Here is a 51,489-nt window from a genome sequence, read left to right as displayed (position 1 = left end):
TCTGTTCGGCACTGTGCAGCCGAACAGAAGAGTTCGGTTGAGGGTTGCCGAACAGAAGGCTTCTGTTCGGCACTGTTCAGCCGACCAAAAGCCTTTTGTTCGGCGATCCAGTGCCGAACGGAGCACGAACCGTGAAAAAAAAAAAATTTCGAAACAAGGTGGAACACGTACCTTTGCGGCCGATTCTTCGTCCCAAATCACTAGTTGCTTGTCCATGCTTCGAATGGGGCTTAAATCTCCTTCAAAGATCGCCTAAACGATGTAAATGGATCGAGGGGTTTAAGGGGGGTTTGAGGGGTGTTTTTTTTTTTCTTTTCAAAACGAAACGGAGGAGGAGGAAGGGGGGGTGTATGAGAAAATTTCAAGGGCAATATGGTAATTACACTAAAGGTTAGTTTGGTATTTTTTTTTTGGTTTTTGGGGGGTGTCCCTTAGTGTAATTACCATATTGCCCTTGAAATTTTCTCATACACCCCCCCTTCCTCCTCCTCCGTTTCGTTTTGAAAAGAAAAAAAAAAACACCCCTCAAACCCCCCTTAAACCCCTCGATCCATTTACATCGTTTAGGCGATCTTTGAAGGAGATTTAAGCCCCATTCGAAGCATGGACAAGCAACTAGTGATTTGGGACGAAGAATCGGCCGCAAAGGTACGTGTTCCACCTTGTTTCGAAATTTTTTTTTTTCACGGTTCGTGCTCCGTTCGGCACTGGATCGCCGAACAAAAGGCTTCTGGTCGGCTGAACAGTGCCGAACAGAAGCCTTCTGTTCGGCAACCCTCAACCGAACTCTTCTGTTCGGCTGCACAGTGCCGAACAGAAGGCTTCTGTCCGGCACTGTGCAGCCGAACAGAAGGGTTCTGTCCGGCTCTGTGCAGCCGAACAGAATGCCGGCGACGAGAGGGAGAAGGGGAAACAGGGGGGTTTTGGGCGTTGGCGAGGTGCTTTGGGCGGAACAGTTCAAAGGGAGACGGAGGGGGTTTGGCCGCCGGCGAGGTGCTTGAGGCGAGGTTTTTTGGGCGGAAGGGAGAAGCCGGCGGGTGTTTTGGAGGGGAAGAGCGGGGTGGGGGGGGGGGTTTGGGGGGTGTAGAGAGCAATTTAGGTGAGGGGGTGGGGAGGGTGGGGGGTAATTTAGGAATTTTTAATTTTTTAGGGGTGTCCTTAGCAAATGGGGGGGTGTAGAGAGTATTTAATTTTTTTTTAATTTTTGGGGGGTGTCCTGAGCAATAGGGGGGGTGTATATAGAACCACCCCCCTATTGCTAAGGACACCCCCCAAAAACCAAAAAAAATACCCAAACTAACCTTTAGTGTAATTACCATATTGCCCTTGAAATTTTCTCAGTACACCCCCCCTTCCTCCTCCTCCGTTTCGTTTTGAAAAGAAAAAAAAAACACCCCTCAAACCCCCCTTAAACCCCTCGATCCATTTACATCGTTTAGGCGATCTTTGAAGGAGATTTAAGCCCCATTCGAAGCATGGACAAGCAACTAGTGATTTGGGACGAAGAATCGGCCGCAAAAGTACGTGTTCCACCTTGTTTCGAAATTTTTTTTTTTCACGGTTCGTGCTCCGTTCGGCACTGGATCGCCGAACAAAAGGCTTCTGTTCGGCTGAACAGTGCCGAACAGAAGCCTTCTGTTCGGCAACCCTCAACCGAACAGAAGCCTTCTGTTCGGCTGCACAGTGCCGAACAGAAGGCTTCTGTCCGGCACTGTGCAGCCGAACAGAAGCCTTCTGTTCGGCACTGTGCAGCCGAACAGAAGGCTTCTGGTGCCAAATCGCGTGCCGTGCTGAATTTTGTGCCGAACAGATCCTCTGATTCATTAATTCTTGGTGATAAATTATTTTATATGTAGGGCTATGCTACAACCGAATCGAGTATAATTGGATCAGAATTTGTACTGGATTACACAAGCGAATTTACAACTTACGAGGTATTATAATGTTTTGTGCAATTTTGTATTAGTTTAGCGAGCTATTTTTACAACTGTGTACTTACATAAATTGTTTAATGTATAGATCTTCAAGAGTAGAGAGGACTTGTGTAATTGGTGTCGTGAAGCTGGGAGGCGAAATGGTTTTGTTGTTGTAATCAAATCATCCGATGCAGGTACCATTTCTAAGAAACCCAGAATTACGTTAGGTTGTGAGAGGGGTGGGACGTACCGAACCAAAAAAGAAAAGCGAATAAAGACTGCCTGTGGGACAAAGAAGTGTGGATGCCCTTTTGCATTAAGAGGAAAGGGACATCCCGTTCCGCCAGTAGCGACCAACTGGCGAAAATATCATCTTCCTTGTGCTACCGGATGGAAAAATTCATATGAAGCCCGGATTCAACAGTTCAAAGAGAGCATCTCACCTAATGTTATAATTAGCGAGACAGTAGAGTTAGATTGATTGTTTATATATGTACAATTTTTGAAAGTTGTAAATTTTTTTGGGCTCTTAGAGTCATGTACTGTGAAACTCCATCATCAATATAAATCAAAAAATATCTGTCTTCGCATTGTTAGATTGATTGTTATGTGCACTGTTATATTTGTGTAAAATAGAACGGGCCAGGCTTTACAAAGATTACACGTAAATGTACCAAAAATATATATTTTTCATTAATATCAACAGTTTCAAATTACACAAAAAAAAAAGTCGAAGCTACATAATCAAAATAAAGGCTCCATCATCAATCCCTATGACGCCGTCGTCGACGCGTGTACTGCTGTACGTCCGAATGAGAGGGTGCTGGATCCGAATGAGAGGGTGCTGTACTCGGGCCAGGCTCATCACCCAGAAGTAACTGATGCATCTGACAAATAGCATGAAATAGGTGCCCGGCACCTAGTGACGTAGCCTCTGAGGGACCCATCCGTACAATGTCGGAACTGATACCGAGTGCATCTGCAATACGCCGCCGGTGCATGTCAGCATCATCATGACCTCCCCTAGCTCCAGAATGAGTACTCGAGCGCAGATGAGGAGGCTGAACTGCAACGTGCGTGATACGGAGATACCACTCCATGTATCCCGGTACGCTGTCTGATGGCCGGGTAACTGGGTGGCTCCTGCTCGCCTGGCTTAGCACGTGGTCCTCCCACCGCTCCCAAAGCTGATCCATATAGGAGTAATGTATCCGGTACGAGCCTGCTGTGGAACCTCTGTTGGCTCGCGTAGGGGCTAGTGGCGCTCGAGGGATGGTCTGAATACGACCAAACTGTCTAAGAACCCTTTCTGGATGATAGGGTTCTACGATATCAAGGCACTTGATGGAGCCACTAAAAAATGCGATATCAACATATGGGCGATCTCCCCGAAGCCGATGATGGGGATTCCAAATAACCTGCAAAACAAAAGGTCCATTTCAGTTTTATACTATATCGCATATTAAAAGTACTGACAAACACAAGCAAATGGTAATATGATACGTACCTCATCGATGCTCAAAAGGTCCAATGACTCACGTAGAACCACTAAATGGTCCATCGTGGTACGGGATGGAGTACCGGGCATCCAGCGGTGCACGCGGGGACTGGCATCAGTATACTCAAGCGACGGGTGAGGACTGAGTGCTGGAAAATGCTCATAAATCCATGCCTGCAGAAGCGTCATATAACCACTGATCTGTCTCACTGATGACCTCGACGCAATCCCCAACTGCCGATACAAATATGCTAAGGCAGCTGTACCCCAGGCATATGTGCTCACCCTATCCAGATCCCGCAGTAAACATAGATACGCTATAGGCACCCTGGTCCCACTCTTATCAGCAAAGAGTGTGCAGCCTAACAAAAATAACAAATAGGCTCGTGCTGCACACTCTATCCTCTGCTGGCTGTCTCTATCAGATACAGAGTGAAACTGAGTCCTCAGCCACTCCATCCTCACAGACTGACCGCGCGATGACAGTACCTCCTGACGCGCGTCTCCAGCTGACACCCCCAACAACTCCACAAGTAGCTCCTCAGCATCCCGATCACTCATCCTCTCAGGAGAAACTGCTACTGAGGCACCTGCGACAGGAATCCCTAAAATGGCGGATACATCATCCAACGTGATAGTGATCTCGCCAAATGGTATATGGAAGGTGTTCGTCTCGGGCTGCCATCTCTCTACGAAGCCCGAAATCAGAATCTTATCGGTGAATCGATAAGAGCACTGTACTAACTCTATGAGGCCCGACTGCCTCAATAGTGCTTTGAACCTGGTATTTGGTTGGTTTGAAGACCACCACTTCCATTCACCAACCTTGGCAGTATGGTTCATGCACTTTAGTGGAGCCCGTTCCTGTAATATAAATGTATAATTACTACTACTTTATAAAACATCAATAAACAAAATATAATGCTATAACAAATAAACAATACCTGTTGCCTCCAGATGGAAGCTGCTATATGCGTCCTGAAACTGATCAAGACGGACTCATCCTCTGGACCTCCTGGACATGGTCCAACGGACTCATCGTCTTCGCCCCTAGCGGGCATATCATCATGCTCTGACTCAGGAGAGGGTGATGGCATATGAGCAGGCTCGGGAGAAGCAATCCTAGCACGACGTCTCCTAGCTGACGCCGTAGGTCTAACTCTGGAGGGACCGGGATCCATGTCTGAAAATATAGAAATTCAATGTTAGGCTATATCAAAGAAAATAATTCAATTGCATACATAAATGATAAATGATAAAACAAGCCAAAAAAGAAACAAGTTACTTCTTGGAATCTACATGATTGGGTTTTGTGATAAATAATTCAATGTTACTTCAATTGCATACATAAATGATAATTCAAAAGTATACGACTCGTAAACTCAAGACATAACTCAATAATAGACTTTACCTAAAACTATGCCGCAGTTCTTAGTTTTTGTTTTTAGTTTTTGTTCGTTAACTAATGTTGTGGTTTTATTATTTGATAGAGCATTTGATATGAGATAATCATTCCAAGATCAAGAATGACATCGATGAAGGTAACAAGATCATCATATTTGGATGCACCATGTTAATGCTATATGATAATGATTCTAAATTATCCCTACTTCTCAAATTACTATCTAATCTAGTAATGAAAAACTTGTCCTTGATGTTGGGTATCCAATTCACCCTAAGGACGTGATCTAGGCTAAAATTTGGGAATAAAAATAATCCTTAGTCTAGCAACAGAAAAAAAAAAAAAAATTTGGATTCGGTCCCATGGGGACCAAGATACATTGGGTCGGCCCCATGGGGCCGAACCAATGTATTTTGGTCGGCCCCATGGGGCCGACCCAATTGCAGCGGGTCGGCCCCATGGGGCCGAACCGAAGGCACTAGTTCAAAGAACCAGTGCCGAACGATTTGGGGAGGGGGGGGGAGCTACCTCGAGGTGGTCGTGGAGGCGCCGGCGAGGTGCTCGTTGCTCGGGAGATGGCCGGGGAGGTGGTTCCGGGAGAAGCCGGCGAGGTGGTCGGAGATCGGGAGAATGCCGGCGACGAGAGGGAGAAGGGGGAACGGGGGGGGTTTTGGGCGTTGGCGAGGTGCTTTGGGCGGAACAGTTCAAAGGGAGACGGAGGGGGTTTGGCCGCCGGCGAGGTGCTTGAGGCGAGGTTTTTTGGGCGGAAGGGAGAAGCCGGCGGGTGTTTTGGAGGGGAAGAGCGGGGTGGGGGAGGGTTTGGGGGGTGTAGAGAGCAATTTAGGTGAGGGGGTGGGGAGGGTGGGGGGTAATTTAGGAATTTTTAATTTTTTAGGGGTGTCCTTAGCAAATGGGGGGGTGTAGAGAGTATTTAATTTTTTTTTAATTTTTGGGGGGTGTCCTGAGCAATAGGGGGGGTGTATATAGAACCACCCGCGGGCTCTCCTTAAGATTGGCTACAACAACGAGAATGCCCTTGAGTTATCGTCGAAATCACGAGATTCCCTTGGGCGCCCCCGCGGACAGGTCCGGTTCAATTTTGCTCAAGATCGAACCGGTTGGGCTCAATAATTTCAGTCCGGGTTAACTCAATAATTTCTGCAAATGGGTTAAGTTGACCCGTGATCCGATCCGACCCGATCCATTTTGAATGACCCGTATGACCGGATGGAGTCCTAAAATCTGATCCATTCCATTTTCTAGGTCGGATCTGGGTATACTAATTCAGATCCGACCCGATCCATTTTGAATGACCCATATGACCGGATGGAGTCCTAAAATCCGATCCATTCCATTTTCTTAGTCGGATCTGGGTATACTAATTCAGATCCGACCCGACCCATTTAAAATTTGGATAATTTTGGATTTTCAATCCTACAACCCACCTTGATCCACCCCGACCTAAATCTGTAAAACTATTTGGGGCTGTAGGCCGCAGCTCGCGGGATGTAAATAAGTTATGAAGCCATGAATAGATTGACCTGAATAGGACCTAACTCGGACCTAAATTTTTTAGGTTGTGTTCGGACTATACATAGACCCTACCCAACCCGAATGACTCATTGGGTTGAATCTAGGTACAAAATTAGGACACAAATAAAGAATCAGGTTGGATTGGGTCAGGGTCACTCATGACCCGACCCAATGTGACCTATTTGCACCGCTAAATAGAAACCATGTTTGTAGCTGCAGAAGGATTCGAAGAAGTTCTAGATTATCAAACAAATTAACTTTTATCTTCCCAAAAAAAAAAGATAATTATGCACCACTGGCTGGAAAAAGAATGCCGAGATTAAGACTAGATTTCAAGCCTTTTGTTTCTCCACCGGCTGCAATCGTAAGGCGTGTTCCTACTTTCTGCTTGTCGATATTTTAAAGAACTAAACTAACCATGTTTTTTTCCCTTAGCACTTAAAAAACTTTAACCCAAAAGACAGAGTTACACCCCACTATATCATTTACCTTCTCTTACCTCTGCTCTCCTTCCTGTAGCAGCAAAATGGAGACAGTATGTCTCAATCTACAATAACGCATACATGGGCAACAAGACCTTGGAGTAATTGCAATTAAGCCCCATCAATGAGAGCACAGCCAGTGACGCTACCAAGAAATTGGGTTCTACCAAGTCTAGGCTAGCAAAGTCATAATCTTATCTTAGCTGCTAAGGAGGATACGAAGTATGGCAAAATCATAATGTCTATTGAAATTTTTCATGGATCATCAACTTAGCAAGGGAAGCAATTTAATGTCGTTACCATGTTCATGGTTCATACTCATTTGCCAAACCTTAGATCTATGTAAGAGCATTAAAAATTATCAATGGAATAAAACATCCTCCACCAAAAAGTCAACAGATCATGTTGCAATCAAGGAAGAAAAAAACATCTTAATAAACAAAACCAAAATTCGCCAATTCGGTACTAGACCCTATATTGGTGCTACACTAGTACAGCATCGGTATGGTACGATACTAAATTTTTTTGACATACTGAATATCGGTACGTTATCCGTACTGAGTATCTGTACTAAATCGACATGATATGGTACGTTCTGTACTGCTCGATTCGAACTGGTACAGCATACTCTGAATAAATTTTTTTTTTTTTTTTACGATTAACCTGTTCCAGCAGGTTACAACATAGGACAACAATTTGTAACTCTCTACATTATGGGCGTGGCCTATCTCAAGCCATATGCTTCAGTACGTACAGATATGGGCCAATTCATAATGGAAGGAGTCGTACCACCTTGCGAACCTTGGTTTCTACTCCAAACAGTCAAGCTCTCCCCTGTTAACTTTTATTCTTTCTTTATACAGATTTGGAGAATCAATCTACAAATTCAACATGATAACGAGAAAAGTTTGTCATTTTACATCAGATAAAGGTCAAGATTGCGGTATCCAATAATATATTCCATGGTATAACTTGTAATATGAGCTTCTCATAATAAACAATATCTGTATAACACATAAAAATATGTTGTTAATGTATAAAATTAGTCATGTCCTGCTACTCTGAATTAAAAAATACTTGAAGTTGCGGGGTAGAAGCTTTCAACAGATCTAAGTGAAGATATCAAAGATGATTTAAAATTATAAATTCAACATATTAGTTGCAAATTATAAATGTTCGATAACATACGTATATATTAATATGGTCTATGTTGTAAAAGTAAAGATGCAAATGAGCCAAGTCGGGTCAGATAATGAGTGCTCTTGATCTGTTTCTTGTTCGAATCTTAATTTTGGACTCAAATCCAACCTAATAGAAAATCAGGTCGAATCAGATTGGATCCACTGCTACAATTTTTAACCCAACGGATCATTCGGGTCGGATCAGGTCCATGAATCGAGTTGGATCAGATCGTAGAATTGAAAATCCAAAATTACTCAAATTTCAAATAGATCAGGTTGGATCAAATCAGATCTGAATTCGATAAACTCAGACCCGACCCGAAAAATGAAACGGATCTAATTCTAAGACTCGACCTGATCCCACAGCTCCTCCAAAATAGATCGAGTTGGTTCTAAGTAGGCCGGGTCAAGTCGGATCATCAATCAACCAGGCCCATTTGCAGCCTTATATAAAAAAAAAGCCGGGCAGCATATCTTAGCAAACCAGTTGCCAATCATTTAAAGACTCGCGCAATTTAGCATGATAGGTGTACCATGCTAGCACTTGACATAAATGGGCAAGCAATACTTTAATCCTTGCTCTCTTTTTCAGGATCAAATCAAGTGGCAAGGTGTTGAAATCCTATCTACCAGAAAAATATAATGTGAATCAAGTTAACATAGAATGAAAGCTATGAATGAAACACAACCAATGTAAAGGACACTTGAACTTGAGATGCAAGACACTCTTCACTAGTGATTTTAGAGCACCTTGATTGCATATACTTACATTGTTAGCCATAAGGTAGGCATCCTTAACTGCCAGAAAGCCTTATAGATTACATGGCAGGACCCTAGATTGCCAACATTACTCTGTCATAGAAAATATGAGGATAAGCAATCAGATCATCCTAGGAAATGGTTGTGGTTTTCACAGATTGCAGTAATTGCTGAAAAATTTTAAAGTTGCTGCAGAAATAATTATTTTTCCTTTACTTAGTCACTTCTGCTTGAGTTCTCTTCAGAAATCAAGTTGATGATTTGCCCTATTGGTAAAAAAAAAAAAGATTCCGTCTTTTATCGATACTGAAACATTTTTTTTAAAGATTTGTGTGGTTCGTCGCTTAAAGACCGATGCATCAGATTCTGTAGTGGCCATAAATCTGGATACCTGACATAATTTTGCATCAAATAACATCAAAGCAGAAAGATTTCTCACACTGATAGAAAGATTTAAGTTTTTCATTAAGAATATGAAGAATATGGTACACAACAAGCAAATTCAACATGACATATAAAGGGATGATAATAAGAATGTGCCCAGTAACACTCTGAAAAAGGTAGATGAGCTAACCAAATGAGTCAACAAGATGATGGCTGTGCTAAAGGGAGTAGAGGAGCTCATAGCTGTACATGAAACATCTTTTCATCAATCCAAAATAGAAGGGGACATGAAGTTTCCCAAAAAGATTAACTATTCAACCTAATCTGCAAATGCAATGACCATGAGAGCATACTGCTGGTTATGTAAATTTCATTTAGCACCATGTTGTTTAATTAATAAATCAGCCACCATGCTGCTGGTTATTAATCCCTATCAGCAACTCCTAAAACTCCAGGTCTGTGTGCAATAAAGGATTACGGAGAATATCAAAGGTCTAAGGAGACTCCAAGGAGAGGTATTCAATCTGTGCGGGAAAAGAAGGACAAGACTTAAGGTAGCAAGGACGCAGGTTATGAAGCACCATGCTGATTCAAGTTTTCCAACCACAATAGGAAAAAATAGTTTCAAAATCCAAATTCCAACCACGATTTGCAAATGGCTAACTTGCAAATCAGCATTACCTAAGTTTTTCCCCATATCCATTGCCTTCTTGTTCTTTAACTTGAGAAGCACCATGCTGATTTCCAATAGATTGTACCGATAAAAAAGCAACATAAAGGAAACATGCGGGAGAATCAAAAATCAACTAAATGTATTTAAAAGAAAACATAGAGGCCGTTAAAGGGATCTCGCCAGCTCAATAAAGCTAAAAGCTATTATTTTCTCAAAGTTGTTGTGAGCTTCATAATTTCCCTCCAAACGTCAAAGTGAAAACCTTTATCCATAGACGGAATATTAGTAGGACTTCCCTGTGAATATGTCCTCGGCTTCACATTGATCAAGTATATATCATTCCTAAGAAACACACAGTTAGCATTTATAACAGAAGGAGAAGATGATTGACAAAGAACATAAAAAAAAAAAGTGGGATAAGAACATGAATTTGGAGATTGCAAACCTAAAGCAAACAGAAGATGAGTTGATATTCTACCCTTCTTCTGGAGAGCTTTCTACCTTTCTCATCATAGCATGTCACTCTCCTAAAGCTTGGGAATGAACAAGTTAGATCATTTGAAAAAATAATGGTGGAAATACAGCAAGTATTTGGACTGACAAAAGGACATCATAGGTTGTATTGCTGCAAATACTAACTGAAAGTTGAAAATCATAATCACGATCACCCACTTGATGAATATTGCCAACCATGTTATCAACTTACTGCATGAGAACATCGACCGAGGGAAGGGTAGATTACATCTGTAAACTTTGGACATAATACATACAGTAGAATCCTTGTATGCTGTGAATTATTTGAAGAACAAGGGGGCAAATACTTCTTACAATAATATCATTTTCCTCTACTTTATACCTTAAGATGCCATTTTTTGAGAGGAAAAAGTCAAAGCTGTAGTGATGCATTTTCTGTGGCATTCATTGCACTTCTACAGACTTTTTAAGTTCTTGTCACAGGCCACATATGTCTCTCGCAATGCTTGCATCATGTTTCAATAGACAGAGAGAAAGCAGTGATGACTGTGAACACCATATAGGCATATAATGGTTCAAAGCTTCCTATTCTACCTTGACTCATGTGCATGGAATATGACAGGTAATTGGTTAATTGGCATTTCAAGTAAAAGTCCTTAGACATAATACCATCATTCATCTAATTTAGAAAGTGAAAGGCAAACCCATTTACAATATTCTTAGAAATTTCAAGACAAAGCAGCAAGTAGATAGAAAAATGGCATCATTCACATATGTAAAAATATAACTAGGTAGCTTCATCATAATTAGACTATCCAGATCATGAGATAAACTATTTGCCTTCTCTAGGAACTAAAAGGATGAAAAACAACTACAAGAACCCTCAAAGCAATATCTAAGTTGGCAGTAGTTAACAGAAAATGGCTGCTTTCTCCTATATGGCATAATTGATATTGCACTCATGTGCTACCAGGAGCATCATTGCCGCCTGCTGGCTTGCGATTCAGATAGCGTATGACAGCATCTTCAACCCTATTTAATTCCACAGGCAAAGTTATACATTAGTGAGTGAATATAAAGAAACACACTTGAGAAAGGAAAAAATGCATAAAATAAAAGCCTACCATGGTTGGTTATAGAAATCAGAACGACGTTCCCTTTCAGCATTACGACCTGCTTCCCCAGCAACAAGCTTCAAGTCCCTACTCTGAGAAGCAATCAAAGTATTTATAAACTCCACAGGAGACTGACTGAACCCAAGAAAGAATGCCCTCCTCCTACGGTGCTCATGAATTTTCTTAATAGAAGCACAAATAACTTCATCACAGGCCTCAATTTCTTTGTGTTTTTCTGTGTTGGCAAGGAAGGTCGACATTTCTTTCTGCAGGGGGAAAGGAACGTCTACCAGCACATCATAGCATGCATTGCCCACTGCACCATTCCCTGAAAGCCTGATCTTATGTTCCAGATGGATTGGTTGTGGAGGAGACAAATGCTGCGATATCTTCTGTGACACCATGGCAAACTTCATCTTGTCTTCTCCAAACACCTTCTTCAAAGGTGGGTCACAAGTGAAATAGGACGGATCACTGGGGTTCTGCAACTTCTTTGCCTTGACATACTGCCATATCCCAGCTATAATTCTGGCTCTTGTATCAACCTCAATCCCAAGAACCTCCATCAACATAGGCGACAGTTTATACTTCTCAGGGTTATAATTCATCTCAAGCCTTATACTGGCAGTGAACTCCTTATCTCCCTTCCGCTTGACCTCAAAGCCCTCATGTGGTGCTGGTGAGCGTGAGTTCTCCCATATGATCGTCGGATTTTCCGGGTACAGCATCGGGTCCAGAGCAATGGTGACCCTCTTAAAGAAAGACGAGAACTTGGGGTACATAGGATTGGGCTTAGGCAGTCCACTGACAGGGTCTGGATCCACGCCATCCTCTAGTATCCTACCAATGATCTTGAGTGACCACGAGGGAGGCTCGGCATTCTTTGGCTCCGGAATTGTGCGCGTCTGGTTGGCAAAGGTATTGAAGACATAAACCCTGAGGGTCCTTTGCATGGAAGGAGGGTTTTTTAAGGCTTCCTGGATGTCAATCTTCTTCCTTGAAAGGGCTGCATCAACCCGGGCTTCGAATTCAAGCAACTGGGTATAGAGGGCGGATTCAGGCAAGAGGGCAGCAACCCGGTCCGGCAGCTGCTTCTCCGGAAGCTTCCGCTTCTTCCTCCGGGCAGCTGGGGTCAGCTCGGCAGACTTGAAGCTAGGAGTAGCAACAGCAGGGGCAGGCGCCGGGGGGCGAGTGGGGGGTTTCTGCGGGGGCCTTTTGGTGGCCGACATGCCGGGGGTGGAGAAGGAAGGGGAAGAGGCTCCGACGGCGGCGAGCATGGCGTTCTGGGCCTGGGAGCCGAGCTGGACCTGGAACGGTGAGTGGACCTGGGACTGGGGCGGTGTCTGGAAAAGGCCTTGGAAAGGGGAACCACCCGACGCCTGAGGCAGCGAAGGAGGGCGGAGATGGGAGGGCTGGTTGGTCGCCGGCGAGGCCATTCCGGGATTCCCCAGGGGCGAAGGGCCCCCGATTGCCCTCGATTGGTTATTGCTGTTGGACGCCATTAGATGCAACAAAAACCCTAACTGCAGAATCCAAAACCCTAGAAAAAAAAAATCCTAGCTTGAAAGCGCTTCGAATCTCTTCAGGGAAGGTGAAAAAACGCTCTGAGAGAACGAAGAGAAACCCTAATCAACCGGAGAAGAGATAAAACGAGATCGCAAAGAAGATTAAGAGGGAAAAGCTCACCTTTTGGCGGACGTTTCGGGAGAACTGGGAGGAGATTGGCGGTGGTTTTCTACGGAGAAGCGCGAGGAAAAGGGATCTATGGCGAGAGTTTTGGGGAAAAGAGGGAGAGAGGAACAGTGGTTTCTATAGCTGCTCTCTCATCTGCATGACACCTCTCCATGGCTCCGAACCCGAGCAGCCGAACGGTGGAACGGCGCTTGGCTGGGGGTATTTGATGGAAATTTGGGCTGGGCTAACCTGTTAGTTGGGTTAGGTTGAACAGTGTACCGACTTAGGCTTCTTTTTTTTTTTTTTTTTTTTTTTTTTTTTTTTTTTTTCTTCAATTCATTCATCGGCGCCTCACACCGCGTGAATACTGCCAACAAAATTAGAAAACAAAATACTGTACAAAAGCGTAGGCACAGCCTCGTGTTCTATTTAAAAAAAATCTCCAGAGTGATGAGCCGCAAAGAAAGCAATTTAGTCTGCAGCACCGTTCGCCTTCTGATATACGTGCGTTCTCGAATTGGGGTTGTATCTATTGCGCGAAAGAAGGATTTCACCTTCCTTCAGGTGAATCCATCATTGGATCACCCATTGCACAGCTTTCAAAGCATCCTGAATACTATCATTATCACTTGCACGGTTCTCAAAGTGACCAATGGATGATCCAATGGCCCGTTCATGTGAAAGAAGGTGAATCTTAATTTTATGCAAATGGTACACCCCTATCCCATAAGTAAGCAAGTAAGACTATTACTTGCATGCTCCAAACTGTACATCAAAAGAGAGTTCATCTCCTTTTTCAGAGCGACACATATCCTCTTTCCTCTTCCCTCTTTATGCCATGTGTCTCGCATCTTGAATTATTGGACATGTCATACGTTCGTATTCGATGGATTCCACACGTCCTTTTTTTTTTTTTTTTTTTGGTAAAAAATAGGAGAGAGGGTGGAGAGGCGAACCTCACTCGTGTAGCAGCCTCTATTAGCCCCCTCTTCCACCAAAAAATATTCGATGCAGGCCGCATATTTCCGCGTACCCTCTCCGACCCATAGGCTCTCCTACTGAACTTATCACCCATGTGTGAGTACGTCACACTAGCACCATCTTGGTACTAGCGGACCAATAGCGCTTCCATCAGCAGCGTCAAAGCGTGGAGCATTCGGTCCCCAAATTTAATCGACGCCCACGCGTTTCGAACCTAGGTCACCCCGATGGAAGGCAATGCCCCGTTCCATCTATGCTACCACCTTAGTGGCTTCCACACAACTTTCAATTACATGTAGGAACAATGCTGGGCTATGCCATATGTGGACCTAAAAAGGGAAAAAAATTGAGAATGAAAAAACTTATTCCTTGCCGCAACGTTTCGCGCATTTGTGATGAGTGTTGCCATGTGTCCACTTGAAAAAAGAAAAGGAAAAAAAAGAAGAGAAGAAAGGGAGAGAACTTACTCTCTTTTTTTTTAAAAAAAAAATAATTACAAATTACCCACCTATGGTGAGGCCCTATTTCACAAAACCCATCTGTGGTTCAAAAGTAGCATTTAATCTACTTGTCAGTTTCCATCATGCTCCTCTACCCATCTGTAGTTTGACAAAACATGAATTTATCTTTAGAAAGAGGTCTAGAGGTTATTTTCACACAATTTCAGATCCTTTTGCACCCTAAATCTTCAAACCAAAACATGTTTCTCCAAATCTCAACATTTTTTCTTCAAATCCAAGCCTTTTTTCACCAATCTAAAGTAGAAGAGCAAGAAAAAATCCATTAGGTAAGCTACATTTTGCAATTCTTAAAAGTCTTTTGAATGAGATGGCGTAGGTACTATAAACCATATCTTCAAGTTTATCATCTGCAAGCAAATTTAGTAACAACCAAATTTTGTGTGATTGTGGGTAGAGTTGTAATGGCATCATGGATGGTGGAAAATTTTGGAAGGTGGTTCTAGAATTACTCCAAAAACGAGGTAAGTTCTTGAATGTTTTTGGATTTTCATTGTTTTTTAGTTATATATGAGAGCTAATTTGAATATTTGGAATATTACTTTGCATATATGAGCAATGCGAGTACTTTAAGTGGGTTGATCTTTCTGCTTGCAGAGTGGATGCCTTTCATAATGATATTTTCTACATCTTGTAAGGATTCATTGGCTCATCTGAATTTTGTAGCAAATTCAATCCCACATCTGCATCGAAAAATTTTCTTTTGCATTCCATTAGATCACCATGCCTGAGGTAGCAAATTCAGTCCCATGTTTGCATCAAAAAAATCCTAAGTTAGCTAATATCTACATCCTTTCTTCTTAAAAAGCAAATAATTATTGCATTAAAAAAAAAAACTTATTACAAACTAAAACCATTCTTTTGCCTTTCATAATGATATTTTCTACATCTTGTAAGGATTCACTGGCTCATCTGAATTTTGTAGCAATTCAGTCCCACATCTACATCAAAAAATTTTCTTTTGCATTCCATTAGATCACCATGTCGGAGGTAGCAAATTCAGTCCCATGTTTGCATCAAAAAAATCCTAAGTTAGCTAATATCTACATCCTTTCTTCTTAAAAAGCTAATAATTATTGCATGAAAAAAAAAACTTATTACAAACTAAAACCATTCTTTTGCATTGGATTTATAGTTTGTCTATTTGCTATGATCACCCTCTCTAAGTTCTTCTTTGTTGGTTTCTGCTCTCTCCACATCCCTTCCCCTCCTCTTCTTTTTGTTTCTTTCTTTTTTACCTTTCTTCTCTTCATCTTTGTACCCTTTTGGAACCTTCATCTATTTGATAAAAATGGTTAGACTTGCATGCTCTTTTCTTTTAAAATATAAAAAGGAAACAAGCCTGACACTTTAAAACCAAACCCAAACTTAAAATTCGAACCTTCCTAAATTGGATGAGAGGCACAACTATTTGGATATAGCCCCCTATGCTATGTGATGATATGATTGCTGTTCAACTATGGCAACCAAAGAAATTCTCTTATTGCTTGCATGCCTTGGTGCAAAATTAGGGCTTGCCTTAATGCTCAAACCCTTTTTAAGAACTAGAGATTCCAAGTCGATGACGCATTTCCAAGTGTTTAGGCCTAGATAATTAGAGAATGGGTAAGCTCTCTCTATTTCTCTTAAGAAAGAAAAGTAGCTTTCCATGCGATGAAAGTTGAGTAGTGTAATTTATAGAATTGATGTTATTGATAATGGACAGGGCTGTATCTTTCGCACAAAAGAAGGGGATGCACCTACTTTCGCACGAATCCGTCATTGGATCGCAAAACAGTTGCTTTGAGATCTGTGCAGAGCACGATGTGATGGGCGGCGCTGTGAAAGAAGATCAGTCATTCTTTCTGGCAAAAGATACAACCCGAACCCATTCATGATTGTGCAGCATGGCATGACAGTGATAGGAAAATTTTGGACTTATAATTAGGCCCCTTAAATTTGTGCAAGTCAAAATAAGACCTAGGCTTGACCCCTACAATGAAAGGTTTTGAAAGTCAAACTACATGGCATCCTAGCATTCACACAGCAATTTCTTGCATCCTCCTAAATTTGCCTCTAAAACTTGACAGATTGTTCCAACCAATGTCACAACAAGGAGCTAATAAAAAACAAAAGGTTAAGTTTCTAGTGACACCCCCATCATAGTTAACAGATGCAAATTTCAACATACAGTATTGAGAGTTTAATATGTTAGGATAAGACAAAGAAAGGTATTTAAGAAAGAATCCAACAGAGTAAATTATATGACATCTACATAAAGAACTAAATGTGAAGACTCATGGAGAGACATCTGAGGAGCAATCAATCTTATGTGAATGAAATGGTGATAAAGACCTGCTTCCATTATTTATATGAGGACATAATTATTTCTATTATTGGTAGTATATCCCTTTGCAGATAATGAAATACGACTTCCTGGGTCAATGGTTACATGTCACCGCCCCCAGATTTGCCATCCCACCTGGTTGATAGGTTTATCGGTCAACTAATTAATTGATTAGTTTTATGTTGATCAAATTTACAATATACGAGGCCTTCCCTGTTATTTGACTAGGGCTGAGGCATGTCGGCCGAAGCATGGGCTGATCTTAATTATGGAATAAGCCTTCAATATTTGAAGTTAAATTACTTTTGGGATGGTGTCTCAAATTATGGATGGTGTCTCAAATTAATCAGTTTCACACCTCAGTTTGGTCGAAATTTTACATTTAGCACTTGTTAATCAGCAAACTTAATGATATTTTTGGCTCTGTGTTTTGGTGACCATTTTTTTCTTAGTCCTTGGCCAGTAAATGTGTACAAATAGGGCATAAGTGTGCATGAAAACAAAGCAAAATTATGTAAGACAGACTTAGGCTAGTTGTTAAATAAAATCTAAGCAAGGACTAGTACTAAAATTACAGTTAATCAGTTAGCCCAAAAACAATTAGTTTTGGGGCTACCTATAGATAATGACACCTTATTACTCCTGAGGTGGTGGAGAATATTCTACCACATGGATCATATACAATTAAGAGAAATTAGTCATGAGTATATGGCCACCCTTTCAGAGAAAGAAAGAGATACATACATATGCTCCATACATACATACACACACACACACACACATATATATATATAGACATACAAGTGTGCACACACACATATATATGTGTATGTATGTATGTGTGTATTAATGTATGTAGAGAGAGAGAGATTCAAGGAAGAACTTGCAGTCTGAGTGCAATTCATTTTCAGACTTCAAGAAACCCATATGCCTTGATGATGATGCATGTCATATAAAATTGGTATGTCATTGGCAACAATAGACGATTGAGAAACTTTCTATTGCCTCTTCTTCCTCATTTCAAGACTATTACACAGCAAACAATTTAATCTCTCTGAAAACAAGAAACCTCTTCAGAATGTTTCTCAAATTACAACTTCTAATGAAATATTTTTCGGTGGTTTATCTAGGCAACCAGAAGCTGCCCCTGCAGTTAGCATTTCCAGTCTAAGATGGTACACATCCAAAAGACAAAGGAGAGTATGAAAAATTATGAGACAAAAAAAATCTAAAATATCGCAGTCATCTCGAACTCAAATCCCTCCTTAAGAATTGCCCCCATTACCCACAGCTTCACAGTTGACACATTCATCTCCTCCACAAATCCTCTAACCTGTTGACCAACCAAAGAATTCATCAATTGACATGTCATTAGCCAATACACCAAGAACACAAACAAAAGAAAGTAAAAGATGAGGAAATTACATTCAGTGTTAGTGTTAACACGTATATTTCAGAGGCAATGGAGATGTTAGAGCTCTCTAAATCGAAGCACCCAAGAGACTCGACCGCAGAGTAGAGGGCTGATGAAACACCTTCACCTTTGCTGCACTCCAACCTCACATAGAATCTTCCTTCCCCTGCTTCAAGAGCTATCAATCTCAAAACTTTTCCGCCGGATAGACCACTTCTCCCCTGATCAACTTGTGAAACATTCATAGTGTTTTCGAAAGGAATTCGCGACACAATATCTACTTTCGAGGAGGATTCAAGCAGAGTGATTTCCTCTACTAGCTTCTTTGCTTGCCTTTGAAGATTTTGCACATACATGACTGCATCAGCAATAATGGAGGCCTTGTCCATCTGCTCATATATATATATATATATATAATTCAATTATAAGAACCATTGAAACAGTTATAAAACTACTCCAGCATATGCTTATCTCGGATATGGCTTCTTGCCTTATTTTATTTTAGTAGAACTACTACTACTACTTCAAGTAATTGGTCCCCCTGAAGTCACAAACATGAGCCACACAAGTGCAATCCTAGTGCCAATTAATTAAGGACATGGACACATTGATAGAAACATGAGTTTATTTTAAGGAATGCACAAGCTTTGGCATAAGCCACAAGCATTCCACAAGCTTAGAAAGAGAAGAAAAGGCTCAAAACAGACACAAACATTGAGAACAGCACCATGCAATCCTTTTCTTGCTACTGAGCCAGAAACTAGTGTGTTAAGTTTTGGAACAAGACTGATGAGAGGACACACCTTAGTTATGTTAGGAACCAAGGACCGCAGTTCATAGAGCTTCTCCTTCATCCGACCGCGCCGCCTCCTCTCGGAGATCAGAGTCTTTGAACGATCTCTCCTCGACTTCGCCGCATTTGTTGCCCCCCCAGAGGAATTGCTGCCATCACCTTGCTTCTCCTCAGGACTCGCAGATGCAATGCCGTCCGCCGGCAAGTAATCATCGGGAGAGCCCTCGACTGCATCGATGCGCAGGCCAAAGCCAGAAGTACCTTCGCCTTCGCCGCCGAACACGCTCTCGACCGTCGAACGCAGCCCATCGCCATCGTAACCATTTCCGAAGAGCATGAATTCATCGAAGACGTGCTCGTAGCTTGTGATGGTTGCGTCAAAGGCATTGCAGTTCATGAGATCATCATGAGGGATGGAGTCCATGAGGAGTGTTTGTGGTGTGAAGAATAGTTGGTGCGCCTCCATATCTTTGAGTTTACCTTTTCAGGTTTTCAGAGTGCTCGAGACTTGTATATAAGGTGGAAATGGTGACCGTGCCTACGTAGTATGAATGGAATCATTAGCGAATATAAGCAGATTAGAGAACCGGATTAAAATAAAATCCAAGGGTGTTTAATACTCCTAAACCCTTCTTGTGCTGTGAGTCACGTACTAGCACCCCTCAGACACGTGGATACGCCAAAATGGCACGTGTGGTCCACAAATGGATGGGTGAGATATTAAATGAGCGATCCCTGGTGGCTGCCCATCGTTTTGCCACAAAGGGAAAACATTATATTGGACTCAATTTATGGGTTACAAACAGGTCGCCCACTGTTTTTGCTGAAAGGGGAATAAAGTAATGATAATTAGATAAACATGCATTCATATATGTACACATAGTCTATATTATTTACTTTTCAAAGTATTGCAAGTTTAATCTTTTAACATATGATGAATAGTGGAAGGGATCAAGAATGATTTAGCATTTGAGCTGTTTCCCATCAAAATGTCTCATCTTTGGACCGAAATTTCTAAGATGAATGCTTCACCATGGAATCGAGCAAATTTTTTGGACAATAATCGACATGTTGTCATAGATTGATAATCCAAAAACTTAAGTTGTTGGAAGGAGAACCAGCTCAGGCTAATAAACCCATATGATACTTTTTTTTTATTTTGTCAATGTGAGACTATGATAATTTCTCCCATCCAATTTCGTAATGCCTTCGTTATGATTGGCTCTTGCTCGAGAGAGAGAGGGTCAATTGTGGCCCGAGTCGTACTCGACTCTGATATCTGCCCAAAAAATCCACATGACTAATAAAGATTATGACATTCAATAAATTTGGCTTTGATACTACTAATCATGAACCTCCAACCAGAAAACCTTTACTTATTAGAGGATATACTGCTACAAGAGCCTCTCAATTGCATACTCATTATGAGAAGAGCACAAGAGCTTGGCCACCTATAAGGCACTAGGCCAGAGGACACAACCAAGAGGAACTACAGTAGGAGGGTTTAGAACCGAGAAAGCCAAAATCAAAAAAGCAAAATCAGAGATTATAGGTCATTAAAGAAATTTAAAAAATTAAAGGAAAAATTTAAAAAAAATTGAGAAAGAAGGGGCCCCCAAGTACCCTAAAACCCAATCGAGATATCCTAAGGTTATCTAGACATTGAAACAAGGAAAGGGAATATTTCAAGAGAAGTCTTCCATCAAAACAAGAACATGATCTGGAATCTTAGGACTGACTTCATGCATGTCTTCATTACCTCACCCAACATTCAGCATCCATCTGAATCAATCAATGCCTCTCATTTCTCCATATCAAGTTTGATAGGATACAATGCACTAATACATTGAATTTTTATAAAAAACTCTTTCTCTATCTCTCTACATTATCGTCATGATTCTTATTTTGGCTGAGATATAAATTTTTATCGGTATAAGACAAATTAATATTTACAAAATATTGTCCATTATTAAATATTAAAATTTAATTAATAATTAATTTTTAAATATACTCTATAACTTTTTTATTTTTGGTTATTGAATATCAGACAAGATTAACCGATATATCATTCTATCTCAATTGGGTATCGGTTGCCACGAAGATGGTTACCATAAAGGTCTAACATAAGTCTCTTATTCTAATCATTTTGGCGGTGGAAAGTTGAAAAGGGAGTTGGTTGTGAATGTTCTTAGGAGAATACAGCATGCCTTCGTTAGAATTATTCATTAGATGCTGATTCCATATGTGTTCACATTCACACCATCCATGAGTGTTAGATAATGGGCAAATAAGCCATGCCACCTTGGTGCATTTGAAAGCAATGTTGGATGCTTCTAGCCATCTCCTTGATGTCCCATGTCTTTTACGATAGAGCTTATATTAGTGCAGTCTTTCTCATGTCTCAACCAACATTAAAACATAGGACTTGTTGATATATAGTTCAGGTGGAATGTTCAGCTCTTGTTTAGTTATACCTTTGGATATTTAAAACATATGCCATGTAGTGTCCATGTTATTCAAAGGCAGTTAATATGAGTTATGTAGCTGCATCCAATGGCTCCAAATGCCCAAGATGACATTACAACAGTTGGTGGTATCCAGCATGAAGACATGGGTTCATTTAATTGGAGGAACAATATGGCTATCTTCGTCACATCTTACCTGCTTTCAAAGTCTTAAACCATTTAAACTATTCCCCCTCATTAGGAGTGCAGCTTTGGTCAGATTTCCATTCATCCTGCATGGTTGAATCAAATTGTTACTGTAAGATTGCTAGGGTTTAAGGACTAATTTTTCTCTCTCTCTCTTTTTTGTTTCTTTTAAAGTTTGTAGGAGATAAGCACTATCTTTCTGAGTGAAAGGAGGGACTAGAATTTTTGGACTATCAAATTCTCATTTGGCCATTGCAGCTAATTGCTTTGTTTGTTTTCTATATATAAAGATTAGAAAAGGGGATGCAAATGTATTATATTTTTCATTTCATAAGAATAATGGAAATTATATAACACTACATTATAGAACATCACAATAAGCATAGACATCAAGATTATAATGCTCTGATTTCTACCTGGTTGGAAGTAAATGCCACTCAATTTCTTTTAGATGTAAATGATGGTTGAACCATCCGTTCGTAAGATAATGCTGCTCAATTTAGCTAGAAGTTTGGAACTTCACCATTAATAGCTTGAACTAGAATGGTTGAACCATAAACATCTCATTATTTCATTTTATTTTTATCACATCACTTCATATGAAAGAATTAACAAATCGAGAGTCACTATAATAAGAATTCTTCTCTTTTACAATTTAATTAACTCTTCTACATTCTTACTTTCTTGTCTAAGCTTTTTTCCTTCCTTTAATTTCCAGTATAGTCTAGTAAGATAATGTTCTTGACCTTCGACACCGCAAGCTGTGTTTCCGACAACTTCCTTATAAAAAATCAAGGGCTCTACCAAAAAATTTAAAAAACACATAGAGAGCAAGAGAACAAAGAGACAAACAGATGTAATCACTTTGAAAGAATCCTAATGGTGACAAAACCAATGTTGATTATTTTACGTGATAATATGCTCTTATAAATAACCATCATGTTATAATTAGGTCCCACTTATAATCTTTAAGGACCTCTACTATCTTATTTTAGTTGACGAATTAAGCACTACTTGGTAGGTCAGCTAATTGATTAATTGTTACCTTCCTGGGATAAACCTAAACTACATGCAGCCTTCCCCATATGTGGTCGTTGCAGAAACTCTTTGATTTGGTTTATAGACTTGATGGGAGTTCCATTTGATTTCAGAACTCTCCCTTTCTCTCTCTCTCTCTCTCTCAAAAAAAAAGAAAAAGAACAGAAAAAAAACATTGGGTTTAGGGATCAGGAGGGTCAAATAGAGCTAAACTGACCCTAAATCAAATCCAACTTAGACTCCAACAATAATCGAAGCCAAGACTCATGGATTAGACATGAGTTCCAAAATTTAGGATTCTCCAGTTTGATCAAGTATAGATCTCATAAAATTTAACTCAACTCCCTCAAACTCGAATCAATCAACTAGACCCATAACCTTTAAGTGAAGAGTTACCTAATCTAATAGGATTTAGGATTTAGTAGTATTAGAGATTTATATCTCAAAAAATTGGCTGGTGTTCAGAAACCCTTTCCCATTTTGTTATAAAAATAAATAAATTAACGGAGAACCAAATTGTTAATGAATCAAGCTATGGCTCTTACCGGCATCGGATTTTCATCCCAGAACAAAACGACTTATGTTGCATTCAAAAATTTATGCTCAGGGAGTCATGAATTTCTAGGGTAGAGCTACGTAGCTTTACTTAAATTCAACCATCTGAAGAGATTTGCATCTAATTACACATATTTCCATCCTCCACCGGGTTCGAGTTGTATCTTACGCATGAAAGAATGACTGATGTTCTTCACGACACCATCGGTTGGATCTCACCCCACACAGATCTCAAAACACTCCAAACTCCCTCATTCATCAACCTGCACAACTCTCGAAGCGATGATTGCGTGATCCAATGGTGGATTCCTATGAAGGAAGGTGAATCCTTCTATTGCGCGAAAGATGCAACCCCTACCCTCCACCTCAATTTGATATACTTTTGGGGCTCGTTTGGTTCGCGGGAAGTATTTTCCCTCCTAGGAATATGATTCCTGGGAATCAGATTCCTAGGAAGAGGATATCTAGGAAAGTACTTTTGGCATGTTTGGTTAACCATGGGAAAGTGACAAATTTCCAAAGTGCTTATGTTTGGTTGACCATACATTTTCCTAGGAAAGTTATGTATAATTCCTATTATGCCCTTAATAAAAATTAGGTCTTTAATGCCTTTTTAATGCTTCTTTAATGCTGAAGGGTCTTTTTGGGAAAAAATAAAAAAGGAGTGATTCCCACCTCATGGGAAAGTAACTTTCCCATGTTTCTCATGGGAAAGACTTTCCCATGAAATGTGGGAATCATATTCCCATGGAAATACAACTTTCCCATCTCTCTCCTTTGAAAACTCCAACCAAACAAGAGGCATTTCATTACTTTCCCGTTGACCACACTTTCCCCCCTCTTTTTCCTGCGAACCAAACGAGCCCTTGGAGTTCTATTGGATTTGCAGCCACATCAAATTCCTAGATTCACATTATGGGACCCAGTTCTCAGAACTCCAAATGAGGAGCAAGGGTTTTCGAATGTCGAAGTATAGGTTTTCTCAATGGATGATCAAAACCTAGATGAATTCAGATATGTGTACAGTGAGAGATATCTATATTCAGCTGATATAGTAAAGCTGAGATTAACTGAGGTGAAAATTTCAAGTGAGTTATATCAGCTTAATATAAAAAGCCTGAGATTCTAAACACATTGTAGAGGTAGGTTCCTGCTTCATATTCAAACCTAAATATCCGCCGAGATGAAAGCCTTAACAAGGAGAAGTGCCCATCCACTGGATTAATCCCAATTTATTTGAAGAAGTCAAAATGCTTTTATATGTATCTTGTTTTGGCCTCTAACATGCCTTATGTTCCTCTCAATCCTTCAGTTGGTTGGAAAACTCCATGTATGCACTCCTCTTCAACCAATTAAGGTTCTAGTTTAGGAAACCATGGTCTAATGATGTGGACAACTAAACTAATAAATCATATAAGCTCATCAAACTAGCCTACGTCGAATCCCACGTCGAATCTACCAGATTAAACAAGGATCAATAATGTTTGCTCTTTGGAGAATACTGGTGGCAATGCCACTTATCAACAATGCTCATTTCTTTTATTCTTTCAAAAGTTCAGATTCCCTATTGTTTTTCTATTTAATTCTTTCTTTTTTTAAGTGAACTATTACAGATAGCCAGTACATTCATAAAGGAAACACTCCCCATGCATCACACACTCATGTTCCTTATGGTTTTAATAAAAAAAGACATGATTAATGTGGTTTAAGATCAAGTTTTCCAGAACCACCCTTGTTAATGTATGCAGCTTGGAAAGAGCTGAAGCTATATATATACATATATATAACTAAATTTGAAAAGATAGACAATTAAAGTTACGCACTCAGCAGTAGTATATAGAGATGGAATAATGCAAAGGTTTGACACCTCCGTTTATTCGATTTCAAATGCAGAAAAAAACCTAAGAAATTACTGTCAAAAAAATAGATATAAATTAGTCTCACAAAAAGGAGGAGGTTAACTTAGCAAAAAAAAAAAGAAAAGGAGGAGGTTTGCATGCCTTTGGTTTCTCATGCGATTACCTTGTTAAAAGTCTTCTACTCAGCGTCTAAAAACCATGGAGACTCGGTTCGCTGGGATTTCCAATAATTTGAGTGGATTGGCAACTCGGACAAGTTAACTTGCAAGCTAATACAAAAACAATTAATATATAATATCTGAATAATATAAATATATAATGTTATATCAATATATATTAAATGTATAGATATATTGTTAAACATATGTATAAATATATAAATTGTATTAGATATAAAGATATACAATATAATTTCAAATTAATATAAATTACTCAAAAATGAAAGATACAAAATATTAAATTATAGTTACATAGATTTAAGTGCATAAAATAAATTAAACATATTTTAATAAAGATAATTCTGAAAATTGATTGAGCTAGATCACCGATCCGCTCAAAAACTTGACCGAGTTACTGAGTTGGATCATTAAGTTTTTGATCAAGTCATTTACTATGATATGATCGATCCAATCAGGAATCCTACCTTTACGATCCAAATCTTATGATCCTTGAGTTAGATCATTGAGTTTGTAAATAGTGCTTCTGGATCTGCTACTCGTATAATCCTAAAAACTGCATAAGTGTGGGAATAACTATATGGAAATTTTCATTATTCTTAGAACGCCCCTATCAGAAAATACCTTTATAATGTTTGAAATATTAGCTATTTTCATAATATCTTTGCTAAACAAATTCTTTGCTCAGAACACTCAACACTCCTCCTGTCTCATATCTAAAATTATCGCCATCTCAAAACATAATTTTTCATTTGGTGTGTCTTTTCGCCTAAACGATTGCCTGTTAAAGAATTTAAAATTCTTAACAAACGGCTAATTACAAAATCTCGGTTTGAGATGGACTTGAATATATCTTCCATCATCACAGCTCCAGGTTTCCTGTTTGACATCTTCTTGATATATGGACAAGTGATGCAAGATAAAATAACATGTGGCTGAAGTAGTCAAATACTCATCAATTCCTTCCTTTTATTTTCAACTGGCTCTCTTGGAGTTCAAGTGGTTCATAACCATTAGTTTGTCTTGCAGTACCTAAGAGCTAAGTTTCTCACAATGTCCATTACTTCCAATCTCAGCTAATTAGAGTGATCTTAGTGGCACCAATATCGATTGCGATAACTTTATTGTTTTTGAGATAACAATCCCCATAACTTAAGTTTAGGCCTCTGCTCACTTGTCCACTTCCATGGTTTTGTCATGCACCCTATGGAGACATGATGCATGTAAGTGGTACATAGCTGTACAAATGAATGAGAAAAAAAGAGATCTAATCAAAGGGTTTAATACTTTCAGAACTAAGAGAGAGTTTTTATTTCATATTTGGGCAAGAATTACCCAATGTGCTAAATCAAATGTGATTTGATTTTTACACTACAACTAAAATGACTTTTGGCGGTAAATTGCTTATAGCATTTCTTATTATATGCGCTGCATTATAATAGTATAAATGCCGCTATCTATCAATAAGCATTTTTTTATTAGTGGTACTTTATTATAAATGTTGTTATAAACTTGTAGTCTATAGTATATATCTTAAAGTGCTGGAAACTAAAATTGCTATTTTGGCATTTAATTAATATGCTGGTAAATATATCATAATTTGTGGAATTTTGGAAGATTGCCGATAAACTTTAATTGTTATTTTTTATACATATGCCATGAAATATATTATCGTACATATATCTCCTTAGCATTACTATATATATGTCATTGGTTTGAGCAAGCTTGTATTAAAATATTAAGAAACTAAAATTATTTAAGATAAAAATGTAATATAATAATATTACCATTTTTGCATAAAAATAATACTTTTTATTATAAACTAAATAAAAGTAATAATGAATTAACTAATCTTAAAGAGTTAGCGAAAAAATTATATATGAACATAGCGACACACAAAAGTTAATTTTTAAACGTTTTAACAACAATCTTAGAAATATCATAAAGAATTATATAAATTAAATTTATTTTTGATTTTTGTGAAAAATAAAAGAATTCTTTAAAATTAATGATTAAAATATGAAATATTAAAATGTACCTCAAATACTTATTTAATGATATGAATGTATTAAACAAACAGTTCTTATTTAATAACAACTCCTCCCTTGGTTCGAATTCTAAGATATATGATTTAGTTTTGATATTTTTTTTTCGGCATATATAAAATGCAAGAATTGAAACTTTAAGGGCACTTATATATGCTGCTGTAGTAGAAATATTTATCAATATTTTTTTGAAAATGCCGATAATTAATTGCCGACACCATCTTAAGATGGAGCAGAAGAAAATACCATAAAAATACTGGAAAGGTATTTGAGGCATTCTTTCCAGCTTATAGTGGCACTTAAGAATACTGCTAATAATCATTTTTTTTTAGTATTACAAACTTGGTTTGCATTATGGCTATAGTATGAAAAATGTAATGAAATTTTAGAGAGAGACTATTCCAATAGTTGAGCGTGTTAAACAAAAGTGTCACTGTCTCTTTATCACCCATTATAGATAACAACTCATTAGAATGTCAGTCATCACCATCCATTACTTTGAACGTTTTTATTCATTACTCCAGTTCTAGGTTTAATTTTGATTTTGTATGGTGAAATTTATAGTGGTAGGTCATTGTATATGAAAAACTAAAGAAGCATGCAATGGGAAAGAGATGGATAAGATAGGAGAATTGCTGTTGGAAACTTAAATTTTGACTTTTGATAGTTGGGAGTTCTGCAAGTTTGATATGTTTTCTTTATATTAGTTTACTTAATTCATATATAGTTTTTTTTTGGATGCATGTGCATTAGCACATGCACTATAACTAGTCAATATATATAAATGTTAATTTTTCAAAGTATATCGAGTTAAATCTTTTAATAATGATGAGTTATTCTTCTAAAAAAATGATGATTTAAGGCCAACATATCAACTATTTTCTACCAAATATGGAAAAATTCAAATCTACACAGCATGCACCAATATGGTTGTGCACCACACCAATCACCATGTCTCCTTCCTATGGACTCCATTCATCATGCCCTTGTCTCAATGATTGGCCCATAGCAAGTGGTGATTGGCACGGTGCACGATCTCAAGGTGCACGTAGTATAGGGTGTAATTTCTCTTAAATATGTGGACCTCAAACCACCATTCTAAACTAGAGAGTTCACCATGTATGGAACTGAGAGCATTTATGTGAGCCTCATTTAAGTGTAAGTTCCATACTCCTCAGGCCAATGCAAATTTAGATAATAAAGAGACTTGCTTTGAGTACTAGAGTCATGAAGGGTCTTTCTAGATGGATGAGATCACTCTTTCACATTATACAAAGAGATATATAAGATGATTAATGTTGCTATATTATTTTTACTTCTTTTGGACAAATAGAGAAGAGGAAGAGTTAAGCTAAGAATGCTAGATAAGAAGGAAAAAAAACGAAGGCACCGTATGGTAACTTAGAGGGGTTACTCAAAAATGTCACTAAGCTATCTTGCATCATTTAGTTGCTTTATTCTGTGGCACAATTCAAATGCCAATTGGAAGGAAGCAACAGGATTGCAACATATCAGCTAAATGACTTTTTGAGTTATAATTTTGAGTTACTAAAACATTTTGCTATAAAAATGCACTAATCGTGCTTTGGACATCCAAAGGAGAATTAAAAAATCTTCTCTCTCTCTCTCTCTCTCTCTCTCTCACACACACACACCCACCCTTACCATCCTGCTAAGATTCATTGCAAAGCCCTAATGTTACTAGACTTTCTGTTTAGTTTTGACAATGTTAAGATTTGGATTCATCTTAAGTTAGGTTGAGCCTTAGGCTCAAAATAACAGAGTTTGACTTTTATAAAGATGGTAATATTTTGTCTTTTAATAAAAGATGGTAACTTTTTTGTCTTTTAAGGCTTGTTCTTTAAGGAGAATGAAACTTATCCATAAATCTACATTTTTTGGACAAGTGTTACTCAGGCAACACTTAGAAAAATAATTTACTCAAATTCTTTCATGCATTAGAAAGTGGCTCCAAAATTTCTTACCCATGTTTTTTTGCATTACAACTTCCTAGATAAGTTACTAAGATTTTTTAATCTTTTCCATAACATCCTTTATGCTTTCAGATCCAATTTAAACACTTATCATGTATTGTCCCTTTGTGAATTAAGTCCAATTTTTTGTACCAAATTAGACTTTTAGCCCATACAAAATTAGGAGAGCTAGATGATATAAGGGTATGACAAAAAAGTCAAAACTATATCCAATTAAATATGAGTAAGGGAAGAAATAGAAAAAAATAATGGAATCTGACAAATCGAAGAATAAAAGAATATGATCTACACTAAAGAACAGGAAGAAAGAATCACCTATAATCACCGGTGTTAAAATGTAAAACTTATCGATAAAAAAAGGGGAGGAGATTTAACTGAGAAATATGAAAAACTCCCTGAAATCCGCCAAACATTTGGTCGGGAATTGGTTGGGGATTGCAGTGGTGCCGCCTAGTAAATAGAGCAGATTAGAGGTTAGGGTTTGTTAGTATATCAAAATAAGTAGGGGCATTTTAGGAACAAAAAATAGGGTTTGCTTACCCAACTGATGGAAAACCAATTTACCTATCTCTCAAATGAATAAGTGTTTCCGCCCATTTTTTGGGTAAATGCTACCTATGGGACACTAAGTTAGCAACCTCATTTTTTTTTGGTAAACCAGATATATCATACCCTTCTAGCATGACTACAACCAAGAAAATCAAAAAAAAATGTGAGAAAAAGGGGCTCGAGCAGACTCGTAGCTCCCACAAAGCTAGCCGCCGGAGTGCTGCACGACAAAGGAGGTGACTCAATCAGCGGCACTATTCGCCTCACGATAAACATGAGTAACTTGGACGACCACACAATCTCTCAAAAAATCTCTGATCTTCTATAGCAGCAGGTGCTCGTCCCTTGCTCTCATATGGCCCTGGATCGACCTGATCATAATAGTCGAGTCTCCTTCTACATGGATGTACTCAAGCCCCAATCTAACCTGCACATAAGTGATTTCTTTCCAAGCAGCTTTGAGCTCGGCTCCAGGAACAAAAATATCATAGAGTTGGGTCCCCCCTGCAGCGGTCAGCCTAGAATCGGCATCCCTAATCACAAATTCAGCACCTCCTCAACCTTTTTTCTCAAGCACACTCTCATAAAAGTTCACCTTGAGAGAGCTTGGGGATGGAGGCTCCTAAAAGACGAGAATCGCCTGAGTCGCTCTAAGAGCTGAGTAGGGGCTCCATAGGTCCCTAACTGTCCTAGATCCTCCTTCAGCCTGAGTCTGAGTAAACTCCTCTACCAAAATAACCACCCTAGCAGCCATGGTACGCAAGCTTTGCCTATGTCCCTCAAAGGTTCTGGCATTCTTGTCCAACCATGTGAGATATGCAACTAGAAAGTAATGACAACCCCAAACACCGTGACCAGTCTACTTGTGGATCCCTTCAGGTAATCAAAGAAAGATGCAACTAGGGTTGGAGACTGTAAGAAACACCAGTTGCCACCTGCCACATGTGAGCTGCTCTCAGGCAACTAAACAACACATGCTCAATGGTCTTCTCTTCCTCCCTACACCAATCACAAGTGGGGTGGATGCTTACACCCCACTTGCTTAAAACTCCTCTCATTGGGATAGCACCTTCTAAAGGAATAAGGCGATCTGGGGGTGAACATAGAGCCTCCAAAGCCAACCACCATCTAGTGACCGAGGTTCCTCAACTCTGTACAGCTCCTTAAGGTCACTAGCTCTCATCCTGGATCTACAAGTCGAGCTTCAGGTCCTATTGTCAGGTCCTCCCCTTCGAGGCACCGGAATGGCTAGAATTTGCTCCGCTAACTGATCCCCCGAAAAGCTGGTATGCCATAATCGAATAGGAATATCTGACTCTCAGGGATCATTGACCATATCAATCGGCTGTCATCATCTTTGAGGCACAAGAGCACATCTCTTGCCAAATAAAAGAGCTGTGATGATCTGCCTGAAAGTTAGACACCATGGTTTGGTCACCATACTTGGCCCTCATCAGGGAGCTCCACAGACTATTCGGCTCAACCAAGAATCGAGCAATAGGACTGGCCACCATCACCTCCCTCCTCAATAGTAGAGAGCAAATACCCAGGCCCCCAAGGTCTCGGGGCTAACAAATAACCTCCCAAGCAACAAGATGAAGACCCCTCCTGCCATCGTGTGCACCCCATATGAAGTTTCTGAATAACTATTCGATCTTTGTAAGCAAAGTCCTACGCATAGCTGTGTGGGTCAGCAAATAGACTGAGACTGAGCGAAGGACCGATCTTTCGAAAGTCACTCTATCCATCATAGAGAGCGCTCTCGCCTAGCACCCTTCCAACCTATGGTTGATGCCCTGCTTGATATCACTGCACTTTGTCATCTGTAATCTTCTCCCAGTAATAGGAACACCAAGATATCTCTAGCTGCCAACCTGCTCCTCTATACCTAGAATTTTTCTAATGCCAATCTTGAGATGCTGGTTGGTCTTCGAATTGAAGAGGACAACAGATTTGGATAGGTTAACTCGTTAATCGGAAGCAATGCAGTAGCCCTCCAAAATTCTCCTCAATCTCCAAGCGTTCTGTATTATTGCTCGATCGAGGAGTCTGGTGAGGGATAAAGGCATCAGTACTTATGAGAATTGGGTCGTGGTCCGATCCAATACGGGCTAGGTGCTGAACATGGTAGTTCGGGAAGCATTGGATCTACCTCGCCGTGGCGAAGGCCCTATCAATCCTCTCCCAAACTCTCGCTCGTCCCTGTCGGTTGTTGCACCAGGTGAACCTTGGGCAAGTGAACCCCAAATCCATAAGTCCATTGGTAGAGATAAAAATCTAGAACTTCCTAACCTTGGGCTTGCTTGAGAATGCTTTTCCCCCTCGCTTCTCATCTAGCCCATCAATACAATTGAAATCTCCAGCCGCCAATGAGGGAATACCCTGCTATACTATACATGACACCTCGTTCCGCAGCTCCCGATGCACCATGTAATCCATACTAGCATACACAGCAGATAAGTACCAAGGGTTGCCATTTTCTTCAGTAATTACCATAATAGCTTGCTGGTTACATCTATGAAAAATGTTGAAGATGGCAAAGCCCAACCTCCACACCACTATAATGCCTCCGGATAAGCCCTGAGACTCAATAGCAAAAAACCCAAAGAGGGAGGGAAACGTCGCCTTGCCAACTAAAGACTTCGTCCTAACAATCTTGTTTCAGGAAGGACACACACATCTGGCCCATTCAAGTGCACGAGTTTTCTAAAGGTTGTCAGGAAGAAGGGCTTACGGGCCCCTCTACAATTCTAAGTCAATAGTTTCATTTCAGGCAATTGAGTCTTCAACCAGACCTTTGCATCCATCCGATTTGCTGGTCCCCCAAGTGGCCCACATCAGCCCTCCCTTACCACCCTCCCATGGTTGGTAGTCGCTACCTCAAGGTCCAACCCCCGTGAATCAGCAAGATTGGCGACCACATCGGGCTTCACCAACGTCCTCCAGGTTTCTACCCATTGAACCACATGGATGGACTGAACTGAGCCCCCACCCTGATCCTTCATCCTTCGTGATTCCCTTCATCGCCAAGGCTTCATTCGGACTAGCCGACGCCCCCTCTTCGGCTGGCAGAGCTGAGGGTATGGGGGATACGGAAACCCTACGTGGAGAGACCTCCCCTCCATCAGGGATGGGGGGTCACTAGTTTCATGGGACTCGCCCCCAGTGGGTTGGGGAGAGGTTAGCCTCTCCTGGGTCAAAGGCCTCTAGTTCGTTGGTGGGCTTCTGGCTTGCTTAAGATGGCCTAATCCAGACACAACCTCCTTCATCACTACATCCATGGGTCCAGGCCTACTGGCCCAATTTACAGTAAAAATCATCTGGGCTCAGCCCGCCTCAGCGACTGAGTCAACTCTACTTTCTGATTCAGACCCGGGTTGACTCCACAACAACTTCACGTTTTGATTGAAGCATGATAACATAGGTAAGTTGATCAACAAAAAAGTTAACTAACTTCTTCCTGATATTTTATTCCCAAAAAATTAGCCCTTAGTGGGAGAAAGTGTTTGGTTTTATAAAGTGGAGAGAGAGTTACATGAAGAGTGGAGTTGGAAAATTTTTTTGAGATGTCATAGGTAGGGAGAGTTTTTGCATGGCATGAGAAAGAGAGAGAGCTTGTGGCATTTTTGTTGTATTGAGAGGCTGAGTTTGTTCTTTAAAAATTTTGCTCTCTCTCCGGAAATCTTTATTCTCTCTTTTTTTTTCACTTCTATTGCTTGAATTAATTGGTTCTTGTTCTGGATAGAAGGTTGCCATATTTGATCTATACCGAGTAACATGTTGTTGTACATGATATCAGAGTAAGATTGGAGTATGGCAAAGTGGTGTGGGACTTCGATTAGATTTATTCAGAGCGTAGTTTTTGAAGTGGTGACTTGATTATTGGTGGTTTTGAAGGTAATTGTTTGGCATAATTCTAAAGCTTCCAGTAATTTATTGTGCATGTGGGCAAACATGTAGACTCTATTGTGGTCGACTTTATCAACATCAATATAGCTACTTTTGATATCATTTGTCTTTGTAAGTTAAACAATACTAATTATCCAATTTGGAAGTCTATGATCAATCATATTTGATGGGACAAGATTTTGAAAAGTCAGAGATGATGCTAATAGATTCTCTTGATAATGAGATTGCAAGAAGAAAGTAGAATTTGAAAGTTAAAAAGATGATGTGGATTCTATAAGCTACGATGGATAGAGAGAATTATTTCTATATCTAGGATATACTAAAGCAGCAGATAGTATAGGATATTTTTGCAGTTGTCTACTCAAGATCTAACGAGACGAGACATCAAGGTATTTTCAAACAAAAGTTGCTTGAAGAGTGAGTTTTAATTCCTGGCTATCCCAAAAATTCAAATAAAGAGAGGATTTGATTTAACGATAAAGATTTGAAGGGGAGAGAGAGAGAGAGAGAGAGAGAGAATATTCAATTAGAAATTGGATCAAGTCCTAAAAATTTAAAGCATGAGATTAATTAGCTCAAGAATCAATCATTTCCACAAGAAAATTTAGAGCAGGAGAAGCTCGATCAAATGTATATCATATCAAGTTTAGAAAAGATTGTGATGGAAGAATAAATTGATTTTGAAATTGCTTAGAACGAGTCAAAGGATGCTATAATTAATCCAGTTATAGAGAAGTCAAATCATTTAGAAGAGTCTTATGATAAAACAATCCAAAATATGGATGTTTACTTTGGAGAGTTAGTTAGCCACAAGGATGAAGAGCCAGCTAATTTGGAAGTAGTTTTAGAGATCAAACAATAACAATTCATGCTTGGTGTAGATGATTCATAATATGCCTTGGTAATTGCTGATGCTCGCAGCGATTACAATTAGCAACTTGATGTTCATTAGAATAATTTAGATACTTGATGGAATCTTAGTATTGTAACTATGGAGTCAATGTTGAGAAAAAATGTTAAAAAACATTGTCGACTTCAATATATGCATCGAAGAAGACGAGCTAGTGAAGGAGTTATTATTCCAACCCATAAAGAAGTTGAATTATTTAGTTATTAGTTTGACAAGTCCTTGTATGTTGTTATTGCAGCAATAATGGTAATGGCTATTGCACTGATTTTAGCAAGATTCAATATTATTGGCATGGACTTTGCACTGAGAGGGAATGTTGAGATCGATTGCCTAATCCTAATCTTATTAGAATTTCTATTTAGTTGATCATTAGTTTTAATAATATTAGGATTCAAATCAATGTTAAGTTAGATTGAGTTCTAGATACAATATACTAGAGTTTGTCTTTTAGTGGAAGATGGTGCTATTTTCATCTTTTAATGGAAGATGAACTTTTTTGTCATTTAGTGGGAGTATATGGTTTTATGAAGAGTGGGAGAGTTAAGTGAAGAGTAGAGTTGGGAGTCTCTTTTGAGACACCATAGGTAGGAAGAGTTTTTATGAGAGGAGGGAGGGAGGGAGGGAGGGAGAGAGAGCTTGTGGCATCTTTGCTGCGGAGAGAAGCCGAATTTGTTCATTTGGGCTTCTATGTTTTATTAAAAAAATTGTTTTCTCTCCAAAAATCTTTCTTCTGTCTATTTTTTCATTTCTATTTCATGAATTAATTAGTGTTTGTTTTGGATTCTGGGCTAGTGCATTTGATATACACGGAATAGTATGTCATTCTACATATCACTCCTTCCCTGCATGTAAAAAAAAATCAATATGTCACCTACCTGGCTTCCCTTACAAATCTTCTTTTTGGAACTATTTTTACTATTGCAACTTAGCTACTTATGGTCAGATAGGGCTGGAATTGCGAGTATCTCATTTGAGTTAAGCTCAGCTTGAATTGTCACGCCCCCGAGCCAAGATCATGAGTCGAGGATCGCAGCAATCGCCGTATACTTATAGCAAACTCTCCCCACAAGCATGTAAGGCATCTCAACAAGATATCCTAAACAAATAGCAGAATAAATTTAAATAACAAATATTCAAACTTTAATTTAAATACTAGAATCAAATTTTAATGTCTCACATAACCAATCAATATTTAAAAGATCTTACATCGGACTCTAGTCAAATCCTAATCTAAATTAAAGATGTCAAATTCGGCCTCTAATCACTCTTCCGATCATAACCCTATGCCATGTTAATTCTCAAAATCTATAAAAACAACAAGATATGGAATAACAAACTTAATAGCCTAGTAAGTAATTAATACTTTTAATAGATTAATCAGGTAATAAATTAAATAATTATTTACATAAAATAAGTATATAGAATTTATTTATTCAAAAAATCTCAGTATGCAACATTATCAAAATATTATGCATGCTAAATTTAATCTTTCAGAAAATCAAATTTTATTCATAAATTCAATTTTTTTTCAAATCATAAAGTTCATCTCATCAACCATAAGTATGACCATATTTTTTATGGCTGGGTCATAATGCTGCATATCCTCTTGTGGTATATCACGCTTCTTCTTGCAACATAAATCTTTCAGGACAAATCGAGTGCCAACATATTAGCTCCCATTGGCCGAGTTCTTAATATAGTTAGGTTGAGAGTTCAAAATAATCATGCATTTCATATCTCAGTTTAACAAAAATACAAAAAATCATGCGATATCGAAATCAATAGAATGAGTTCAATATTTCCAATCATGCAATATTTCAAAATAAAGCATATTTAATAATAAAATACCATTCATCAAATCCATGTATCATGAATAGTATGATTCAAATTGATTAATATAATAATCTTGTAATTTGTCAATAAATCTAGAAAAATGGTCACATTACTTACCTTGCAAGCGAAACCAAACTAGAGACCTAATTAATTTTAAAAATTTTTCTTGGAACCTAAGACTCCGGTGAGTACTCAACTAAAATCTTCAGTAGGCATTATAAGCCAAGGCCGTTGGATGCCAAGAGGAGAAGGAGAAAGGAATCGGTGGTGCTCTAGCGGTGGTGATCGACATAATCTATCGGCGGTGAGGTGAAAAGGGGTGTGGGATCTTTAAATTGCCGTTGCAGGCTAGGTTTTCTAGCTCCTATAAGAAATCAGAATAGAGAAAAGTATGTCTCCTACTCCTGGTCAAACAAGGCTCTATCCTTTTTCTTTTTATCTCCTACTCTAACTTATATATTTAGGCTGATCAAGTAGACTAGGTCTAGTTCCTTACTAGTTGAGCTGGGTGTTACATAAACAATATCTATTAAGCTTTCTTCGAGCTTGAGCTAAGCTTAGTAGCTTGATGTTGGGCTTAGCTTGGCACATTCATACCTTTAATCATAATCATGCAAATGTATTTGGTTTACACCGTCTCAACTTCTATTTATATAGTGCGAAAACCTCAAGTCTAGTGTGCATATTGAACTCCAGGCTTCGTATGATATAGCAAGAGATTTTTTTAAAAAATAAAAAAAGCAGAGAAAGGACTTGTGGTGAATTTTGGACTCTTAGACGTGTTTTTGGCATGGCCAAACCATGCCCATAAACCTTTCTCTTTGTTAATTAATACACGATATGAGAACTTAGGTATGGCTTGACATTAAAGAATTCGAAATGACCATCCTATCACACCTCCGACCCAAGATCATGAGCTAGGGGTTGCAGCAACCGCCGCATACTTATCGAAAATTCTTTCCACAAGCATGCAAGCCATCTCATCATGATATCATAAAGCAAGCAGTGAAATAAATTTAAATCACTAATGTCCAAACTTTAATTTAAATAACTAGAATCAAATTTTAATGTCTCATAAAACCAACAATATTCAAAAGATCTTACATCAAATTGTAGTCAAATCTTGGTCTAAATTAAACCTATCAAATTCGGATTCTAGTCATTCTCCTTATATCCCCATGCCATCTTAGTTCTTAGATCTGTAAAAAAAGTAAGATTTTGAGTAATGAACTACACAACCCAGTAAGTAATGAACACTTTAATGAGATTAATCGGTAATTAATTAAATAATCATTTATAGGAAATAAGCATATGGAATTCATTAATTCAAAACCAAATTTTAGTATGCAGCATTATCAAATATTATGCATGCTAAATTCAATCTTTCTCAAAATTAAATTTTGTTCATAAATTAGAATTCTTTCAAATTATCAAGTTTATCTCCTTAATCATGAGCTATGACCATATTTTTTGTTGTAGGATCATAATACCATATATCTTCTTGTGGTGTGCCATGCATCATCTAGCGATTAAATTCTTTGGGAAGGCATATCTGCTTGCGGTATGTCAAGCATCTTCTTGCGATATAACTTTCAGGACTAATTAAGTACCAACATTTTAGCCCCCATGGTGGGGTCCATAACATACTCAGACTGAGTGTTCATAACTAAGATTTAAACCAACTTGAATTGATTTTTAGCTTGATTTATGATTTTCAAGCTAATCAATTGGGCTCATATTTGGCTTTGCTCGAAATTAAGCTCGTATCAAACTCAAAGAGACGGTAAACAAATAAAGCTTAATCTCGAGTATTGAGCTCAAAATAATTTCCCATCCAGGCTTGATCACACCTAGACTCAATCAAGTTCTGTTAGATTACCCCATTAATCATATAAGATATCATCAAACAAATAGCATGCACTAATATCATGTGACACAAAGGGACTAATGGCCACTTGAGGGTATTGGCTTGATTCTTGAAGAGTTGATTAAATCAAAATGTACCATCCTAGTGTTACATGTTTGTGTCACTGAGCTATATCATGTAGCATTTTCTTGGAATTAGGAAGTGAACCTCGTCTAGATCTAGATGTCTATCTCCAAATTTTGTTTTTGGGATGTGGTTCTCCAGATTTTGTTGGATGTTCCTTATCCAACAAGTATATTTTTTTTTAGCTTTTGATCTAGGAGGATCTCTAGACTTGATATGGATTACTTTAGCCAATACAAATATGGTTAAATAGAATCCACGAGCAAGATCCGCCATATCAGAATGTCGAGTCATGTGCCAATTTTTTTTTTTGGTACAACAGCGGCTCATGCTCGACGAGTGTGAATGCGGCCAATAAAATCAGAAAACAAAATATTGCATAGGCCCACTAACAAAGATGCATGGTCCACGCATACAAAGCCACCCGAGTGATGAAAAGCAAACGAGGCTACCCAGTCGGCAGCAACGTTTGCCTCCCTGTATACATGCGCGGCCTGGTAGGAACTGCACTCCCTCAAAAATCTGCAGATATTACGAACTATCGGTCTTTCCTCCGTGACACGTACCCAACCTTTGATCCACTCGATCACCGAAGCCAAATCTCCCTCGAGGAGGACGCTATCTGCCCCCAACACCCGTCGGGCATAGGACAACCCCTCCCAGGTAGCTCTAAGCTCGGCACATGCAATAGACGTGTTATAGATCCGCCGTCCCCCTGCCGCCACCAGACAAGCAGCATAGTCTTTGATGGTGAATTCCACACCTCTACAGTTATCGTCCTCGCCCACACTGCCATCGAAGTTCATCTTGAGGAAGCTAAGGGGTGGGGGCACCCAAGAGATATGCACGGTCCTAGACGCTGCAAGAACAGAATGGAAGTTTCAGATGTCCCTAGCCAACCCAACAGGTAAAGCCCCGGTGTGCTAAACTTTTGGAGACAATAACTTGGTCATACACTGATTAGAATGATGAATATTTAAATTAGATAACTTTTCGAGATCTACAACTTAATGCCAATCTTTGAAAGTGTTAAAACAAACTAAAATTCTATCATTTGGGTTTCGAAATAGGCTAGTCAAATTATTTTTTTTTCTGGAAAGAACTTTGATCGAATATATCTCCCAACTAATAAAGAATTAGATGAAGTGACAACTAACAAAATTGATGTAGAAGCCAAGATCTACTTTCTATAGAATTTTAGTATTTTTTTTGATTATTTCTACTAGTCATATTTTTTTGGAGAATTAGTCCTATTCGAATTACAAGAGGAATTCGACCTGAATTGTGAAAAAAAGGATCTCGCTATTACTATAAATAGGGGTTGTGTACCTCAATTTATAAGGTATAGATCATCAATGAAAGAAAAAGAGACGTAACCCTACTTTCATAGTTTTTTCATCTTTTTCTAATTTGTTTTTAAAGATTCGAGTTGAGTATGTTGAGAAATTTATTTTTTCTTCCTGATCAGATCAAGTTGGTATCAGAGCTTCGATTCTCTACATCTATAGGGGTCTTAGTTTATAGTCCAGATGTGCAAGTAATATAAGAAAATAATAGAAGCTTCAAGTAAATCAAAAGATAAAGGTGGGTATGATGCTAGTTCTACCTCGATGGATAATGAGATGAAAGGATATCTCACGCAATTGGAGAAGAAGATTATCCAACTCATCAAGATCGTATCTCGATTGACGACATCTTCAACACAAGCACCAATAACATCTATAGTGAAGCTGTCTTCCATTTCTAAAGATAAAGATCTAGCATCTATCAAAGAAGAGCAAGTCTGCTCTAAGCAAAACCAAGTAGTTCAAGAGTAAGACAGAGAAGCAAGCATTTTCTCATCTTTAGTTCTGATTTAGTAGGAGCTAAATCTCCTAAATAGAGGGAGCCTTGATTGAAGAGAATCACCAGATTCGATGTGGACCATTTTGACTACTATGAGTAAGGCTGGATAGGGTCTAGGAGCAAAATCTAGCATATCAGGAAGCCGAATCATATGCCAAACTTACGAAGGTCATAACTTGATCATATAATTTCTAATTGAGATGATATTTTTTTTTAAAAAAAATGGGTAACCTTTCAGGATCTACGAAATGGTTAAAATTTTATTGTTTGGGCTTTAAAATAGGTCGGTCACACTGAAAGTTTTTTTTTTTGAAAAGATTTTGTTCAGATGTATTTCTTAATTCATAAAGAATTAAACAAAGTGACAAAATGCATAGTTGATGTAGAAGTCAAGATTTATCTTCTGTTGAATTTTAGTTTTTTTGTGATTATTTTTATTAGTCATATTTTTTTTGAGTTCTAGTCCTATTCAAACTAGAAGAGAAATCCGATCTGAATTGTGAAAGAAAGAACCTCACTACTATTATAAATAGAAGCTATGTACCTCAGTTTATGAGGTGTAGATTATTAATGAAAAAAAATGAAACATAAACTCCACTGTCATAATTTTTTCACCTTTTTGTAATTTTTTTTAAAGAGATTCAAGTTGAACAGGTTGAGAAAATTCTTTCTTCTTCCCATTCGGATGAGCTTTTCAATGTTGAGAAAATATAGTGGAAATACTATCTAGTCATGCAAACACACCATGCTGTCTATAAGAACCTCGAGCTTGGCTCCATAGAGAGCTCATTTGGGTTCATTCAAAGCCCAAATGAACCAAGCTCAAACTTGAAATATAGCTTGTAAAACAATCAAACCAAACTTGACTAGAGGGATGCTCCATTCTGTTAAGCTTTTAAATTAATATACGCACATATTTTTATTTAAAATTTAACTTAGTTTCTCTCAACTCAAAAGAAAACCGACTCAGATCCACAACCCTAATTGCTCTTACTCTTCCCATTCTTGCCTTCTCTACACTCTTATCAGCTAATCTCATTGTCTATCCAAGTAGAGAGTTCGCTGCTGCCCCACTGCCAAAGATTTAGGCAAATCAAGATCGCCACTCACCTCTACTCATCCTTTCGATGTCACGAGATCTCTACCCTGATATTATTTTCCCTTCGCAATGTCATGATTTTGCTAGAGATCATGCTTTGGCGTGCTCCCATCCGAGCAACTCCACTTTGGAGCCAACACTGAGTTTACAACCTAAAGCTAGTTAGACAATACAACTAAAATGCATGTAAATTTTGCTATAAAAGACATCAATTTTGAAAAAAAAAAAAAAATTGCAGTCATTGCAATTTGATCTATATTCCATATTTATTTCATTTCTAGGATAGTGAAATAATTAATTTTTGATGAAATAAAAATACTGAAGTAGACAGCAGGAAAGTTGTTTCTCCTCCTTTTTCTTTTTTCATTTGTTTTCACTTTTTTAGCCAAACAGGGCTTCTTCCCAGCCTAGAGATCAAGGAAAGCATGACCATTCCATCTGTTGCTGGAAATTGGACCCGGGGGCCGCCGTGAAGCCGGGGAAGGAGGAGCTCCGCTGCTACAGGAGGCGGACGGCGGTGCGCCGGCTGGCTGCGTCCTCCGCTGCGGGGGGGTGTGCAAGTCCTGCAAAGAAAACCGGTGGCCGGGCTCCCCGGCGCCGGCCCTCCGATGCCTAAGTCAGAGAGGGCAAGTATGTGGAGAGAGCAGGGAAGAGAGTATGTGGAGAAGACAGCAAGAACATTTGGATAAGATAAAGAAGACGAAGAGGATGATGTCCTCAATTGTGTCTGTGCTTCCCGGCGGGTTCAGTCCCGGGGATCTGTTTCCGTTTTCGTTCCTCCCCTTCCCTTTTCCCCCCAGGTTTCCCTTTATAGGAGGATTTTGGTTACCTGGGAGGTGACAGGAGGTTTGTCCTGTTTTGTAATAATTGGGCACGATTTAGCCCATTAATGGCGTAATGGAGAACGGGACCGGATCAGACCGGAATCAGGGAGTTGTCACGGTCGATCGGACATGTTGGAGTGGTTGAACCGCCGGCCGTAGCGGGCCTGGGGTCTGTAGATGGTAAGTGCATTTATTACCGAATGAACCGGTGGCCAGGTAGAGCCATACGCTCTGATGGTTCAGTGATCCGGAGATCGTTTTGGGCCGCGTTCATTAAATGCCTGAGTGCATCGGAGACTTGAGGGAGTCTCATGCATTAATGGCGGGTCGTGCCGAATGCCTGCGGAGATCTTATGCCTTGATGGCTTGGAGATAGTGGCAGGTCGCAAGCCGTAGGAGTTGTCAAGTCCCTTAGACTTTAGGCGGGGGTTGAACATTTGGTTAAGGCATCGGCTCGGCAAGGGTGCCGAGCCGAGCTGGTCGCCCAATGGGGCGCCCTGTGGCGGGGCTGCTTCGAGTACTCCTGGTCGGCGCCCTTTAGGCGAGCACCTTCTAGCAGAGCGCCTCGGCGCTGTCTTTGGTCGGCACTAACCGAGCAGCTTATTTTGGTTGGGCACCTCTTCGCACGCACTCTGGTCGGCGCCTTCTAGTCGAGCGCCTTTCTGGTCGGCGATCTTTGGCCGAGCAGCTCTCCGTTCGGCACTCTTTGGCCGAGCAACTTTCCGGCTGGCGCTCTTCGGCCGAGCGCCTCCGTGAATGTATGGCTTGGGGTTCTTCCCCCAACACCATCATTTTCTAATCCACAATAGAGTGACATCACCTGGCTAACCCAATGTTGCAGCCTGGTAGCCTAAAAAAAGAAAAAGGAAACCAAAAAAATATGGTGACATCAGCAGAGTTATGAACTAGCCTCTCTTTGTGTGTGTGTGTACAAGTAGAACTGAGATCTACCCGAAAAAATCTCACTTATACGAGGCACATTTTAGATGCGGTTGCATTTATTTTGAAGAATATCCAGTCACGGTGATTGAATAGATTCAAAGCTAATATAAAAATGACGATGGACAACCACTGCTGGAGAAGATTCAAAAAATGTAGCACCTTTCGAGCCACTTACGTGTATTAAGAGGCAAACAAAATTACTGATTGTGCCGTCTTTTTTGTTGTCCAATATTAGCATTGAGGTCTTTGAAAGAATCATAAGAATTTTTTTATTATTTTTTATTTTTATTGATTGTGCTCATGCAAATTAGCGTGGGTTGCCCTTGCATATAAAAAAAAAAGTTCGAAAGCAAATCACACTTCTGTAATAATTTTTTGTCTTGCAGAAGAGTACACGCACGTACCACATGGATATTTAACATATTCTAAATTGATCCGAAAAGGACAGCAGCCGTAAGTGAAAGGTACGAGGGCCTGTCTAACTTTGACTCTATTAAGTATTGGAAGTGCAAGGTAATAACATTGTTTTTTTTTTTTTAAAATATTGGATAAGGTTAGAGATAAATTACTCCTAGCTACAATAATTTCAAAGACCTATATTTATCCCTTTAAAATTTATTTTTATTCAATACACTAATTCATAATTTAACAGAATATTAATTAAATTATTAATCTTAAATGAAATTCAAATATTATATTAAAAAATAAGAAAAAATCAAAATAATTTTAAATAAAACTTAAATATCATTTTGGACAATAATCTGTAGCCCAAATAAGAAAAAGCTAGTGTCTTACATACTTTACAGCTATTATATCTGCAAACAGAATTTGGTTCAGTGTTGGTAGAATAGAAAACTGATTCTGATAAAAAAATTCACGACTGTCTATTTTTTCTTATGGTACGGACTTCTTCTCAGTTATATTTTTATGTTTTACAACAATCAGAAAAACCGACATTTGCTTTAAATAAAATTTTGTTTATTTTTTAGCATATATTTAGCATGACAATATGCATCTAGCATTATAATAATCTCTAATCTTTAAATAAAATATTAGTTTTTTAAATTTAAATTTTTTAATTAGATTTTTATTGTGCTATCCTGAAAAGTAATATCTTTCATCCAATAAAAGATAAATAGAGAAGCAACTCGGTCATTATTTTTCATCGTTATATAAATAATACCGACCCCAATAGTTATTATTTTACTTTAAAAATCTAAATAATATATTTTGGGAAAATAATAGCTATTACATGAGAAGAACAACTTCTATGGGATCTATTAAAATTAGATATGCAATAATTAAGGGTTTATTTAGATATTATTATTAAATTAGGCTAAAAATTCTGCAGGATTCATCGATTGGGCGGCACATTTATGCATAGCTCTATTAATCAAACATTTTTGAATATAAATTCTATTGAAAGAAAAAAACTATTTTTTATAAAAAAATTGTCTTTTTTTTAGCTCAACGATTAGATTTGGGCAGATAAATTTTTTAGAAGATGTGAGTTAGATGGATTAAATTTTTTATGGAGAAATCGTGCATTTTTTTCTTCCTTATCTCAGAGATTGGATTTGGGATGGAATTTGGATAAATTTTTAGAAGATATGAGTTAGATGGATAAGTAGCTCTGGTTTCTACAGAATTCTGATCCTAATTTTCTGTAAAGAATAAAAGAATATCCAACAGGTCCTAAAACTTTTTGAGGACTGATCAAAAAAAAATTCTGAGACCTCGTTTCAATCTAATATCAGAAAATACTAATAATTTCCCTTTGTTCCTGCAAACAAACATAATAAAAAAATAATAATAATTAATTTATTGTTGTTGTGTGGAGCCGACGCACGGATGAACTCCTTTGGCTGCCATTTTTTTGTCCTCTTCCGTCCCTTTTTTTTGGGGGAATTCCGGACCCCCCCACCCCAACTCCGACCCCCATCCCTCTCTGCCCCTTTTTATCTCGCCGTTCTCCTCACCTTCCGATTTTGGTCGGGTAAAAAATCTTATTTTTAGGTATTTTTCCTCATCTTCTTATCCCTATTTTTCTGCCTCAATTTTATTCAGTATTTTGTTCAAAATCTATCCGTTTTACTTGCAGATCGAATTTGTCTAATCTTCCAAGCGAACTTTCGTATCAATTTTCCGCCTTTGCTAGGAATCTACGTGCAAATTCCTTTTTTCGAGTCGAAAAATTCGATTTTTTCTGTATGTCTGGATTTTCTTTTCTTTTCTTTTTTTCACTGGTGATCTCCGATTCGGCGGCTTGCTCTGGAGTTATATGAGATTCTTTGAAGGTCTATTTTTTGCTTCAAGTAAATTGGTTATTTTCTTTCAATTTTTTGAATTAGTTGAATATATCTGCTTGTTTTTTCTTCTAGTATTTTTTTTTTCTTCTAATAAATTTAGATTTTGGTTATTCTGATGTTCTGCTTTATTTGTTAGTTGGAGATTGGGAAGGAGAGGGGAGGTTTTGAGTAAAGTAGTTATTATATGTTCTATTGTGTCCATTTGGAATTTTGGATGGTAAAAAATGAAAATATATGAACATCCATCTAGATATCTTATATCTACCTAATATGTTCTAGAAAAAGGAAAAGCACATAGAAGTCATGAGTTTCTTTTTCTCTTTGTAGATTTTTTTTTCCCATTGCTCATTAATGGTGATAGGGGAGAATCTGCTATTATGTAGCACTTATACTGAAGCAGTCATACTTATAAAGGTGGCTACTGTAGAAATTGCTTAAAAATAAATTCGGCTTTTCATTGAACATGTTGATAAGATATTTATCTCTTGAAGTGGTTATTGCAGGAACTATCTGGTGTAAATGTTAAGCATTTGAAACTCTTGAATTCCAGAATATTAGAAAGCCATTGGGTTACTTCAGATGTGCTACGGAATTATTTCCTTTTATATTTACTCTCAAGCCCGGGCAAAACACCGATGAACTTTTTATTAAGATAATGACAAGAACACCTAACAATACTCAAGCAGAAACTGGGCCCATTCATGGTTTATTTGAGGGTGCAAGATTCTAGAGTTTGAGCCTACTGATACCTAACTCCTTGATAAGAACATGCATCTATTTTTTGAGTCTTCAGTTTAGTTTCCTCGGTCCAATCTGCAAGATGGAACATCATATTCTGATTGTTTTGAATGGCTCTTTCTTGTTCAAATATCCAAGCATAAAGTTTGAAGAAGATACACCCAAGCAGATGGCCAGTATTACTTACAGGTTTTGGAAAATCATATTTCAATCTTTGTATGATGGTCAACTTTTTGTTTCATCCAGTATGAAATCGTTTTCTTTTATCGAAAAAAAAAGAATGTGAAAGTTTCTGCACTGCATCATTTGATAATCAGATTATTGAAGGCACAAATTTCTGAAATTAATGTTCTAAGGAAATTTTGGTATGTCGTGCCAATATGTGTTAATTAATTGCAAGACCATTAGTTACTAGTTGTAAGCTAAATAATCCCAAGCCTTTAAAATCTTCAAGAAATTAAAAATTTCTGACAGTGAATGTATGCCAACTAAACTTTCATTTTGGTAGTCTGCTTAATCTGGTTATTTTTTTTACATTTTCCTTGTTACAGTTGATTCAGCTATCAGAAAATGGATGATACTGGGGGCTAAGTAAATTCAAATTTCTATGGCCTTTGGTAAACTTTCTCTTTCTCACTCCCCCCCCTCCTTCTCTCCCCTTTTTCTTCTGCATGTGTTTGTGCGTGTACACTTTGTTTTCAGAGATAGTGTGGGAGATTTTGATTCTTCTTTTTTTCTTTTGGGTTCTCCTGAGATTGTGTAGATATTGGGGTGATGTTTGGGGGAGAGAACAATTTCAACAACAGCAACAACAAAAATCAGGTGCTTAGTTTCTGCAGATCAATAGAGAGAATCTATTCTAAGAGCTGCCTCTCTGGAATGGCATTTAAAACAGTGCGGGCAATTTCCAAAGCATCATTGACATTCACGCCCCGAGTGTCGCCATCCTTCAGGCCTTTGTCTCTTAAAATCCCTATAAGTGATGGATATCACGAATCCCTGTGTTTGAGTTACTGTCATTTATAATACACCCAACAATTTTTATTGGTAGTCGAAGAGAAACATTTGGTTGGGGCACAAGGGATTTGCTTGCACATTGCAGATTCTTTTAACAGGGAAGTTTGACAATGCCGGACTTTGGTGTCAGAAAACGGTTTGCTGAGTCAGAGAAGTGTCTCAGCATTGCAACAAAAAATAATTTTGCATCTTGTTTGAAAGTTTCCACGGGGCTTACCCTGCAAGCACCATGGGATATGTGCTGCCCTTTATTATCTGGGTTGCCTGATGATGTGGCAAAGTATTGCCTTGCACTTGTTCCCCGGTGTTACTTTCCTGTCATGGGTGCCGTCTGCAAGAGATGGAGATCATTTATCCAAAGCAAGGAGTTCATAACTGTAAGGAAGGAGGCAGGCAAGCTTGAGGAATGGCTCTATATCTTAACTGGTGATGCAGATGGAAAGGGGAGTCATTGGGAGGTCTTAGGCTGCTTTGGAGAAACACACCAGGTGTTGCCACCAATGCCTGGTCCTGTAAAAGCTGGTTTTGGAGTTGTTGTTCTTGATGGCAAGCTTTTAGTAATAGCTGGATATTTGGTCGATGCTGGGACAGGGTGTGTTTTAGATGATGTCTATCAATATGATTCTCGGCTTAATGGGTATGTAACATATTGCTCTTTTCTTTTTCTTTCTTTTTAAAGGCATTATCGTCTCATTATTGCCTAGGAGTGATGCTGAATTTGAGAATTCTATGTAAAGGTAACTTCAGGTATCAGGAATATGTTCTTATTTATGGTTTGGCATTTGTGTTAGATGAGTAATATGCTTCTATATGTGCTCTTTGAAATAAGGGAGGTTTCAGCTAAATTATATTAAGTTTGTTAGTAGTTCTTGAAGGTTGGTATCTTTCCAGCGAATCAACTACATAGCCTGTTATGGTTTCTAACTCTTACCAATCTTCATATTCATAATATTTGTTGTTGTAAGTAGTATTTATTGTTGTTATTAATTTCATGTCCAAGGCACTGATAATCTGTACCAACATTATTCTAATGTTGGCTACAAGTTGTGTAACATAGTTAACTTTTTTTTCCTTTTTGAGCGTCTTGCCATGAATTATGATTTTCATTTGCTTGTATTGTCGAAAGGTGCATTGGTAGCTAAGTAGCTTCTTTGCTTTTCACTTTGGTGCAACTTTTGTAGAATTGAAAGAAATTTTATCCAAACTTAATTGCTGCCAAAACAGGAAGCTTATCCAAAAATGTACAGTCCATGAAAGATATCTATCCTTGCTTTTGTTTAAAAAGGAAAACAAGGAGGATTTTTGGAGGGTGAAAATTTAGGACGTCAACTTTGTGGGATTTCTTTTCTGAACTGAACATGAAACCAATTTACTTCCATGTGAGACCCAGACATGAGATGGAACTTGACAATATTCCTTCATTCAGATTGAGGGGGAAAAATGAACTGCTCTGTCTTCAAACAGCCAGCATCAATGCATCCATTGTTCTAAAAAGTGACTCATATCTTCTGGTTGTCAAGATTTCATGTCAAATTATATTTAAATTGGATGTTAGATGATACAGAATAGACTGTTAGCTTAAAAGTATGCTAATAAACTCACTGCTTTTATGGATAATATTTAAGCATTCATAAACTACATGAAAGCATCACATGTATTGCATATGTCCAATACTTGTGAGTTTTATTCAAAGCATTTAGTAGCGTAGCCTGTTAGTTATAGTTTAAGATTTTATGTGTTTTAACTAATTTAAGTACATAAAGGGACCCTCCTGGTATAATCATCAAAAGTAATGAAAATGAAACTCCATTCTGCCTTGATTTTGTAAATTTTAAAATCATGATCTTCCTTCCATTGCCACCAAAACTGGGGCAGTAATAATCCCATGGCATTTTAGCCTGCAGATATATCCTCCATATCAACCTAGATTGGATTGTTAGAAACTTCTCCAGTCACAGCAGCTGATGCTGGGGGCTGGTTCCTTGCTTCAGTACCCATTTAGTGGCTCGGTTTCCTACCTGTAGATGTGAGAAATTTGTTTCTCCTTCCAATACTCAAGCAGTAGCTTGACATCCATGAGATCATCAATTGTTGCAACTTCTTGCTCCAGTATGTCAAGGGGAAAAATAAAAAAATAAAAAATCAGTTTTTGCATAAACGTCACATGGTATGATTTTAGTATACTATGTAAATGTCAGTAATAATAGTCAGATGTGATTTGTTACAAATGACCTAAGCTTCTATCTTTTACTGTACTGAATGAAAAGATTCTTTGAGGATTACCTCATGATCGGCAGGTCATCCTACCATTATGGTGTTGCCGCTACCGCTTACTATTCATCCCAAAAGCATAGTGTTATTTGGCCACCGTATGTGTGTGCTATTTGATGTGGGATTTCTAGGGTTTGAGGCTGATTGGGGGTTGGGTCGATAAAGTGGTAACACATGGTATGTATCTTCTTTTTTTCTTTATATATATATACACAGAGGGTATTTATCTGGTTAGAGAAGAGGTGGTTCCATCTTTGAATCACCTTTCGCTCACCAATATTATGGGGCATCACCCTTCTTTTTAAATCTGTAAAGGAGTGCTTATAACAAGCAATAAGTAATAATTGATGCACTGACATATGATTATATGACCTCAGCAAATTGCTGTTACCTATTTTTAAGCTTGTGAATTACTATTTTGCGAGTCTCAGTTAGGTATATTGCATTGTGATTTCAGCTCATGTCTTGCACCTCAATCGCAAGGTTGTGGGATTATACTTCGCTTTCCATTTACTCTGGTAATTGTGAAATCTGGATGGATTATGCTTCGCTTTCAGCTTATTTCTTTCTACTGGAGATTTATGCAATATAAATATCATTACCTTTTGCTTGTAGTTGGAGCATGCTGGCCAAGATGAACGTTGCTCGCTATGACTTCGCCTGTGCCGAGGTCAATGGTTTAATATATGCTGTAGGTGGCTATGGATCTGATGGTGAGAGCTTATCAAGTGCTGAAGTTTATGACCCTGACAAAAATGAGTGGACTTTGATCGAAAGCCTGCGCCGCCCGAGGTGGGGCTGCTTTGCCTGCAGCTTTGAAGGCAAGCTCTATGTCATGGGTGGACGGTCAAGCTTCACAATAGGCAACTCGAGGTTTGTGGATGTGTACTACCCTGAATGCCACTCTTGGTATGAGATGAAGAATGGGTGTGTGATGGTCACTGCACATGCTGTGCTTGGCAAGAAACTATTCTGTATGGAGTGGAAGAGCCAGCGGAAGCTGGCAATATTTAATCCAGTTGATAACTCATGGCAAAAGATCCCTGTGCCGGTCACTGGGAGTTCAACCATAGAGTTTCGCTTTGGGATACTTGATGGCAAACTGTTGCTTTTTGCACGGGAGGAAGAGCCTGGGTACCAGACACTGCTGTATGATCCGGTTGCTCCAGTGGGATCCGAGTGGCAAACATCTTCACTTAAGCCTTCTGGTCTGTGTTTGTGCAGTGTGACGATCAAAGCTTGAAGTCTTGAATGTTCCATGGATTACTTATCTGTTGCTATTTAGTGTGCTGCTGCTTAAGGCGAGGTTAGATGTTCTTTTTCTATTTAGATCGCAAATGAGACCAGACCGGTTTACCCTACTTTGTTTTGTGGGATGTATGAACTGGTAACTTGGTTTCAACTCCATTTAAGTAATGATTCTCTTGGTGTGACCATACAATGGCTGCAGCTACTTTAATATATCGGCTCTCTTAAGCTCTGTATTGCTTATTGTGATTATCCTTTGATATATGCTAGTATTCAATGTAATATAAGAAATGCTATTTGTGTTTGATGCAATATATTGGAACAGGTCACAAGGAAATCTGAACAGGCAGAGTTTGTGGCTGAATGGAAGCTTTACTTGTGATTGTCTTCTTGTGATCTGCAATTATTTTAGTATATTGGCTCCCTTAAGTTTTCTTTTGCTTATTGTCCTTGGATGAGTGCTAGTATTCAGTGTAACAAGTTTGAAACGATATTTGTGTCGGATACAATATATTGGAACAGGTGTTCTCTGGCTGGATGGAAGCTTTGCTTCTGGAGCAGCAG

The 51,489-nt window shown here is 38.7% G+C and overlaps 3 protein-coding genes across 5 annotated transcripts; 1 reads left to right on the top strand and 2 right to left on the bottom strand.

The window, feature by feature from the left end:
• Nucleotides 1-11,028: 11,028 nt before the first annotated feature.
• On the bottom strand, nucleotides 11,029-13,298 carry LOC103706512 (SWI/SNF complex component SNF12 homolog). Of its 2 annotated transcripts, none has more exons than XM_008790638.4 (3): nucleotides 13,104-13,298; nucleotides 11,427-13,021; nucleotides 11,029-11,334 (listed from the first exon to the last, which is right to left on the bottom strand). In XM_008790638.4, the coding sequence occupies exons 2-3, from the start codon at nucleotides 12,917-12,919 to the stop codon at nucleotides 11,262-11,264; spliced, it is 1,566 nt and encodes a 521-aa protein (XP_008788860.1). In that variant the 5' UTR covers nucleotides 12,920-13,021; nucleotides 13,104-13,298; the 3' UTR covers nucleotides 11,029-11,261. The 2 variants fall into 2 exon arrangements, with proteins under 2 accessions (XP_008788860.1, XP_008788861.1); XM_008790639.4 differs by having other exon boundaries at nucleotides 11,427-12,957; nucleotides 13,104-13,297.
• Nucleotides 13,299-17,902: 4,604 nt separating this feature from the next.
• LOC103706542 (transcription factor FER-LIKE IRON DEFICIENCY-INDUCED TRANSCRIPTION FACTOR) lies at nucleotides 17,903-19,592 on the bottom strand. Its single transcript, XM_008790674.3, has 3 exons — nucleotides 19,134-19,592; nucleotides 18,342-18,719; nucleotides 17,903-18,249 (listed from the first exon to the last, which is right to left on the bottom strand). The coding sequence occupies exons 1-3, from the start codon at nucleotides 19,587-19,589 to the stop codon at nucleotides 18,145-18,147; spliced, it is 939 nt and encodes a 312-aa protein (XP_008788896.3). The 5' UTR covers nucleotides 19,590-19,592; the 3' UTR covers nucleotides 17,903-18,144.
• A 25,647-nt stretch (nucleotides 19,593-45,239) lies between these two features.
• On the top strand, nucleotides 45,240-51,262 carry LOC103706513 (F-box/kelch-repeat protein At1g67480-like). Of its 2 annotated transcripts, XM_008790640.3 has the most exons (4): nucleotides 45,240-45,358; nucleotides 46,941-47,006; nucleotides 47,153-48,043; nucleotides 50,293-51,262. In XM_008790640.3, the coding sequence occupies exons 3-4, from the start codon at nucleotides 47,517-47,519 to the stop codon at nucleotides 50,918-50,920; spliced, it is 1,155 nt and encodes a 384-aa protein (XP_008788862.2). In that variant the 5' UTR covers nucleotides 45,240-45,358; nucleotides 46,941-47,006; nucleotides 47,153-47,516; the 3' UTR covers nucleotides 50,921-51,262. The 2 variants fall into 2 exon arrangements, with proteins under 2 accessions (XP_008788862.2, XP_038989760.1); XM_039133832.1 differs by lacking the exon at nucleotides 46,941-47,006 and having other exon boundaries at nucleotides 45,245-45,358.
• Nucleotides 51,263-51,489: the final 227 nt, after the last annotated feature.

The sequence above is a fragment of the Phoenix dactylifera genome, chromosome 14 (assembly GCF_009389715.1).
Source record: "Phoenix dactylifera cultivar Barhee BC4 chromosome 14, palm_55x_up_171113_PBpolish2nd_filt_p, whole genome shotgun sequence".
Taxonomy (NCBI): domain Eukaryota; kingdom Viridiplantae; phylum Streptophyta; class Magnoliopsida; order Arecales; family Arecaceae; genus Phoenix; species Phoenix dactylifera.
Note: the sequence above shows the minus strand (reverse complement) of the source record. Positions and strands in the feature narration are given on the sequence as shown.

What these genes read in the sequence shown, in the direction of transcription:
- LOC103706513 (XM_008790640.3), top strand. Translation starts at nt 47,517, where the DNA reads ATGCCGGACTTTGGTGTCAGAAAACGGTTTGCTGAGTCAGAGAAGTGT. An exon ending in TATGATTCTCGGCTTAATGG is followed by an intron (nt 48,044 to 50,292) that starts GTATGTAACATA and finishes TTTTGCTTGTAG; the next exon opens with TTGGAGCATGCTGGCCAAGA.
- LOC103706542 (XM_008790674.3), bottom strand. Translation starts at nt 19,589, where the DNA reads ATGGAGGCGCACCAACTATTCTTCACACCACAAACACTCCTCATGGAC. An exon ending in TGGTTCCTAACATAACTAAG is followed by an intron (nt 18,720 to 19,133) that starts GTGTGTCCTCTC and finishes ATATATGAGCAG; the next exon opens with ATGGACAAGGCCTCCATTAT. An exon ending in TGTTAACACTAACACTGAAT is followed by an intron (nt 18,250 to 18,341) that starts GTAATTTCCTCA and finishes GTTGGTCAACAG; the next exon opens with GTTAGAGGATTTGTGGAGGA.
- LOC103706512 (XM_008790638.4), bottom strand. Translation starts at nt 12,919, where the DNA reads ATGGCGTCCAACAGCAATAACCAATCGAGGGCAATCGGGGGCCCTTCG. An exon ending in GATTTCTATAACCAACCATG is followed by an intron (nt 11,335 to 11,426) that starts GTAGGCTTTTAT and finishes GGAATTAAATAG; the next exon opens with GGTTGAAGATGCTGTCATAC.